Below are 72,089 nucleotides of genomic sequence, written 5' to 3'. Positions count from 1 at the left end.
CCATGCTGGATATTCCCCACAATGTCTTGGTGTCTCAGGGCTGATGTTGCTTGCTGCACAGCCTTGGATGATGTCCATTTCCGTCCAGTTTGAAGGGGAGGTGCAGCCTTGCTAATGGTCTGGTCTTTGGAGTCCTTCAATGTCATCTGAGTCTTACTTTAGAGCACTTGTACTCCTCCGTTAGACTTGTAAGAGGTATGGATCAACATTGTAGTTACTGCTAGCCTAAATTACAGAGGTTAAAGATAGAACATGTACAGAAAAAAAATATTCCAAAACATGCATTCTGTTTGCAACCAGGCAGTAAAGTAATACTGAATACAAAGGGATAAGTTTGGGGCAAATCCAATGCAACACAATACTGAGTATTACTGTCCATATTTTCAAGCACAGTGGTGGCTGCTTCATGTTATGGTAATCTTGTAGTTGTTAAGGACAGGGGATATCTAAAAAAGGATAAAAAATAAATGGAATGGCGCTAAGCACAGGCAAAATCCTAGAGGAAAACTTGATTCAGACTGCTTTCCTCCCAGACACTGGGAGATTAATTCACCTTTAACCTAAAACACAAGACCAAATCTACATTGGAGTTGCTTACCAAGAAGACTGTGAATGTTCCCGAGGCCAAGTTACAGTTTTGACTTAAATCTGCTTTCAAATCTATGGCCTGACTTAAATGGTTGTTTAGCAATAATCAACAACCAATTTGACAGAGCTTGAAGAATTTTGAAAAGAATAAATGGGCAAATATTGTACAATCCAGGTGTGTAAAAGCTCTTAAAGACTTACCCAGAAAGACTCAGCTGTATTCACTGCCAAATGTGATTCTAACATGCATAGACTCAGAGGTCTGAATACTTAAATATTTTTGTATTTCATTTTCTATACATTTGCTCAAATTTCAAAAACATGTTTTCACTTTGTCATTATGGGGTATTGTGTGTAGATGGGTGAGAAAAAAATGTTCTTCATCAATGTTTAATTCAGGCTGTAACACAACAAAATGTGGAATAAATCAAGGGTTATTAAAACTTTTTAATAGGCACTGTATATGATTTATATGTTTGGTTGTAGGCCAACCTCTTTCAACAACAATTCTGAGTAGGTTTTCACACTTCCTGGGAACCACCAAGTCTGACAACAGGAAAATCTCTGGTCCTTCCCAGCTCAAAGGTGTGCCTAAGGCACCCTGTGTTGCGTGGCGACGTCTCCTCAAAGTTGTAGCAGCTTAGACGTTGTTGGTGGTGGCACTTCAGGGAGTCGTGTGTCATCTGATCTCAGGAACATTCTCACTGGTAGCCCCAATTGAGAGCCCAGTCTTCTCAACACTGCTCTCTGAAGTTCTGGAAAGTTGATGTAGTCTTTTGCAGTTTTCAATGCATATATACTTCACCTTCGAGACTTGTTTAACCTTTCTGAACCACCCATCCCGGATCCGGGATAATTGTCATCAGAAACGCTGACTAGCATAGCCTAGCCTAGCGCGAACGGTATATAATAAAATATAATATCATGAAATCACAAGTGCAATATTGCAAAACACAGCTTAGCCTTTTGTTAACTTCTTATGGCTGAAGGGGCAGTATTGAGTAGCTTGGATGAAAGGTGACCATTGTAAACGGCCAGCTCCTCAGTCTCAGTTGCTAATATATGCATATTATTATTAGTATTGGATAGAAAACACTCTAAAGTTTCTAAAACTGTTTGAATTAAGTCTGTGAGATTAACATAACTCATATGGCAGGCAAAAACCTGAGAAGTTCCACTTCCTGTTTGGATTTTTTCTGGGGGTGCCATATTTTCAACCAAGCTCTTATTGAATCTAAAGAGAGATATGGATGGGTTTTCACTTCCTACGGCTTCCACTAGATGTCAACAGTCAATAGAACTAAGTCTTATGACTCTAATGTGAAGGGGATTCGAAGGAGACAGGAATGAGTAATCACTGCCATGAGGTGCCCACACATTGAACTGGCGCGTTCACGTGAGAGTGAGCTCCGTTCCTTCTCTCAAATGAAGTCGATTTAATTCTCCGGTTGGAACGTTATTCAAGATGTATGTTATCAACATTCTAAAGATTGATTCGATACATCGTTTGACATGTTTCTACTGACTGTAACGGAACGTTTGGAAATTTCGTCACGTTATAGTGGTCGCGCTTTGAGACTTTGGTTAGGGTATTTGGTAAACAATTCGAAAGTAGCTAATTTGACATAAATAACGGACATGAACGAACAAATCAAGCATTTATTGTGGACCTGGTATTCCTAGGACTGCATTCTGATGAATTCATCGAAGGTAAGGAAACATTTATCATGTATTTTCTGGTTTCTGTTGAGTCCAACATGGCGGCTAATTTGGCTAATCATCTGAGCTCCGTCTCAGATTATTGCATGGTTTATATTTCCGTAAAGTTTTTTTGAAATCTGACACAGCGGTTGCATTAAGGAGAGGTATATCTATAATTCCATGTGTATAACTTGTATTATCATTTATATTTATGTTGAGTATTCCACAGAAATAATACGAAATAACATCATAAATGTTTTCTTACTTTTGCTGAGCTTCCATCAGAATGTTGTACAAGGAGTCCTTGGTCCAGAATAAATCGTTGTTTGGTTTTAGAATTTCCATTTCTTCTGTCGAATTCGCGCCACAATGCTAGCCAAGGTTGCTCACATTCCCATCCTCTCTTGGCGCAAAGAACGGAAAACTCCGAAAGTCCCAATAAACGTTGAATAAACTTGGTTGAAAAAACCTACTTTATGATGTTATTATCATATGTATCAAATACAATCAGAGCCGGAGATATTCGCCGTGTAAACCGAACGCTTTTCAGAAGACAGTGTCGAGCTCCGCCGCGCGCCTTCTAAGACAAAGAAAATTCTGGACCTGTCACTCAAAAAGCTCTTGTTCGGCCTCAGATCAAGCTAGACACCCCATTCCACCTTCCACTGCCTGTTGACATCTAGTGGAAGGCGTATGAAGTGCATGCATATCGATAAATAAAAGCCAGTTGAATAGGCAGGCCCTGAAACAGAGCCTCGTTTTCAGATTTTTCACTTCCTGTATGGAAGTTTGCTGCAAAATGAGTTCTGTTTTACTCACAGATATAATTCAAACAGTTTTAGAAACTTGAGTGTTTTCTATCCAATAGTAATAATAATATGCATATTGTATGATCTAGAAAAGAGTACGAGGCCGTTTCATTTGGGCACGATTTTTTCCAAAGTGAAAACAGCGACCCCCTATTGACAAGAAGTTTTAAGAACCAGTGTATCTTTCATTTGCCATACAACAAGTATTTTTATGTAAAGTTTATGATGAGTTCTTTGGTCAGATTAGGTGAGTGTCCAAAATATCTCCGGACATTCTGGGGAAATGTTGCTACGTATTCACAATGTATAACCACGATTTGCAGCTCTAAATATGCACATTTTCGAGCAAAACATACATGTATTGTATAACATGATGTTATAAGACTGTCATCTGATGAAGTTGTCCAAAGGTTAGTGATTAATTTTATATCTATTGCTGTTTTTTGCGAAAGCTACCTTTGCGGTGAATAAATGTGTTTGTGGGTTTGGCTATTGTGGTAAGCTAATATAATGCTATATTGTGTTTTCGCTGTAAAACACTTCAAATTCGGAAATATTGGCTGGATTCACAAGATGTTTATCTTTCATTTGCTGTACACCATGTATTTTTCATAAATGTTTTATGATGAGTATTTAAGGTATTTCACGTTGCTCTCTGTAATTATTCTGGCTGCTTTGGTGCTATTTTTGATGGTGGCTGCAATGTAAAACTATGATTTATACCTCAAATATGCACATTTTCGAACAAAACATAAATGTATTGTATAACATGTTATAAGACTGTCATCTGATGAAGTTGTTTCTTGGTTAGTGACAAATTTTATCTCTATTTTGTCGGTTTTGTGAAAGCTACCTATGCGGTGGAAACATGGTGAAAATATGCGGTTGTGTGTTTGGCTATTGTGGTTAGCTAATAGAAATACATATTGTGTTTTCGCTGTAAAACATTTAAAAAATCGGAAATGATGGCTGGATTCACAAAATGTTCATCTTTCATTTGCTGTATTGGACTTGTGATTTCATGAAAATTATATTATATGATATCCCTGTCCCGTTAGGCTAGGCTATGCTAGTCAGATTTTTTGATGAGGAGGATCCCGGATCCGGGACGGTGATGAAGTAGAGGTTATTAATGCAACCCCTGTGTCAGATTTCAAAAAAGCTTTACGGAAAAAGCACACCATGCAATAATCTGAGTACGGCGCTCAGACACAAAAACATGCCATACAGATACCCGCCATGCTGTGGAGTCAACAGAAGTCAGAAATATCATTAGAAATATTCACTTACCTCTGATGATCTTCATCAGAATGCACTCTCAGGAATCCCAGTTCCACAATAAATATTTGTTTTGTTCGATAATGTCCATAATTTATGTCCAAATACCTCCTTTTTGTTCGCGCGTTTAGTTCAAAAATCCTAATTCATGACGCGCAGGCCAGACGAAACGTCAAAAAATTCCATTACAGTTCGTAGAAGCATGTCAAACTGTAACGGCAGCCTTCCCTCTCTTCACGAGAAGAGAGAGTGTAACAGGGATCGGACCAAGATGCAGCGTAGTTGGTGCTCAACATATTTAATAATGATAATTATAATTAACAATTACAAAATAACAAAAATGTGACAAACCGATACAGTCCTAGCTGGTGCAGAGAAAACACAGAGACAGGAAACAACCACCCACAATCCCCAACACAAAACAAGCCACCTATATATGATTCCCAATCAGAGACAACACAAAACATCTGCCTCTGATTGAGAACCAATTTAGGCCAAACATAGAAACGGACAAACAAGACACACAACAATAGAATGCCCACCCAGCTCACGTCCTGACCAACACTAAAACAAGCAAAACACACAAGAACTATGGTCAGAACGTGACAGTACCCCCCTCCTGAGGTGCGGACTCCGAACGCACCCCCTAAAACTCAAGGGGAGGGTCTGTCCGCGGTGGCGGCTCCGGCGCAGGACGAGGCCACCACTCCACCATTGTCTTTGTCCCCCTCCTTAGCGTCCTTTGAGTGGCGACCCTCGCCCCCGACCTTGGCCTAGGAATCTTCACCAAGGTCCCCACTAGATTGAGGAGACAACTCAGGACAGAGAGGTAGCTCAGGACAGAGAGGTAGCTCAGGACAGAGAGGTAGCTCAGGACAGAGAGGTAGCTCAGGACAGAGAGGTAGCTCAGGACAGAGAGGAAGCTCAGGACAGAGGGGCAGCTCCGGACTAATGGCAGCTCCGGACTGAGGGGCAGCTCCGGGCTGAAGGGCAGCTCATGACTGAAGGGCAGCTCATGACTGGAGGGCAGCTCATGACTGAAGGGCAGCTCATGACTGGAGGGCAGCTCATGACTGAAGGGCAGCTCATGACTGGAGGGCAGCTCATGACTGGAGGGCAGCTCTGGCAGCTCCTGACTGGCGGGCGGCTCTGGCGGCTCCTGACTGACGGACGGCTCTAACGGCTCGGGACAGACGGGCGGCTCTGACGACTCGGGACAGACAGGCGGCTCAGACGACTCGAGACAGACAGGCGGCTCAGACGACTCGAGACAGACAGGCGGCTCAGATGGCGCTGGGCAGGCGGGCGGCTCAGATGGCGCTGGGCAGGCGGGCAGCTCAGACGGCCCTGGGCAGACGGGCAGTGCAGGCGGCGTTGGACAGACGGCCGACTCTGACCTGCTGAGGCGCACAGTAGGCCTGGTGCGTGGTACCGGCACTGGTGGTACCGGACTGGAGACACACACCTCAGGGCGAGTGCGGGGAGAAGGAACAGTGCGTACAGGGCTCTGGAGACGCACAGGAGGCTTGGTGCGTGGTGTAGGCACTGGTGGTACTGGGCTGGGGCGGGGAGGTGGCGCCGGATAGACCGGACCGTGAAGGCGTACAGGAGCTCTTAACCTGTCTAGGATGAGTGTGCCGCTAGCGGCACTCCCCCCCCCCCCCACTGAAAAACCAGTGCCGCGAAATTCAAAAAAAATATTTTTTTTAAATATTTAACTTTCACACATTAAAGTCCAATACAGCTAATGAAAGACACAGATCTTGTGAATCCAGTCAACATGTCCGATTTTTAAAATGTTTTACAGGGAAGACACAATATGTAAAGATGTACATCTATTACCTAAAAACACATTAGCATAATCCACCATCTTTTATTTGTCCACCAACACCAGTAGCCATCACCAATTCGGCTAAACTAAGATATTTATAGCCCCTAACCAACAAAAAAACTCATTAGATGACAGTCTGATAACATATTTATGGTATGGGATAGGTTTTGTTAGAAAAAAGTGCATATTTCAGGTAGATGGCATAGGTTACAATTGCACCCACCGTCACAAATGGAATAGAAAAACTACTTAGAGCAACGTGTTTACCTACTTACTAATCATCAAACATTTCGTAAAAATACACAGCATACACGAATCGAAAGACACAGATCCTGTGAATACAGACAATATTTCAGATTTTCTAAGTGTCTTACAGCGAAAACACAATAAATCGTTATATTAGCATAGCACATACCACATAGCAGCCCAGCATTGATTCTAGCCAAAGTGAGCGATAAAAGTCAACATCGCCAAAAGATATTAATTTTTTCACTAACCTTCTCAGAATTCTTCCGATGACACTCCTGTAACATCACATTACAACATGCATATACAGTTTGATCGCAAATGTTTATATTTAGCCACCAAAATCATGGTTATACAATGTGAAATTTAGCTCAGCTGGTCAGAAAATTTCCTTGCGCCACTTAGACAGTGATCTACTCTTATACATAAATACTCATAAACGTGACTAAAAAATATAGGGTGGACAGGGATTGATAGACAATTTAATTCTTAATACAATTGCGTTATTACATTTTTTAATTTATCCTTACTTTTCAATACAGTTTGCGCCAAGCGAAGCTACGTCAAAAAACATGGCGTCCTAAGCCACTAAAATGTTTCGACAGAAACACGATTTATCATAATAAAAATGTCCTACCTTGAGCTGTTCTTCCATCAGTATCTTGGGCAAAGGATCCTTTCTTGGGAGAAATCGTCTTTTGGTGGAAAGCTGTCCTCTTGCCATGTGGAAATGCCAACGGCGTTCGGGATGAACTGAAAAGCGTGCCCAACTATTCACATCGTTGCAAAAATAAATGTCCCAAAATCGCACTAAACGGATATAAATTGCTATAAAACGCTTTAAATTAACTACCTTATGATGTTTTTAACTCCCATAACGAGTAGAAACATGACCCGAGTAATATTACCCCCTTCACTAATGCTTGGAAAAGGTGCGGGCCGGTGTCCTCTAGGCGCATGACGCAGCTCCAAAAGAATGACTAGCTTCAGGGTTTTTTCATTTGTAGGGCCTGTGAACGCGCAATCGACCCCATTGGAATCGTCATCACGTAAAGGCATCCAGGGGAAGACGTAAGAAGTGTCCGTATAGTCATAGCAAAATCAGTGCCCTTTTAACTGACTTCAGAACAGTGGCCAACATTTCTGAAATCTGAATCCATGTCAGGGAAATTGCTGTAGAATGGGCTCTGTTCCACTTAGAGACAAAATTTCAACTCCTATAGAAACTATAGACTGTTTTCTATCCAATAATAATAATAATATGCATATTGTACGATCAAGGATTTTGTGGGAAGCCGTTTAAAAAAAGTACCCAATTAGCATAAATAGCCTAAACAGCGCCCTCATCCCCAACAGGTTAAGCACCGAGCCTGCCCAACCTTACCTGGTTTAATGCTCCCCGTAGCCAGGAAAGTGCGGCGAGGTGGAATAGCCCGCACTGGGCTGTGCTGGCGAACCGGGGACACCATGCGTAAGGCTGGTGCCATGTACACCGGCCCGAGGAGACGTACTGGAGGCCAGATACGTTGAGCCGGCTTCATGGCACCTGGCTCGATGCCCACTCTAGCCCGGTCGATACGTGGAGCTGGAATGTACCGCACCGGGCTAAGCACACGTACAGGAGACACCGTGCGCTCTTCCGCATAACGCGGTGTCTGCCCGTACTCCCGCTCTCCACGGTAAGCATAGGAAGTGGGCGCAGGTTTCCTACCTGACTTCACCACACTCCTCTTTAGCCCCCCCCATGACATTTTTGGGGTTTCTTCTCGGGCTTCCAGCCACGCTTTCGTGCTGCCTCCTCATACCACCGCTCCTGGGCTTTAGCTGCCTCCATCTCTTCACGAGAGCGGCGATATTCTCCAATGTTAGCCCAGTGTTCTTTACCCTCCAGAATTTCCTCCCATGTCCAGGAGTCCTGTGTAGTGGGCCGCTGCTGCTGCTGTCGCTGCTGCCCGTTGCTACGCTGCTTGGTCCGAGATTGGTGGGTGGTTCTGTACCGGCAGCCTTCCTCCTCTTCGTCTGAAGAGGAGGTGTAGCAGGGATCGGACCAAGACGCAGCGTAGTTGGTGCTCAACATATTTAATAATGATAAACAGTGAACACTTACAAAAATAACAAAAATGTGGCAAACCGATACAGTCCTAGCTGGTGCAGAGAAAACACAGAGACAGGAAACAACCACCCACAATCCCCAACACAAAACAAGCCACCTGTATATGATTCCCAATCAGAGACAACACAAAACATCTGCCTCTGATTGAGAACCATATTAGGCCAAACATAGAAACGGACAAACAAGACACACAACAATAGAATGCCCACCCAGCTCACGTCCTGACCAACACTAAAACAAGCAAAACACACAAGAACTATGGTCAGAACGTGACACAAACGATGTATAGGATCAATCTTTAGAATGTTTTTAACATAAATCTTCAATAATGTTTCAACCGGAGAATTCCTTTGTCTTTAGAAACTAAAAGGAATGCAGTTACCTCTCACGGGGGAGCGCCTGAGTGAGCTCATGGTACTCTGCCAGACACCTGGTTGAAACAGCTCTCATTCCCTCTTCCTTCACAGTAGAAGCCTGAAACAAGGTTCTAAAGACTGTTGACAGCTAGTGGAAGCCTTAGGAAGTGCAATATGACCCCATAGACACTGTATATTGGATAGGCAAACCTACAAACCTCAGATTTCCCACTTCCTGGTTGGATTTTTTCTCAGGTTTTTGCCTGCCATATATGTTCTGTTATACTCACAGATATCATTCAAACAGTTTTAGAAACGTCAGAATGTTTTCTATCAAAATCTCCTAATTATATGCATATTCTAGCTTTTAGTAGCAGGCAGTTTACTCTGGGCACCTTTTTATCCAAGCTACTCAATACTGCCCCCCAGTCCCAAAGAAGTTAAGGCCATTACCAAAACAAACTACCCAGTATCGAGATAGTCCAAGACTGTTGAAAGTATACAGGTGGGGATTGAACTTGTTGAGTTTTGGTGTAGAGATACATTAAAATAATTAACAGATAGAAATCCTGCTAGGATTGAACTTGTTGAGTATTGGTGTAGAGATACATTAATGCGCGTAAGTAAATAACAACCATATACAGTGGGGCAAAAAAGTATTTAGTCAGCCACCAATTGTGCAAGTTCTCCCACTTAAAAAGATGAGAGAGGCCTGTAATTTTCATCATAGGTACACTTCAACTATGACAGACAAAATGAGAAAAAAAATCCAGAAAATCACATTGTAGGATTTTTTATGAATTTATTTGCAAATTATGGTGGAAAATAAGTATTTGGTCAATAACAAAAGTTTATCTCAATACTTTGTTGTATACCCTTTGTTGGCAATGACAGAGGTCAAACGTTTTCTGTAAGTCTTCACAAGGTTTTCACACACTGTTGCTGGTATTTTGGCCCATTCCTCTATGGAGATCTCATCTAGAGCAGTGATGTTTTGGGGCTGTTGCTGGGCAACACGGACTTTCAACTCCCTCCAAAGATTTTCTATGGGGTTGAGATCTGGAGACTGGCTACCTTCGTTGCCCGGGCGGTGTGTTTGGGATCATTGTCATGCTGAAAGACCCAGCCACGTTTCATCTTCAATGCCCTTGCTGATGGAAGGAGGTTTTCACTCAAAATCTCACGATACATGGCCCCATAGGCTTTGTTACTTTGGTCCCAGCTCTCTGCAGGTCATTCAATAGGTCCCCCCGTGTGGTTCTGGGATTTTTGCTCACCGTTCTTGTGATAATTTTGACCCCACGGGGTGAGATCTTGCGTGGAGCCCCAAATCGAGGGAGATTATCAGTGGTCTTGTATGTCTTCCATTTCCTAATAATTGCTCCCACAGTTGATTTCTTCAAACCAAGCTGCTTACCTATTGCAGATTCAGTCTTCCCAGCCTGGTGCAGGTCTACAATTTTGTTTCTGGTGTCCTTTGACAGCTCTTTGGTCTTGGCCATAGTGGAGTTTGGAGTGTGACTGTTCGAGGTTGTGTCTTTTATACTGATAACAAGTTCAAACAGGTGCCATTAATACAGGTAACGAGTGGAGGACAGAGGAGCCTCTTAAAGAAGAAGTTACAGGTCTGTGAGAGCCAGAAATCTTGCTTGTTTGTAGGTGACCAAATACTTATTTTCCACCATAATTTGCAAATAAATTCATTAAAAATCCTACAATGTGATTTGATGGATTTTTTTTCTCATTTTGTCTGTCATAGTTGAAGTGTACCTATGATGAAAATTACAGGCCTCTCTCATCTTTTTAAGTGGGAGAACTTGCACAGTTGGTGGCTGACTAAATACTTTTTTGCCCCACTGTAACCCTATACCGTACAGAAGAATTTTATAAAAACCAAGAGAGGATACCATGGGTGGCAGATCCTCAAAGGAGGTCCCGGGATTAACCGGGGATGAGAGATAATATTGAATCTAAGGATAAAAGGAACATTTATTACGGCCCAAAATTAGATGTAGAAAAGCTGGAATTAATGATAAAACAGATCCAGAAGGGTGGAGGTGAGAAAAGACAAAGAACTTTGAAGAGAGAAGACAGAGAGGGACCTAAATGTTCCAGCTGTCATAAACCAGGGCATATTTCCTGAAACTGTAAGACCAAAGGGAAAGGCAGGAGAGAAGATAAGGGGACATACAGAACGATAGAGATAGAAAGAGAGAGACAGAGACAACGAGAGCAAGAGAAGTGAGAACCATCTTGGACCTTTAAATTAGGGCTATTTACTGGGAATTGTCTCGGTATTACGTGCCTGATTTTACGGCTACAGACAATTATAAATAGGGTTATTTGCAGGGAGTCTTCATCATTTCAATAGCTTTGATGGTTCAGTGGTAGAATTCTTGCCTGCCACGCGGGAGGCTCGGGTTTGTTTCCCAGCCTATGCACCAATGGACAAAAATCTGGGTTTCTGATTGTAATTCAACTATTGATAAGTTTTGCCTGGAAAGATACGGTCGTTAGTGTTTGTTTAAGATATAAACTGCACATTTAAATAGCTTGTATAGTTTAAATTGAAAGACTAATTCATTCCCACCGAAATGTGTTGTTTATTCTAAATGGGTTGACTGATGTCTTTTATAAATTTGGCGATTTACATGTTATTTTTAAAGCCTGGACATTTAGAATATTGAATACAAGTCATGCGTCAGTGTATTGCACAAGATTTTTTCCAACACGGGAGCTCATGCTATCTGAGCAGGTAACAGTGATTATAGCTATTGGGCTTCCAATCAAGGAGAGCCTGTTTGCAGACAGACCGAATGGGTTTTAATGTTGTAAAGCAAGCTTGGGCCAAAATAGTCAGGTAGTATGTTAAGTGGAATAGATTTGAGGTACAGTTTGTTACCTCTGTAGTCAAACAATTTCATATGTTTTGGAAATTAGCTAGGTTGGATTTGGTTATTTGAGTTACCTTTTTCATTTGCTTTTTAAAAGAGAGGTTGGTATCAAGTAGGAAGCCGTGGTACTTAAAATCGGATACCACCTGGAGCTCTTCCCCTGATACTTAGACATCTGTCTCAGGGGCATCAGATACCACCTGGAGCTTTTCCCCTGATACATAGACATCTGTCTCAGGGGCATCAGATACCACCTGGAGCTTTTCCCCTGATACATAGACATCTGTCTCAGGGGCATCAGTTGTTTTCTCTCTCTTGGGAATGTTTCCTGGGGCTATAATCTTGGAGAGAGTGAGTGAGATAGAGGCTGTGAACTACCAGGTTGAAAGGGCCTGGCAAGTTTTTGTATGTTTTTAATCTAGGGTTTGCAAATACCCACACACAACAAATAGTGTATAAATATTTGTTGATATTTTTAAAATACTATGTTTGGAGTGGTGTGTTCTATTTCCTTTGGGTTTGGTGAGATTTCCATTTTGTCTTAGTGCCACGATATCTTAAAAGGGGCACGCACACACATGGCATTTTAGAAGTTTCATTTTCTGAGGTTTGATTAAACACGTGATAATTTTGATAAAGGAATGTTCTGGGAACCTGGGATACAACATGTAGAAAATGTTTGACGTTTTTTCTTTAATTTGTCTAATGTAGTAAGAAATACTTATTTGGAAAGCCATTTGGATAATGAATTTAAGGTAACTGATAATTATAATGGAGTTTAAAGTTCTTAGACATATTCATAATTTGAACAAATGAGAAGAAATAAAGAGCATAGCCTTTGTCTAAGGGTAGGATTCCTTAACTTCTTGTGGGCAGGTGGCAGCATTTTCACTTTCGGATAAATAGCATGCCTGCTACTCATCCCCAGAATATATGATATGCATATTATTAGTAGATTTGGATAGAAAACACTCTGAAGTTTCTAAAACAGTTTGAATCATGTCTGTGAGAATAACAGAACTTTTATGTAGCAGGCAAAACCCTGAGGACAAACCATTCAGAATTTTTTTTTTTTTATTACATTTTTTTTATTACTTTTTTTCTAATTGACTTGCTTGCAGTTCCTACCGCTTCCACTGGATGTCACCAGTCCTTGGAAATCGGTTGAGGTTATTCCTTTATGTAATGAAGAAGTAGGGCTGTCGTAAATGAGGGTCACATGAAGTACATTTTTTGAGAGAGGCACGTTACGAAAAAAGTTGAGTCAGTTTGTTTTCTTTTTGTATTGAACACAGATCATCCCGTCTTCAAATTGATCGATTATTAACGTTTAAAAATACCTAACGTTGTATTACAAAAGTAGTTTGAAATGTTTTGGTAAAGTTTACATGTAACTTTTGATATATTTTGTAGTGACATGGCGAAAGTTGGAAGCTGTGTTTTTCTGGATGAAACAGTCCAAATAAATTGACATTTTGGATATATATCGACAGAATTAATCGAACAAAAGGACCATTTGTGATGTTTATGGGACATATTGGAGTGCCAACAAAAGAATTTCGTGATTTACATGATTTATATTTTATTTCTGCGTTTTGTGTCGTGCTTGCAGTGTTGAATTATGCTACTATCTTTGTTTACTGTTGTGCTATCATCAGATAATAGCATCTTATGCTTTCGCCGAAAATACTTTTTGAAATCTGACATGTTGGCTGGATTCACAACGAGTGTAGCTTTAATTTGGTATCTTACATGTGTGATTTAATGAAAGTTCGATTTTTATATCATTTTATTTGAATTTGGCGCGCTGTATTTTCCCTGGCTATTGGCCGGTGGGACGTTTGCGTCCCACCTGCCCCAGAGAGGTTAACCTCTTTGGGCTGCAGGGGCAGTATTGAGTAGCCTGGATAAAAGGTGCCCATTTCAAACAGCCTCGTACTCAATTCTTGCTCGTACAATATGCATATTATTATTACTATTGGATAGAAAACACTCTCTAGTTTCTAAAACCGTTTGAATTATATCTGTGAGTAAAACAGAACTCATTTTGCAGCAAACTTCCTGACAGGAAGTGGAAAATCTGAAATCGATGCTCTGTTCTAGGGCCTGCCTATAAATGTGCTTGATATTTATTAGTATACATGCACTTCATACGCCTTCCACTAGATGTCAACAGGCAGTGAGAGAAGAAATGGAGTGTATAACATGATCTGAGGTCGAATAAAAGCTCTTGGCATGACGTGACCCCAATTTCCTGTTTTCTGGAACGTGCGAGAAGTGACCTGGTATTGCCTTCTGTAAAGCTGTCGTTATAGACGACTAATATCTCCGGCTTTGATTTTATTTGATACATGTGACAATATCATCGTAAAGTATGTTTTTTCAATATAGTTTTATTAGATTATTGAAATTTTTTCGGGACGTTAGGCGTGTTGCTTTGTCTGCGTTTGTTCAGGAAGGAGAGCTTCGCGCCACTTTGCTAGCTTTCCGTGCTAATTGACTGGAGAAGAGGACATTCTAAATCCAAACAACGATTGTTCTGGACAAAGGACCCCTTGTACAACATTCTGATGGAAGATCATCAAAAGTAGGACCCATTTTATGATGCTATTTCATATATCTGTCGAACATGTGAACTAGTAGTTTGCGCCCAGATTTTGGGCACGCTCTCGCCATAACGTAAACTGCATGTCGTAATGAAGTTATTTTTAGAATTCTAACACGGCGATTGCATTAAGAACTAGTGTATCTATCATTTCCTATACAACATGTATTTTTTAGTAATGTTTATGAATAGTTATTTGGTCAGAATATGTGAGTGTCGGACGTTGTGGGAAAAAGATGCTACGTTAGCACAATGTATAACCACTGATTTCAGCTCTAAATATGCACATTTTCGAACAAAACATAAGTGTATGTATAACCTGATGTTATAGGACTGTCATCTGATGAAGCTTATCAAGGTTAGTCAAAAATTATATATCTTTTGCTGGTTTGTTACGATCGCTAACTTTTGCTGCTGGTAAATGGCTTGTGTTTCTGGCTATTGTGGTAAGCTAATATAATGCTATATTGTGTTTTCGCTGTAAAACACTTAAGAAATCGGAAATATTGGCTGGAATCACAAGATGCCTGTCTTTCATTTGCTGTACACCATGTATTTTTCAGAAATGTTTTATGATGAGTATTTAGGTATTTGACGTTGGTGTCTGTAATTACTCTGGCTGCTTCGGTGCTATTTCTGACGGTAGCTGTGATGGTAGCTGCAATGTAAAACTGATTTATAGCTCAAATATGCACATTTTTCGAACAAAACATAGATTTATTGAATAACATGTTATAAGACTGTCATCTGATGAAGTTGTTTCTTGGTTAGTTTGGTTGGTTCTTGGTTAGTTAGGTTGGTTTTGTGCATGCTACCTGTGCTGTGAAAAATGTCTGTCCTTTTTTGTATTTGGTGGTGAGCTAACATAAATATACGTGCTGTTTTCGCTGTAAAACATTTTAAAAATCGGACATGTTGTCTGGATTCACAAGATGTTTATCTTTCAAATGCTGTATTGGACTTGTTAATGTGTGAAAGTTAAATATTTCTAAAAAATATATTTTGAATTTCGCGCCCTGCACTTGAAGTGGCTGTTGTCATATTGTGCCCGGCTTCGGGCTTGCAGCCCAAAGAAGTTACGTCTATTTTCCTTTCACCATAAGGGTACAATAATTTTTCTTTGTGGAGTTTTTCAGAGTAGTGATTTTAATCTTATTATGTTATTTGAAATGTTGTTTTATCTTTTGACCAGTAGTAGTATTTTTTTATACATTACTCTCATGGAGAGTTCTGTGTTAAAAATGGGGCGAAGGGGGGTTTATAAGAAAATTGTCAAGGTTATTTTGAAACTCCCACTATTTTGGCTTAAGTAAATTTTAGTAGCCTAGCTAGTTTTATTTTCCCTTAGGTAGTCAGCTGTTGTTGTATGCAGTGTAAGAAATTTAACACAACAAGCCTGTGAAAATGATATCATTTTATTATTCTATTTTATTGTTGAATAAGGTTATAAAGTTAGCAAGAATAAGTTTAATAATGGTAGATTTATGTTAAGTATTTAGGACATATTCTAAGCCAACAAGACAGGGATATATTACATCTGTGGTGATCCAGGACCATTGAGAGTATCGAGATAAACTTAATCAACTATGTAATAATCTTAGAGATTACTACCATAGACATGTTGATTTTTCTAAAATCCATGAGTGCAAACAGGGAGACAGTGAGACATTTAGTCAATATTTGGAAACAGAGACCATATTTGATACTGACTGTTATGAGAAAGAGCGACAGACAGATAGAAGGAAGGGCAGACGGAGAAGTCCTCCCCCGCACTGCTGAGACCTTGATGGTTTGGGAGGGCAGGAGGAGAGCAAGATAGAGAGCAGAAGGTTAGAACCTCATAACAAGCCAGGATTCAGAGAAGATAGAAGTGACACAGAATGGGTAGATAACAGTTACTGAGTGGAGACCAGCATAGTTAAATTATAGACAGGATTAGATGGCAGAGTATAAGGCTCTCCCGAGAAATGGGGAACCGTGACAGACAGAAAAGACAGAATAAGAATAAAAGGGGTAGAGATTTTGGTTCACTTAGCTTTAGGATATTAATTAGTGGAAAGACTGTCTGCTCCAATAGTTTTAAAAATATGAAAAGTTAGGAGGGCAGGCAGGTATTTTAGTTTTTTGGTTTTAAGTGTATGTTTAGTAAACTCGCTAGGAAGAGATGTGATGATTTTGTTGAACGTAGTTGTTACCCTAACTAAAAGGGGAATGAAAGCTTAGTTGGTTTCAGGAACTAAGGTGTTAGACACTGAACCATTGCCCAGAAATTATTCTGCACAGCAGGCCGAAATAGTAGCATTGACTAGAGCCTGAGAAATAAGAAAGGAGAGAAAGGTTACTATTTACACAGACGGCACATATGCATTTAAAACCATACAAAGCAGCACAGATAAATCTTAACTTCTTATGGCTGCAGGGGCAGTATTGAGTAGCTTGGATGAAAGGTGCACAGAGGTGCCCAGAGTAAACGGCCTGCTCCTCAGTCCCAGTTACTAATATATGCATATTATTATTAGTATTGGATAGAAAACACTCTAAAGTTTCTAAAACTGTTTGAATTATGTCTATGAGTATAACAGAATGCATATGGCAGGCGAAAACCTGAGAAAAAATCCAAACAGAAAGTGGAAATTCTGAGGCTGGTCAAGTTTCAACCAAGATTCCATTGAAATCACAGCGAGATATAAATGAGTATTCACTTCCTACGGCTTCCACTAGATGTCAACAGTCTGTAGAAATTTGTCTGATAACTCTAATGTGAAGGGGGGCCGAAGGAGACAGGAATTAATCACCACTGCCATGAGGTGAACATTCTTTGACCATGCGCGTTCACGTGAGGCAGCTCCGTTCCATCGCTCATCTGAAGTCAATGTAATTCTCCGGTTGGAACGTTATTCAAGATATATGTTAATTAACCTCTACCGCTTCTCTCTCCCGGATCCAGGATCTTCCTCATCAAAAAAGCTGACTAGCATAGCCTAGCCTAACGGGACATCATATAATATAATTTTCATTAAATTAAAGTCCAATACAGCAAATGAAAGATAAACATCTTGTGAATCCAGCCATCATTTCCGATTTTTAAAATGTTTTACAGCGAAAACACAATATGTATTTCTATTAGCTAACCACAATAGCAAAAGACTCAACCGCATATTTTCACCATTTTTCTACCGCATAGGTAGCTATCACAAAACCGACCAAATAGAGATATAATTAGTCACTAACCAAGAAACAACTTCATCAGATGACAGTCTTATAACATGTTATACAATAAATGTATGTTTTGTTCGAAAATGTACATATTTAAGGTATAAATCATAGTTTTACATTGCAGCTACCATCAAAAATATCACCAAAGCAGCCAGAATAATTACAGAGAGCAACGTGAAATACCTAAATACTCATCATAAAACATTTATGAAAAATACATGGTGTACAGCAAATGAAAGATAAACATCTTGTGAATCCAGCCAATATTTCCGATTTTTTAAGTGTTTTACAGCGAAAACACAATATAGCATTATATTAGCTTACCACAATAGCCAAACACACAAATGCATTTATTAGCAGCAAAAGGTAGCGATCGCAAAAACCAGCAAAAGATATAAAATTAATCACTAACCTTGACCAACTTCATCAGATGACAGTCTTATAACATCAGGTTATACAATACACTTATGTTTTGTTCGAAAATGTGCATATTTAGAGCTGCAAACCGTGGTTATACATTGTGAATATGTAGCATCGATTCACCAGAATGTCCGGAGCTATTTTGGACACTCACCTAATCTGACCAAAGAACTCATCATAAACTTTACTAAAAAATACATGTTGGACAGCAAATGAAAGATACACTAGTTCTTAATGCAACCACATTGTTAGATTTTTAAAAATAACTTTACCATAACAAACAGCTTACGTTATAGCGAGCGTGAACATGGCGCGAACATGCCCATCTTCTCTTGACGCATAAAACGGAAAATTCCATAAGTCCAAATAAACGTTGAATAAACTTATCAAACTCGGTTGAAAAGACCTGCTTTACGATGTTATTATCACATGTATCAAATAAAATCATAGCCGGAGATATTAGCCGTGTATACCGAACGCTTATCATAAGACAATATGGAGGTGCTTCCCGCGCCTAGGTAGAGAAAGGAAATTCTGGACACGTCATTCCAAAAGCTCTTGTTTGACCTCAGATCAAGCTAGACACCCCATTCCACCTCCCACTGCCTGTTGACATCTAGTGGAAGGCGTATGCAGTGCATGCATATCCATAAATATAAGGCAATTCAATAGGCAGGCCCTGAAACAGAGCCTCGATTTCAGATTTTTCACTTCCTGTCTGGAAGTTTACTGCCAAATGAGTTCTGTTTTACTCACAGATATAATTCAAACAGTTTTAGAAACTTGAGAGTGTTTTCTATCCAATAGTAATAATAATATGCATATTGTATGATCTAGAATAGAGTACGAGGCCGTTTAAATTGGGCACGATTTTTTCCCAAAGTGAAAACAGCGCCCCCTATTAAGAAGAAGTTAACAACATTCTAAAGATTGATTCAATACATCGTTTGACATGTTTCTACTGACTGTTACGGAACTTTTGGACATTTCGTCAGCTTTTAGTGAACGCGCTTCCTGATGTTGGATTTGTTTACCAAACACGCTACCAAAAATAGCTATTTGGACATAAATGATGGACATTACCGAACAAAACAAACATTTCTTGTAGAAGTGGCATTCCGACGAAGATCAGCAAAGGTAAGTGAAGATTTATAATGCTTTTTATGAGTTTTGTTGACTGCACAATTTGGCGGGTAACTGTATGGCTTGCTTTTGTGGCTGAATGCTGTTTTCAGATTATTGAATATTGTGTTTTGCCGTAAAGCTTTTTGAAATCTGACACAGTGGTTGCATTAACTTCTTATGGCTGAAGGGGCAGTATTGAGTAGCTTGGAAGAAAGGTGCCCATATCAAACAGCCTGCTCCTCAGTCATAGTTCCTAATATTTGCATAGTATTATTAGTATTGGATAGAAAACACTCTAACATTTCTAAAACTGTTTGAATTATGTCTGTGAGATTAACAGAACTCATATTGGCAGGCAAAATCCTGAGTTGAATTTAAAACAGGAAGTCAGAAATCTGAGCCTGTGTGTATTCACCAGAGTCCCCAAAGAAATCCACTTGAGCTATTAATGATGTTGCACTGCCTAGGGGTTCCACTAGATGTTAACCATCAATAGAAATTTCAATGACACTTCTATGATGTTGTGGGAGAGAATGAGCGCAGAATCAGTCAGGTGTCCATCAAGCAGCCATTTCCTGATCATGCCTTTTCTTCATGCAAGCCACTGACGTTCCATTGCTCACGCAGACAAGAACGAATACTCCGGTTGGAACTTTATTGAAGCTATATGTTAAAAACATCTTAATGATTGATTCAGTACTTAGTTTGAAATGTTTCTACGACCGGTAATATCACATTTTGAAGTTTTTGTCCGATATAACGCTGACCAGAATTAGCGTTTGGATATGTAAACCAGACGCGCTAACAAAAGAAGGTATTTGGACATAAATAACGGATTTTTTCGAACAAAACAAACATTTATTGTGGACCTGGGATTCCTGGTGTGCTTTCTGATCTAGATCATCAAAGGTAATGGAATATTTATTAGGTATTTTTGTGTTTATGGTGACGCCATCTTTGCAGCTGTGGTATGCTACTTTTGAGCGCCGTCTCAGATTATAGCGTGCATTTCTTTTTCCGTAAAGTTTTTTTGAAATCTGACATAGCGGTTGCATTAAGGAGAGGCATATCTATAATTCAATGTGTATAACTTGTATTATTATCTATATTTATGATGAGTATTGAAACGATGGGCTATGCAAAGTCACTTGATGTTTTTGAATTTAGTGAATCTTGTCGCCTCAATGTAAACTCAGAATCTTTGATATAAATATGAATTTAATCAAACAAAACATGCATGTATTGTGTAACATGAAGTCCTATGAGTGTCATCTGATGAAAATAATCGAAGGTTAGTGATTCATTTTATCTCTATTCTGGTTTTTGTGAAGCTATATTTAGCTGGGCAAAATGGCTATGCTTATTTTGGTTTTGTGGTGACCTAACATAATTGTTTGTAGTGCTTTCGCTGAAAAGCCTATTTGAAATCGGACACTTTGGTGGGATTAACAACAAGATTACCTTTAAAATGATATAAGACACATGAATGTCTGAGGAATTTAAATTATGAGATTTCTGGTTTTTGAATTTGGCGCCCTGCACTTGGACTGGCTGTTGTCATATCGGTCCTGTTACCGGGACTGCAGCCATAAGAAGTTAAGAACAAGTGTATCCTTAATTCTATGTAAAACATGTATCTTTCATCAAAGTTTATGATGAGTATTTCTGTTATTTGACGTGGCTCTCTGCAATTTCTCCGGATATTTTGGAGGCATTTCTGAACATGGCGCCAATGTAAACCGAGATTTGTGGATATAAATATGCACATTATCGAACAAAACATAAATGTATTGTGTAACATGATGTCCTATGAGTGTCATCTGATGAAGATCATCAAAGGTTAGTGATTAAGTTTATCTCTATTTCTGCTTTTTGTGACTACTATCTTTTGCTGGGAAAATGGCTGTGTTTTTCTGTGGCTATGTACTAAGCTAACATAATCGTTTGGTGTGCTTTCGCCGTAAATCCTTTTTGAAATCAGACATGTTGGCTGGATTCACAACAAGTGTAGCTTTAATTTGGTGTCTTTCATGTGTGATTTCATCAAAGTTAGATTTTTATAGTAATATATTTGAATTTGGAGCTCTGCATTTTTACTGTTTTGGATTTTTTCTCAGGTTCTTGCCTGCCATATGAGTTCTGTTATACTCACAGACATTATTCAAACAGTTTTAGAAACTTCAGAGTGTTTTATATCCAATAGTAATAATAATATGCATATATTAGCATCTGGGACAGAGTAGGTGACAGTTCACTATGGGCACACAATTCATCCAAAAGTGAAAATGCTGCCCCCTATCACAAAGAAGTTAAGGCAAAAATAAATACAACGAAGTCCACGCCAAACTAGATAAATCTGACAAGTTATCTACAAACAGGGGTGTGCAACTTGATGACATGCATACAGTTTTGGTCAACAACACTCAAATGTTCAAATGCTGCAGACCAAAGACGAACAATGACCAGGTTCGAAAACAGTCAAAATCATTGAAGTCACTGACCAAATGAATGATGAGAGAACCCAGCTGAGGAAGATGGAAAAATTGATCTCTAAGCAAGCGGAGGAAATCTTATCACCGAATCTCTCGCTACACACTCAAGACCTCTACCTGCAAACCATGACAGATAAGTATGAGGCCGAACCGAGGTAGTATGACACTCATATGTCTGAAATAAATACTCTAAGTGCCCAAGTGGACTGCCATGCAGCAGAATGCCACCCTTAGGTACCACCTGGAGGAACTCCAGAACAGTCACGCGCTACAGAGTGACTACCCAAGCAACCAAGCTTTTAGTGTGGAACGACTTGACAAAAACTTCTGTACCTTTTTACCCCGTTCCAGGGAAGCCAAACAACACTGAGACCATCTTAGAAGACATAGAGGACGTCTTGGTTGGCTCCCCGAACATTGCGGGTACTGACAGGCTTTATATATTGAAGCGAACATTGAATAGATACGTGACAAGGTTCATCCGTCTACAACAGCAAAAGGTGCAAAAAGACTACGGAAAACATGCCACAACTTCGAAAATAGATTTCAGTGGTTCTGCGACTCGCAAACACGACAGCTCGCTGGCTAACACTGTCAAACTAGCTAGGAATGAACACCCACAAGCATACTATAATAGGCTTTGTTCAGTTTACTTTGGCCTACTCACTGAAACAGGAATTGAAAAAATATTACCTTTCAAACAAAAGTTTGTCGAACATGTATCTCACCTTAACTTCTCTAGGGTAGGGGGCAGCATTTTCGCGTTTGGATGAAAAGCATACCCAAACTCAACTGCCAGCTACTCATCCCCAGGGGATAAGATATGCATATTATTAGTAGATTTTGATAGAAAACACTCTGAAATTTCTAAAACTGTTTGAATCATGTCTGTGAGTATAACAAAACTTTTTTTAGCAGGCAAAACCCCGAGGACAAACCATTCAGATTTTGTTTTTTGAGGTCACTCTCTTTTCAATGAGATTTCATTGTGAAACTAGATTTCTAAGCAAATTGCTTGCAGTTCCTACGTCTTCAACAGTCCTGAGAAATAGGTTGAGGTTATTCCTTTGTGTAATGAAGAAATACGGCCATCTTGAAGTCAAGTCACTCCAGGTGTCCTGTTTGATTGAAGTGCATGTCCAGAAGGCATGCTACATTTGGTTTTAATCCTGTATTGAACACAGATCATCCCGACTTCAATTTATTGATTATTAACGTAAAGAAATACCTACAGTTGTATTACAAATGTAGTTTGACATTTTTGGGAATAGTTTACAGGTAACCTTTCAGATATTTTGTCGTCACGTTTTAGCAAGTTGGAACCTGTGTTTTTCAAATAAATGGACATTTTGGATATATATCGACGGAATTAATCGAACAAAAGGACCATTTGCGATGTTTATGGGACATATTGGAGTGCCAACAACAGAAGCTCGTCAAAGGTAAGGCATGAATTATATTTGTATTTCTGCGTTTTGTGTCGCGCCTGCAGGCTTGAAATATGCTTCTCTCTTTGTTTACTATTGTGCTATACTCAGATAATAGCATCGTATGCTTTCGGTGAAAAGCCTATTTGAATTCTGACATGTTGGCTGGATTCACAACCACTGTAGCTTTAACCTGTTTGGGCTGCAGGGGGAGTATTGAGTAGCCAGATAAAAGGTGCCCATTTCAAACGGCCTCGTACTCAATTCTTGCTCGTACAATATGCATATTATTATTACTATTGGATAGAAAACACTATCTAGTTTCTAAAACCGTTTGAATTATTTCTCTGAGTGAAACAGAACTCATTCTGCAGCACATTTCCTGACCAGGAAGTGGAAAGACTGAAATCGATGCTCTGTTCTACCTCCTGCCTATACATGGGCATGATACGTAAGAGTCTACGTGCACTTCATACACCTTCCCCTGGATGTCAAGAGGCGGTGAGAGAAGAAATTTCGTGTTTATCTTGGTCTGAGGTGGAATAAAAGCTCTTTGTATGACGTGACCGTCCATTTTCTGGAGCGCGCGAAAGGGGACATGGATTTGCCTTCTGTTTAGCTGTCGTTATGGACGACTAATATCTCCGGCTATGATTTTATTTGATACATGTGACCATATCATCGTAAAGTATGTTTTTTCAATATAGTTTCATCAGATTATTGAAAATTTTTCGGGTGTTTTGCCGTGTTCCGTTCTCTTCCGTTTGTTGACTTGGAGAGCTTTGTGCCACTTGGCAAGTGCGCGTGCTAAATCGAGAGGGAAAATGAACGTTCTGAATCCAAACAACGACTGTTCTTGACAAAGGACACCTTCTACAACATTCTGATCAAAGATCACCAAAAGTAAGAAACATTTTATGATGCTAATTCATATATCTGTCGTGCATGTGAATTAGTCGTGGGCGCCCAACTTTGGGGTACTCAGCTATACCGAAGCTGGATGTCGTAATGAAGTTATTTTTTAGAATTCTAACACTGCGATTTCATTAAGAACTAATGGATCTATCATTTCCTATACAACATGTATTTTTTACTTATGTTTATGAATAGCTATTTGGTCAGAATATGTGTCAGAAAACGTGTCAGAAAAATATCGTTGCTGTTTAGACGTTGTGGGAAAAAGATGCTACGTTAGCACAATGTGTAACCACTGATTTCAGCTCTAAATATGCACATTTTCGAACAAAACATAAGTGTATGTATAACCTGATGTTATAGGACTGTCATCTGATGAAGAAAATCAAGGTTAGTCAAAAATTATATATCTTTTGCTTGTTTGTTACGATCGCTAACTTTTGCTACTGGGAAATTGCTTGTGTTTTTGGCTATTGTGGTAAGCTAATATAACGCTATATTGTGTTTTCGCTGTAAAACACTTGATAAATCGGAAATATTGTCTGGAATCACAAGATGCCTGTCTTTCAATTGCTGTACACTATGTATTTTTCAGAAATGTTTTATGATGAGTATTTAGTTATTTGGCGTTGGTGTCTGTAATTATTCTGTCTGCTTTCGGTGCAATTTCTGATTGTAGCTGCAATGTAAACTATGATTTATACCTTCAAATATGCACATTTTTCTAACAAAACATATTTATTGTATAGCATATGTTATCAGACTGTCATCTGATGAAGTTGTTTCTTGGTTAGTGGCTATTTATATCTTTATTTGGACGAATTTGTGATAGCTACTGATGGAGTAAAAAACTGGTGGAGTAAAAAAGTGGTGTCTTTTGCTAACGTGGTTAGCTAATAGATTTACATATTGTGTCTTCCCTGTAAAACATTTTAAAAATCGGACATGTTGGCTGGATTCACAAGATGTGTACCTTTCATATGCTGTATTGGACTTGTTAATGTGTGAAAGTTAAATATTTAAAAAAATATATCTTTTGAATTTCGCGCCCTGCACTTTGAGCTGGCTGTTGTCATAAGTGTACCGGTGTCGGGCTGCAGCCATAATAAGTTAATTTGGTATCTTTCATGTGTGATTTGATGACAGTTTGATTTTATAGTAATTTTCATAGTAATTATTTTGAATATGGCGCTCTGCATTTTCTCAGGCTTTTTGCCAAGTGAGACAGTAGCGTCTTGCCTAAACTCAGATTTTTGGATATAAATATGACTTTACCGAACAAAAAATAAATGTATTATCAGTGTCATCTGATGAAGATCATCAAAGGTTAGTGATTAATTTTATCTCTATTTCTGCTTTTTGTTACTGCTATCTTTAGCTGGGAAAATGGCTGTCTTTTTCTGTGACTTGGCTCATACCTAACATAATTGTTTGGTGTGCTTTCGTCGTAAAAACTTTTTGAAATCGGACACTTTGGCTGGATTTACAACAAGTGTAGCTTTAAAATGGTGTAAAATACTTGAATGTTTGAGGAATTTAAATTATGGGATTTCTGTTGTTTTGAATTTGGCACCCTGCACTTTCACTGGCTGTTGACGAGGTGGGACGCTACCGTCCCACATACCCTAGAGAAGTTAATAGAAAAAGCAAAGCACACTGAAAAATACACTGTTAGCTGCATTGGTAATTGTATCAGTAATTTACTGTATTACCCCCAGAGTCCAAATCTAAGTAACATAATAAAAAGATCCCCATCAAATTCCTTCAATTTTAGCAAGAGATATCTGTCTCAATCCACCACATCTGCTTATGTAGACCGTCATCTGCAGTGGATGGTGGCCGAGCTACAGAGGAGATTTTCAGACCATGAGACATCCCGATCGGTCCTCTTCTCATAAAAATTGCTGTAGTGTCCAATCAGTTTGGCCTACATATACACCACTCTATGGAAAGATGAGACTCTCACGAACACGAAGGTGTGTCATGGGACTCGTCTGAAGGTAACTTTGTACCTACCCCAAAAAAGGGGTTAAATATTTTGTTTTTGATTTTAGATTTTTTCTTTTCTTTGATTATTTGACCATTTGGTTTGCCTAATTTGAATTGATTGCTTATTGTTTTGAATTGTTTATTATTTTAAATGAATGATGATATGAATATTAAATTTTTTTACATTTTAAATGAACTACTTTTAATGGTTGAGTGGCTAGCCAAGTTTTTTAAAATCTGTTTTGCACTATAGTCACTGTCAGTTTATAAGCCTTTGTTAAGGCCTAAAGTGCAAGTGATATAAAACACCAGCTATTAGTTCGTATGTGTAACAACGTGTGTGTAGGTGGCAGGGAAGTCAGGCGCAGGAGAATCGAACTTGGTATAAATGTAATAAACTTAATAAAAACTCCAAAACCAAAGTACAACATAAATAAAAGTGGGTACAAGAACCCGTCGCGAACCAATACATATTACACGAATATACAAACATACAATCTCCGACAAGAACATGATGGGAAACAGAGGGTTAAATACACAACATGTAATTGATGGGATTGGAACCAGGTGTGAAGGAAGACAAGACAAAACCAATGGAAAATGAAAAATGGATCAGTGATGGCTAGAAGATCGGTGACGTCGACCGCCGAACACCGCCCGAACAAGGAGAGGGACCGACTTCGGCGGAAGTCGTGACAGTATGCTGTAATATATAATTAAATATTCAATATTAGCAATTGCTGATTTTATTTTCAATACAATTCAACAATAAAGTACTGATTGCTGTTTTGTTATATATTTACTGCAGCATACTGTAAATGAAGCATTGTGGAGAAATATTGTGGGAGGAGAAAGAATTTCTGGCTCATTAATATATTGTATTGGCTATATTTGTTGCACCTATTAGTGAGAGTCCTGTACCAATTTAAGTGATATATGTGGTAGTAGTTCCCTCAAAATTAAATATGTATAAAAAACAGATCACTCTAATAAAGAGTCTTACACCTTCTACTGGTTTGATATTTATTACCATTTCTTCTGATTTGCCCTGTAGTCATGGCCAGTTTGAAGCCTTTGATTACGCATGTAGACACACAAGTGATGTAAAACACCTAGTATTCATTAATATGCTGTAATATGTGAATGCCTACAGCAACCTGCTTGCTCTAATTACAGTAAAGTACTGTAGAAACATTATTACAGTTCAATAGTTACTTTTACCGTATTTCCTTGCTCTGGCATCAAATTTCCGTGAATATCACAGTATTGTATTGGCAGTAGCCAGAGATGGTCAGAGATATATCACAAGATATCTTGTTATAATTGCATTTATTAACTATAACAACATTTTCAGTAACGGTTACAGAACATTTTTACTTGCTATGACTGTGATATGTGTTTTTCTAACAACCCTGGTTGAATGTACTGACTAAGTTTCTAAGGACAAGAATGCACTCTGAATGACCAAAATGTAAATGTAAACATGAAAACTTGCAAAGAACACTGGGTCATGTGTCGCTGCATGGGTAATTCCAGTAATATACTGTAAATTAGATAACAGTAACGTTTTTGGTACTGTAAAATGGATTAGCTTTAAAATGGATTACAGTGCCTGTAATGTTACAGCTATGTCCTGTCTCCTGTCTGATAAGTGAGTTTCCTTTTCCCCCTCCCCCTCCCACTCCCACTGCAATAACAGTTGACACCTATTTGTGACATATCATAGATTGCCTGCCTGGCAAATAGCATCTCTTTTCTCTGCCCCTGCTGAGCCTAGATGGGGATGGAAGGGATATAAAGATGGAGTGATGAGGGAATGGAGAGATGGAGGGGATTGAGAGATGGAGGGGATTGAGAGATGGAGGGAGGGGATAGAGATATGGAGATATGGAGGGATTGATAAATACCTTAAATGCGCCGCTCGCTTTGTTGTAGTTGGGTTGAGAGCGATGAAGGGATAAAGGGAGGGATGGAGAGAGAGATGAGGAGATGAATGTGGGATGTGGTTTAAACCATAGGTACTTGCCCCGGGGAGGAAGGGATATAGAGAGTGATGGAGAGAGGTATGGAGCGATGAATGTGTGATGTGGTTTAATCCCAGGAACTTTCCTCTTAGATCAAAAAGGCAAGAACACACATGAAAGACCCCGTTACATGATGAGACATGCCTGTAGCTTTACAGCTCAACACTAACACCCAGGGACTACAGATGGAAATTAGCTATCTAGCTAAATCTGGTGCAATGGCATGTTGTACATGGTCCTTGACAAATAAACGTAATAATAATAATAATAAAAACACACGTGGAAGTCATGACACAAGGCAAGGTGCACATTCAGAAAGGTCTTTCCATTTCCATTCACTCTCTCTTCCCCCATCTACCTCTTCCTTTCTCCTTTTGCGCCATTACGGGCATATAGCATAATGAAGGTGACGTGCTCAGATCCATTAAAATGAATGAAATGAATGGCAATGCAGTGAATGCATGGCAACCAACGCATGCCAACTAACACACATTGCTCCAGGGTCGCCGTTGATAATGGCAGACCCTGGTCATGATCCCACTCTACAAGGTTGTCTCAGGGAGAGTAGTGATATGCAAAATACACATTTCCAATTCACATATGCATATTAATGTTCACTTGTACATGTGTGAAAAAGGATAAATATGAGCACCCACCAAGTTACCAATGTTACGGCAACCAATGCACGGCAACCAAAGGACGGCAACCAAAGGACGGCAACCAACACATGGCAACGGGAGGATATTGGTTGGCATGAGCACAGCCGAGTCCAGGCTGACTCTGTACACTCCAGTGGCTTTTAAAGCCCAGAGAGAGGGAACGCGCGTGAGAGAGAGGGAGCGCGCGTGAGAGAGAGCACACACGTGGGTGCATGACAGAGAGGAGGATGAGAGGAGGGAGAAAGGAGGGTTCAGGAGTTGATGTGACCACACATCTGTGAAACTCACAATCACATCCATCCATCCATCCATCTCTTTCTTTCTTTCTCGTTCGTTCATTTTATTTCTCTCTTTTGCTCTGTCTCTCTCTCGTGCAACGTTTCTCTGACCATCTCTCTCGCCCCCCACCCCCCCTCTCTCTTATACACACATCTGGTACAACTATGGTGGTAGAGGATTCTGACCTGGGTTCAAACAGTATTTGGGGTCTATGAACCATGGAAAATTTAGCAAAACCACTGGAAGCAAATGAACGGCCTGACCTCAGCCATTGCACCAGCTGTCATCATCAGCAGCTCTATAGTAAGAAACATCTTGGTTCCCGTGGTGAAAACCCTGTGCTACCCTGGAGCATGAGTACAGGACATAACAAGGCTGCTTCCGACCGTTCTGCGACAGCTGCAAGGAGCTGACGCTGTCATAGTCCATGTGGGGTCAAACGACATTAGGAGGGTTAGCTCGTAACTGCTGAAAATTGATTTTAAAGAAATTATTCGAGCTCTGAAAGATTCCAAAAAGTGGCCAAGTGAGTATGGAAGAGGTGAAAAAAATTACTGAGGATAATAGCGGACAATATTGCTACTCCTATTTTCCATATCTTCAATCTAAGCCTACAAGAAAGTGTGTGCCCTCAGGCCTGGAGGGAAGCAAAAGTCATTCTGCAACCCAAGAATAGTAAAGCCCCTTTTACTGGCTCAAATAGCCGACCAATCAGCCTGTTACCAACCCTTAGTAAACTTTTGGAAAAAATGGTGTTTGACCAGATACAATGCTAATTTACTTTGAACAAATTGACAACCGACTTGCGGCAAGCTTATAGGGAAGGACATTCAACAAGCACGGCACATACACAAATGACTGATTATTGACTGAGAGAAATTGATGATAAAAATATTCTGGGAGCTGTTTTGTTGGACTTCATGTGCAGCTTTTGACATTATCGATCATAGTCTACTGCTGGAAAAACGTATGTGATATGGCTATACACCCCCTGCTATATTGTGGATAAATAGTTACCTGACTAACAGAACACAGAGAGTGTTCATTAATGGAAGCCTCTCAAACGTAATCCAGGTAGAATCAGGTATTCCCTAGGGCAGCTGTCTTTTACCCTTACTTTTTTCAGTCTTTACTAATGACCTGCCACTGGCTCTAAATGTGTGGATGACTCAACACTATACACATCATCTACTACAGTGAGTCAAATAACTGCAACACTTAAAACAAAGAGCTGCTCTCAGTTTCAGAATGGGTGGCAAGAAATAAGTTAGTCCTAAATATTTCTTTAAACTAAAAGCATTGTATTTGGAACAAATCATTCACTAAACCCTAAACCTCAACTAAATCTCAACTAAAATTGAGCACGCTGAGGAAACTAAACTACGTGGAGTAACCCTGGATTGTAAACTGTCATGGTCAAAAGATGTTGATGCAACAGTAGCTAAAATGGGGAGAAGTCTGTACATAAGAAGGCACTACGCTGCCTTCTTAACCACACTATCAACAAGGCAGGTCCTACAGACCCTAGTTTTGTCGCCCCTGGACTACTGTTCAATCGTGTGGTCAGGTGCCACAAAGAGGTACCCAGGAAAAGAACAGGGCAGCACGGCTGGCCCTTAAATGTACACAGGGTTCAAACATTAGTAATATGCATGTCAATCTCTCATGGCTCAAAGTAGAGGAGAGATTGACTTCATCCCTACTTGTTTCAAAAAAAAGTATTGACATGATGAATGAACCAAGCTGTCTGTTAAAACACAAAGCTCAGACACCCATGCATACTCCACAACATCCACTAGAGGTTTATTCACAATCCCAAAGTCCAGCACAGACTATGGAAGGAGCACAGTACTACATAAGAGGAATGGTGTCACGACTTCCGCCGAAGTTGGCTCCCCTGCCTGTTCGGGCGGTGCTCGGCGGTCGTCGTCACCGTCCTACTAGCCGCCACCGATCCCTTTTTCGTTTGTCTGTTTGTTTTGTCTTATTAGTTTCACCTGTGTTTCTGTTGTTTTCGTAAATGAGCTTCCCTATATTTAGTAGGTAGACCCGCCCTTGTTTTGTGCGGGATTGTCTTTATGTTACGTTTGTGTGTTTTGGGTTATCAAGTTGTCCTCTGCGCCCTGGATGTTTGGGCTGATCATTTTTTGTGCATTACTAAAAGGAATATTTTTTCCAAGTGGATCTCTCTCTGCGTCTGATTCCTTCACCCACCTAGTCCCGCGTGACAAATGGATACATGGAACTCTATTCCACATCAGGTACCTGATGCAAGCAGTAGAATCAGATTTAAAAAACAGATAAAAATACACCTTATGGAACAGCGGGGACTGTGAAGAGACACCCGCTTACACATAAACATGGTAAGACACGCACTCCTCACACACTTACACACGACTGGACAGAGTAGCAGCCCACTCACTTGGAATCCAGGCCCACTCATTGGAGAGCCAGGCCCAGCCAATCAGAATGAGGTTTTCCTCACAAAAGGGATTTATTACCGATATAAATACTCCTCAGTTTCATCAGCTGTCCGGGTGTCGATCCCACAGGTGAAGAACCCGGATGTGGAGGTCCTGGGCTGGTATGGTTACATGTGAGGCCGGTTGGACGTACTGCCAAACTCTAAAACAATGTTGGAGGTGGCTTATGGTAGAGATATGAACATTCAATTCTCTACGAACCGCTCTGGTGGACATTCCTGCAGTCAGCATGCCAATTGGGTGCTCCCCCAAAACTTGAGACATCTGCGGCATTGTGTTTTGTTTCAAAACTGCACATTTTACAGTGGCCTTTTATTGTCTCCAGCACCTGTGTAATGATAATGCTGTGTAATCAGCTTCTTGATATGCCACACCTGTCAGATGGATGGATTGTCTTGGCAAAGGAGAAAATGCTCATTAACAGGGATGTAAACAAATTTGTGCACACAATTTGAGAGAAATAATATTTTCGTGCGAATGGAAATTTTCTGGAATGTTTTCATTCAGCTCATGAAACATGAGACCAACACTTTACATGTTGAGTTATATAATTGTTCAGTATAATATTTGTTATCGTAACGGTACTCGTCCTCGTCTGATGACGAGTATGAACGATCGGACCAATATGCAGCGTGGTAAGTGTCCATTTTAATGAAATCCAACTGAACATGAACACTGAATGACAAAACAACAAAAGAGACTGAAACAGTTCTGTATGGAAAAAACACAGACACAGAAAACAACTACCCACAACCCATAGTGGGAAAACAGGCTACCTGTCACGTTCCTGACCTTGTTTTCCTTTTGTATAGTTGTGTTTAGTGGGTCAGGACGTGAGCTGGGTGGGCAGTCTGTGTTGTTTGTTCTATGTTAAGTGTCAGTGTTAATTGACCTTGTATGGCTCTCAATCAGAGGCAGGTGGTTGTCGTTTTTCCTCTGATTGAGAACCATATATAGGTAGGTTGTTTCACATTGTTTGTTGTGGGTGGTTGTCTTCCGTGTCTGTGTATGTTGCACCACACGGGACTGTTTCGGTTTGTCGTTCGTGTATGTAGTCTGTTCCTGTTCGTGCGTTCTTCGTATTTGTAAGTTCTCAAGTCCAGGTCTGTCTACATCGTTTATTTGTTTTGTAGGTTGTTGAAGTGTTTTCGTGTTTCGTCTTTCTTTAATAAACTTCATTATGTCAAACTATCACGCTGCGCATTGGTCCTCTGATCCTTCTCGCCTCTCCTCGTCTGAGGAGGAGGAAGAAGTAGACGATCGTTACACTACCTAAGTATGATTCTCAATCAGAGACAACGATCGACAGCTGCCTCTGATTGAGAACCATACCAGGCCAAACACAGAAATACAAAACCTAGACTACAACATATAGAATGCCCACCCAACTCACGCCCTGACCAAACTAAAATAAATACATAAAAAAGGAACTAAGGTCAGAACGTGACAGTTATTGTATATAACTGCCTTAATTTTACTTCACCCCAGGAAGAGTAGCTGCTGCCTTGGCAAATACAAATATGTGTATTTATACTCCCAATTACAGTTCCTGGAAAGCCAAGTCCATCTCTATCATTTTATTTTTTGCCCTTTGGAGTACCATTTCTCCTTACTGATTTTCAACAACATCTGTGAGGCACTCAACAGCAGCAGTAGTTTGGTAAAGGAAAGTCTGCATCAGTGTAGCTATACAGGTGGCAGACAGTGGAATTTAGGAGTACAGTAGGCCTCTGTCTATATCAGCAGGATAAATTTATAACACATTATATTTCTTTCTGTGATATGTGTAATATATAAATAATTAGATATGTCTTTTTGTTTTATTTACCTTTGATCCTAAACGTCCCCTAATTAGCAAAGCAGCTAGAGACACTGTTCATCACTAATGTGAAATTACAGTCTAATGGGTCTATAAGACACATTTACGAGCAGACGGCTTCATCGGCATCCAGAGAACTTTCTGTTCTTTTAATAAGTTCCCGGCATTATTTCCCGAGGTTGTAAATTATTAAAGTTAAGTCCTTGCTTGGACAGAGAGGAAATAGTCACATTTATCTCTTCTTCATTTCCAATTCATCATCTCCTCCATATTAACTCTCTCTTCTTCCTCATCACAGGGAATATTCACTTAATCAGATGGATGATTTATCCCATTTAAATTTGGCCTCCTTCCTCTGATGGAACCTGGGCTTTGTGAGAGAGAGACGGAGAGAGAGAATTTTTCACTCAAAAGAGAAGAGGGTCAAGAGAGAAGATGAAAAAATGCAATTTAGAATCATCTAGAGAGAGAGAGAGAGAGAGTTTGAGAGAGGGGTAGACACCTGGGAGAGTGACCTCTATTTGAATGAATAAAGATAGGGTCTTTATATATCCCGCTATTGTCCCATCACTAACAACCATTCATTATTAACAGGTTGGCTTTTAAGTGGCTTTTAAAGGGAAATAGCCTAGCAGGCTTCTGAGAAGACTCTGCTTGAGGTACTGCTAGTGTAATGCGGTGCCATTGTATTGTCCTCTCTCACACCCCAGAGGACACTGTTTGGTGGATCATGCTCTAGTAGTCTTGTGTTCCCCAAATAATGGGTTGGAACCTAGCTTTGTCCCAGATCTGTTTGTGCAGTCTTGCCAAGTGTAAGATAACACAAACAGATTTAGGACGATCCTAGTTGGATTACACCCTTGGCTTCGAGGGCTGCAGTTTATAGCGTGGAAACTGGCTAGAGGCAGTATTGATTAGATGAGTTGTTCACCTGGATAGTCTCCTGTAAATATTTTTAAGACCGCCTGAAACAGTCAAAAACCTTCAGGAATCACAGCCCTGTATTGGTCATCTTATCTATTTACCTAGTTTAGCAACTTGTTTCCTGAAAATAAACCCACTGATATGAGATATCTTCTACAGAGTGAACAGCATGTTATTGGTAACAGTGACCTATTCCTCAGGGGAATAGCGCTGCTATTCAATAAGCCTCTGATTGCTGCCCAGCTCGCGCTCATTGTCTGCTCGAGGCTATAGTGTATAGTAGACCTGGGTTAAAATACAATTTGAAATAATTTCAAATACTTTATCTGGGCTTGAAGGGCTTGCACAATGGAACCAATAGCAAACCACTCCCACCTGGCACTGTAGGTAGGCTAGAGCAAATGCTGACAGTAATTGAAAGATTTAAAATAGTATTTGAACCCGGGCCTGGTGTATTGACACCTGCTATATCCTCCTCCATACGCAATGCTTAGCCTCTACGATGACCTTTCCCAGGCAACATACTCCCACTAATGCAATGGATAGGTAATTAATAAGACATGTCTCAATATAGATACACTGAGTGTACAAAACATTAGGAACACCTGCTCTTTCCAGGACATAGACTGACCAGGTGAAAGCTATGATCCCTTATTGATGTCACTTGTTAAATCCACTTCAATCAGTGTAGATGAAGGGGAGGAGACAGGTTAAAGAAAGCTTTTATAGCCTTTAGACAATTGAGACATGGATTGTGTATGTGTGCCATTCAGGGTTTGAATGGGCAAGACAAAAGATTTAAGTTCCTTTGAACGGGGTATGGTAGTAGGTGCCAGGCGCACCGGTTTGTTTCAAGAACTGTAACGCTGCTGGGTTTTTCACGCTCAACAGTTTCCTGTGTGTATCAAGAATAGTCCACCACCTGTTGGGTTCTTATTTTTCAGAGTAAATAACTCACAGACACTAGAGAAGCTTTAACCAAGTTTAATCATCCCCAAAGGTTCTGTACAGCTGTAATCAGACAGCAAAACATTTCAGACATCACCGTTTATATACATCCTGCTTAAGACACTCCATGGCTCCACAGGAAAGAAGGTACCCTGATTACTCCCTTAAGGGGAACTGACCTCACCTCCTGACCTCAACCCCTCCTTCACCTAATCTACAGATATCCATCTGTCTTCCCTATATCAACACATCGCTCTCCTCTCCTCCATCAAAACACATTCCAAAGCCTTCTGTCTTTCTTCAGAGAACCATTAACTTCTAACGTAACACCCAGTCTCTTTCATTTCCTATCATTCATTTACTATCTCAATGATCAAAGTTTAGCCGATTCCAACACACCCAAACGATATCCAGCCAACTTGACACAATTGTGGGAAGCATTGGGGTCAACATGGGCCAGCATACCTGTGGAACGCTTTGGACACCTTGTAGAGTCCATGCCCCAACAAATTGAGACTATTCTGAGGGCAAAAGAGGGTGCAACTCACAATTAGGAAGGGGTTCCTACTGTGTATATCCCCATTGCATGGTTGTCACATTTAAAATTATTCCTTCTTCTCGTTGTTTTAAAGAGGCTGTAGAGATGTGTGGCAAAGGACAGATTATTTCCGCACCGGAGAAGTCTCTCAACAATGGTCTATTCTATCCGATACTGGCCATAGAACCGCTTTCCCTGACTTTGTCCCAAATGGCAACCTATTGCCTACATAGTGCACAACTTTTGACCTTACGGGCCCTGGTCAAAACTAGTGCACCATATAATGATATTACCATGGCAACTGTATTGGTTGAACAGTTTACTTTAATATACCTGTTTGATAATATCATTAGCATATATAGAAAAAATAGGCTAGAATTAACACCATTTGCTTAAAATTGCTTTGTTAAAAATGTTTCAGTTATACATACTGTACTACTTTACCCTACATTGGTCTACTATAATAAACTCCAAGATGACAGCATAACACAACAGGGAGTGTTTGTTCACACAGTTTAAAATTGGATTACCAAACACTTGCCTACACAGCATGAAGACAGAAAAGGAGGCTGGAAAATGTTATTCCTGAGAGGAACCTTGGCGACACAAATCAAGCAGATAGCCACAACGGACCGTTCTGTGGTGGGCGCCACGCTGCCATGATGACAAGGGCTTCTACAGCAAGTGTGTATGTGTGTGCGCCTGTGTGGCCCAGAGCTCTGATCTACAACACAGAGAGTACGTGTGAAATGAGACCTGGGTCGTTTAACACAGTAGGCTTTTACCACGCTTTACACAACCACAGTTTTTTACCACGCACTGTGGACGATGCTGTGTGGTCACAGACCTGACTGACGCCACCTGTGACTTGGTCAATGCTTACAAGACAAGAGGAAAACAGGTCTGAAAGGTTTGGTAGACAGCCTGTGTGCCAGAGTCACTGATAAGAGGGCTCTTATAGCCTTCATTCACTCTCATCCAATTCAGCTTCTTGTATACCTGGCTTTTTCTTATAAGTTTAACTTCTTATGGCTGCAGCCCGAGGCCGCCCACAATATGACAACAGCCAGCTCAAGTGCAGGGCGCGAAATTCAAAAGATATTTTTTTTAAATATTTAACTTTCACACATTAACAAGTCCAATACAGCATATGAAAGGTACACATCTTGTGAATCCAGCCAACATGTCCGATTATTAAAATGTTTTACAGCGAAAACAGCACGTATATTTATGTTAGCTCACCACCAAATACAAAAAAGGACAGACATTTTTCACAGCACAGGTAGCATGCACAAAGCCAACCTAACTAACCAAGAGCCAACCAAACTAACCAAGAAACAACTTCATCAGATGACAGTCTTATAACATGTTATTCAATAAATCTATGTTTTGTTCGAAAAATGTGCATATTTCAGGTATAAATCATAGTTTACATTGCAGCTACAATCAGAAATTGCAATGAAAGCAGACAGAATAATTACTGACACCAACGCCAAATACCTAAATTCTCATCATAAAACATTTCTGAAAAATACATAGTGTACAGCAAATGAAAGACAGGCATCTTGTGATTCCAGCCAATATTTCCGATTTATTAAGTGTTTTAGAGCGAAAACACAATATAGCGTTATATTAGCTTACCACAATAGCCAAAAACACAAGCCATTTCCCAGCAGTAAAAGTTAGCGATCGTAACAAACCAGTAAAAGATATATAATTTTTGACTAACCTTGATATTCTTCATCAGATGACAGTCCTATAACATCAGTGTAACGACCTGGGTGTCGGGGGGGGTGCGAAGTCAAACGCAGGAAACAGCAGAGCTTCAATAAGTTGAGTCTTTAATCCCCAACTGTTCAACACAATGTCCAACACGGACGAACTGGGTGAACATACACGGTTCGGTCCAACGACACGAGCCACAATCCCAGTCCACAAATACAATCTCCACTCCCGAAATCCAAAAGGTTACAAAGTAATAATCCCGCACAAAGACGCCTACGGGCTGGCTGACAAATAAAGCCATACTAATTACCCACTTAACTGAACACAGGTGTAACAAATAAACACATAAGGAGGGGGAGGAAAAAGAGTCAGTGGCAGCTAGTAGGCCGGTGACGACGACCGCCGAGCGCCACCCGAACGGGAAGGAGGGCCTGCCTCGGTTGAAGTCGTGACAATCAGGTTATACATACACTTATGTTTTGTTCGAAAATGTGCATATTTAGAGCTGAAATCAGTGGTTATACATTGTGCTATCGTAGCTACTTTTTCTCACAACGTCCGGATATTTTTCTGACACTTTTTCTGACACACATATTCTGACCAAATAGCTATTCATAAACATAACTAAAAAATACATGTTGTATAGGAAATGATAGATCCATTAGTTCTTAATGAAATTGCCGTGTTAGAATTCTAAAAATAACTTCATTACGACATCCAGCTTCGGTATAGCTAGAGTACCCAAAAGAGTACCCAAAAGCTGGGCGCCGACGACTAGTTCACATGTACGACAGATATATGAAATAGCATCATAAAATGTTTCCTACTTTTGCTGATCTTTCATCAGAATGTTGGACAAGGGGTCCTTTGTCAAGACCAATCGTTGTTTGGATTTAGAACGGCCTCTTTCCCTCTCGATTTAGCAAGCACACTAGCCAAGTGGCACGAATCTCTCCATGTCAACAAACGGAAGAGAACGGAACACGGCAAAACTCCCGAAAAAAATTCAATAATCTGATTAAACTATATTGAAAAAACATACTTTACGATGATATGGTCACATGTATCAAATAAAATCAAAGCCGGAGATATTAGTCGCCTATAACGAAAGCTTTTCATAAGGCAAATCCAGGTGCCTCCTCGCGCTCTCCAGAAAACAGGAAATGGGTGACACGTCATACAAAGAGCTTATATTCCACTTCAGACCAAGATAAACACTCAATTTCTTCTCTCACCGCCTCTTGACATCCAGGGGAAGGTGTATGAAGTGCATGTATACTAATACGTATCATGCCCATTTATAGGCAGGAAGTAGAACAGAGCCTCGATTTCAGACTTTCCACTTCCTGGTCAGGAAGTTTGTGCCAAATGAGTTCTGTTTTACTCACAGATATAATTCAAACGGTTTTAGAAACTAGAGAGTGTTTTCTATCCAATAGTAATAATAATATGCATATTGTACGAGCAAGAATTGAGTACGAGGCCGTTTGAAATGGGCACCTTTTATCTGGCTACTCAATACTGCCCCTGCAGCCCAAACAGGTTAAACAAGAAGTCTTTTAAAATAGCTGCTGCAACAATGGCATCCCATTGACCAGGCCTCAGTACAATTGTTGATTAGTGTGTTTAACTGTTCTGTTCTGCCATGCATGTTCATATCTTTGTATGTCAGCTGCAGGTTGATCAATGTGGAACGCATTCATTAATTCAGGCATCAAAAGTACCAACACACAGGTGTCACAACCACACAGCAAATTCTCCAGTGTTGAATCAACACTGACCGTTTTCAATTTAGCACTGGTCTAGTGTTAATATGGTCCACAATTTTCAGTGTTAAATTAGCAATTTTCTTAGTGCTGTCAAGCAATAACACCTCATGTAATATTTTTAACACTAGGAAGTGTATATAGTTTACACCTATGGTGTAATGCCATACCAACTCATATCATTTATTTGTAACACTACTTGACAACCAGTATTATAACACATTATGACATGGTCTTTGTGAGGTGCAGAGTAGGTGAACGGATGATCGCCGCATGTGAATTTTACACTGTGAAGTATGGAGGAGTAGGTGTGATGGTGTCGGGTTGTTTTGCTGGTGACACTGTCAGTGATTTATTTAGAATTCAAGGCACACTTAACCAGAATGGCTACCACAGCATTCTGCAAGAAGAAGGTGGTTCTGGTAGCATCTCCAGAATAATTGCTTTTCTATATGGAGATGCTTCGTTTCAGCAGCAGCCAGCACTACAGGTGCACACACATACACACTTACTGTAGAAGCCCTTGTCATCATGGCAGTGTGGTGCCCACCACAGAACGGTCCGTTGTATCTATCTGCATGATTTGTGTCACCAAGTTTCCTCTCAGGAATAACATTTTCCAGCCTCCTATTCTGTCTTCATGCGTGTTTGATAATCCAATTTTAAACTGCCTAGAAGGCCAGCATCCATTCATCGAAATCCTGGGTCCGCTAGCTGCTACAAGGAATACATACAGTCGTGGCCAAAAGTTTTGAGAATGACACAAATAATAATTTCCACAAAGGTTGCTACTTCAGTGTCTTTAGGTATTTTTGTCAGATGTTACTATGGAATACTGAAGTATAATTACAAGCATTTCATAAGTGTCAAAGGCTTTAATTGACAATTACATGAAGTTGATGCAAAGAGTCAATGTTTGCAGTGTTGACCATTCTTTTTCAAGACCAATGCAATCCGCCCTGGCATGCTGTCAATTAACTTCTGGGCCACATTCTGACTGATGGCAGCCCATTCTTGCATAATCAATGCTTGGAGTTTGTCTGAATTTGTGGGTTTTTGTTTGTCCACCCGCCTCTTGAGGATTGAGCACAAGTTCTCAATGCGATTAAGGTCTGGGGAGTTTACTGGCCATGGACCCAAAATATCGATGTTTTGTTCCCCAAGCCACCTAGTTATCACTTTTGCCTTATGGCAAGGTGCTCCATCATGCTGGTTAAAAGCATCGTTCGTCACCAAACTGTTCCTGGATGGTTGGGAGAAGTTGCTCTCGGAGGATGTGTTGGTAACATTCTTTATTCATGGCTGTGTTCTTAGGCAACATTGTGAGTGAGCCCACTCCCTTGGCTGAGAAGCAACCCCACACATGAATGGTCTCAGGATGCTTTACTGTTGGCATGACACAGGACTGATGGTAGCGCTCACCTTGTCTTCGCCGGACAAACTTTTTTCCAGATGCCCCATACAATCGGAAAGGGGATTCATCAGAGAAAATGACTTTACCCCAGTCCTCAGCAGTCGAATCCCTGTACCTTTTGCAGAATATCAGTCTGTCCCTGATGTTTCTCCTGGAGAGAAGGGGCTTCTTTGCTGTCCTTCTTGACACCAGGCCATCCTCCAAAAGTCTTCACCTCACTGTGCGTGCAGATGCACTCACACCTGCATGCTGCCATTCCTGAGCAATCTCTGTACTGGTGGTGCCCCGATCCCGCAGCTGAATCAACTTTAGGAGATGGTCTTGGCACTTGCTGGACTTTCTTGGGTGCCTTGAAGCCTTCTTCACAACAATTGAACCGCTCTCCTTGAAGTTCTTGATGATCTGATAAATGGTTGATTTAGATGCACTCTTACTGACAGCAATATCCTTGCCTGTGAAGCCCTTTTGTGCAAAGCAATGATGACGACACGTGTTTCCTTGCAGGTAACCATGGTTGACAGAGGAAGAACAATGATTCCAAGCACCGCCCTCCTTTTGAAGCTTCCAGTCTGTTATTCGAACTCAATCAGCATGACAGAGTGATCTCCAGCCTTGTCCTCGTCAACACTCACACCTGTGTTAACGAGAGAATCACTGACATAATGTCAGCTGGTCCTTTTGTGGCAAGGCTGAAATGCAGTGGAAGTGTTTTTGGGGGATTCAGTTAATTTGCATGAAAGAGGGACTTTGCAATTAATTGCAATTCATCGGATCACTCTTCATAACATTCTGGAGTATATGCAAATGTCATCATACAAACTGAGGCAGCAGACTTTGTGAATATTAATATTTGTGTCATTCTCAAAAATGTTGGCCACGACTGTACTCCTTCACAGAACAGCGCAAACTGGCTCTAACCAGAATATAAAGAGGAGTGAGAGGCCCTGGTGCACAACTGAGCAAGAGGACAAGTACATTAGAGTGTCTAGTTTGAGAAACAGATGCCTCACAAGTCCTCAATGGCAGCTTCATTAAATAGTATCCGCAAAACATCAGTTTCAACGTCAACAGCGAAGAGGCAACTCCGGGATGCTGGCCTTCTAGGCAGAGTTGCGAAGAAAAAGCCATATCTCAGACTGGCCAATAAAAAGAAAATATTAAGATGGGCAAAATAACACAGACACTGGACATAGGAACTCTGCCTAGAAGTCCACCATCCTGGCCTGAAAAAACTTTCTATGGCTTGTTTTAAAAATAACTATATTTTGGAGATGATTTTGCTTTCAAATAACCGAAAGTGAGAGGTTGTAATCTGAAAAGGAAAAATATCTTAGTTTTTCAAACCTGGCAATCATTCTAAATGCAGGTTGCAGGTGATTTATAATTCCAAATGTCAGATATCTCCACTCTGGCTGGATTCCAATAAGAATTACACATCAGTTTGCAAGCCAGCACAATGTGACTTGCAGGTCTGATGTGGTCTGTAAACTGTAAGGTTTACGTTTGTACCTGAGATTTCCATTTTGTCTTAGTGCCACGATATCTTAACCTTTCTCGCCCCGGGGTTCCGCTAGCGGAACACCCACAACATTCTGCTGCCTTCGCAGAGCGCGAAATTATTATTTTTTTCTTTTTAATATTTAACTTCCACACATTAACAAGTCCAATACAGCAAATGAAAGATAAACATCTTGTGAATCCAGCCAACATATCCGATTTTTTTAATGTTTTACAGCGAAAACACAATATATATATTTATGTTAGCTCACCACAATAGCCAAACACACAACGCTATTTATCCACCGCATAGGTAGCTTTCAAAAAAGCGACAAAATATAGATATAATTAGTCACTAACCAAGAAACAACTTCATCAGATGACAGTCTTATAACATGTTATACAATAAATGTATGTTTTGTTCGAAAAATGTGCATATTTGAGATATAAATCATAGTTTTACATTGCAGCTACAATCACAAATAGCACCGAAGCAGCCAGAATAATTACAGAGAGCAACGTGAAATACCTAAATACTCATCATAAAACATTTATGAAAAATACATGGTGTACAGCAAATGAAAGATAAACATCTTGTGAATCCAGCCAATATTTCCGATTTTTTAAGTGTTTTACAGCGAAAACGCAATATAGAAATATATTAGCTTACCACAATAGCCAAACACACAACCGCATTTATTCACCGCAAAGATAGCGATCGCAAAAACCAGCAATAAATATAAAATAAATCACTAACCTTTGGACAACTTCATCAGATGACAGTCTTATAACATCATGTTACACAAAACATTTATGTTTTGTTCGAAAATGTGCATATTTAGAGCTGAAAACCGTGGTTATACATTGTGAAAATGTAGCAACTTTTCCCCAGAATGTCCGGATATATTTCTGACACTCACCTAATCTGACCAAATAACTCATCATAAACTTTACATAAAAATACTTGTTGTATGGCAAATGAAAGATACACTGGTTCTTAATGCAACCGCTGTGTTAGATTTTTTTAAATAACTTTAGTACGACATACAGCTTGCGTTATTGCGAGACAGCGCCCGCTAAAAGGGCGGAGAATAGGACTAAACATTTCACACAAAAATACGAAATAACATCATAAATTGTTCTTACTTTTGTTGAGCTTCCATCAGAATCTTGTACAAGGAGTCCTTGGTCTAGAATAAATCGTTGTTTGGTTTTAGAATGTCCTTTTCTCCTGTCGAATTAGCAACCTTAGCTAGCCAAGTGGCGCGAACATGTCCATCTTCTCTCGACGCAAACAACGAAAAACTCCAAAAGTCCCGATAAACGTTGAATAATCTGATAAAACTTGGTTGAAAAAACATACTTTACAATGATATTATCACATGTATCAAATAAAATCAGAGCCGGAGATATTAGCCGTGTATACCGAACGCTTTTCAGAAGGCAATCTGGGGTTCCTTCTCGCGCCTTCGAAGACAATGAAATTTCCAGACCTGTCACTCCAAAAGCTCTTGTTCGACCTCAGATCAAGCTAGACACCCCATTTCACCTCCCACTGCCTGTTGACATCTAGTGGAAGGCGTATGAAGTGCATGTATATCGATAGATATAAGCCAGTTGAATAGGCAGGCCTTGGAACAGAGCCTCGATTTCAGATTTTTCACTTCCTGTCTGGAAGTTTGCTGCAAAATGAGTTCTGTTTTACTCACAGATATAATTCAAACAGTTTTAGAAACTTGAGAGTGTTTTCTATCCAATAGTAATAATAATATGCATATTGTACGATCTAGAATAGAGTACAAGGCTGTTTCATTTGGGCACGATTTTTTCCCAAAGTGAAAATAGCGCCCCCTACACACTTTAAGGGAACAAATATTTTCTTAGTACGTTTAGTTATCAGTACCTTGTAAGTGGTAATAATGTAACTCTACCATAGACCACTAAAACTGGTACAATACTTCCACTCAATGGAGGCCAAAGATTACTAACCAAAAACCACACACCCACTAAAGCATGCTTCCAGTATAATTTCCCCGTGTGCCTTGCCTTTTCGAGTGAATTGTAGGGCTACCCACCCTTGAATGCATTTGCTAGTGACAAAGGGATGTTGAATTCATTCATTTTCAATCCTGTGGCCTTCACCAAGTGAGTTCTAAGCTGAATGTTATCATTAACATTTGAAAGATAATGACAAATGCCATCTCGGAAGGCATTATTTTGTGACCTAATGTAATCCTAATACAGTGGTATGACACTCATGTTTACAGGCCACATCAGTCCTGCAAATAAAGTTACAGTAACTTCACCGATATTCTCAGAATTCCTGGTTCAAAGGAGTAAGATTAAAAACCTCTTTGGGCTAAGTGGGGCGCTAGTGACCCACCTCGACAACGTACGGTGAAACTGCAGAGCGCGAAATTCAAAATAAAAAAATTATAATATTAAACATTCATGAAAATACAAGTGTCTTACATTGTTTAAAAGCTTAATCCAACCGCTTTGTCAGATTTCAAAAAGGCTTTACATCGAAAGCATACCATGCGATTATCTGAGGACAGCGCCCTGCATACACCAGCATTAAAAAAAAAATCCAAACCAGCAGGCGTTACAAAAATCAGAAATAGCGATAAAATATATCACTTACCTTTGAAGATCTTCCTCTGTTTGCAATCCCAAGGGTCCTAGCTACACAGCAAATGGCCGTTCTGTTCGATAAAGTCCTTCTTTATATCCCCCAAAAAGTCAGTTTAGTTGGCGCGTTTGATTCAGTAATCTACCAGTTCCACTCATTCAACATGCAGACAAAGGAATCCGAATAGTTACCAATAAACTTCGTCCAAACAAGTCAAACAACGTTTCTAATCAATCCACAGGTACCCTAATATATAAATAAATGATACAATTTAAGACAGAATGTAGTATGTTCAAAACCGGAGATAAATAACGAGGTGCGCGCCATCATCCACGCCCACCACAAGACTACAGTCCAAATGAGAGCCACCTTGAAAAACCACAACTACTAATTATTTTTTCTTAAAACAAGCCTGAAACCCTTTCTTAAGACTGTTGACATCTAGTGGAAGCCATAGGAACTGCAATCTGGGAAGAATTCCTTTGAATATCCCATAGACAAGCATTTGAATGGACTGTGACCTCAAAAATAAACATTTCCGAATGGATACTCCTCGGGTTTTTGCCTGCCATATCAGTTCTGTTATACTCACAGACATTATTTTAACAGTTTTAGAAACGTCAGAATGTTTTCCATCCGATGCTACCAATTACATGCATATCCTAGTTTCTGGGCCTGAGTAACAGGCAGTTTACTTTGGGCACATCAGTCATCTGAACTTCTGAATACTGCCCCCTAGCCTTAAGATGAATCAGTCAATGTACACGCAAAACACACATATTAAAAACAATTAAAATTATATCAACCTACAGCAGTACATGCTGGGAAATGTGATAATGATGGGTGTGGTTTTGGTTCAAAGTGATGTGTATGATTTTCAGGCCTCTGAGTCAGAGGAAAAATATGGCCCTCAATATAATGCCTTATGAGACACGTATGGTAATGTGTTTAAGAATATATTTTTTTTATGATAACATATCCACTTAGGATCTCACTTGGTGAAGCCCATAGGACTGAACATGTATGAATGTGCAACAACCATGTCTCTGTCACTAACAAATACAGTGACTCAAGTGAAAAGCATTTTAGGAGATATTAAAATAAGGTTTTACACTATGCAGTGTGTATCTTGGTTGCACTCTTTTAGTGTGGATTTAACACTGGAGAATTTTCTGTGTACAATTGTAAATAATGTATAGATAAATCTAGGGGTAAGCTAAACTTAGTAAAAAAAAAACATCCTTTCACTGTCAACTGCGTTTATTTTCAGCAAACTTAACATGTGTAAATATTTAGATGAACATAACAAGATTCAACAACTGAGACATAAACTGAACAAGTTCCACAGACATGTGACTAACAGAAATGGAATAATGTGTCCCCGAATAAAGGGGGGGGTCACAATCAAAAGTAACAGTCAGTATCTGGTGTGGCCCCCAGCTGCATTAAGTACTGCACTGCATCTCCTCCTCATGGACTGCACCAGATTTGCCAGTTCTTGCTGAGAGATGTTACCCCACTCTTCCACCAAGGCACCTGCAAGTTCCCCATTTCTGGGGGGAATGATCCTAGCCCTCACCCTCCGATCCAGGCTCTTCGCTGGCAATAGCAGAATACTGATATTCTTGTCTTGCAGGAAATCATGCACAGAACGAGCAGTATGGCTAGTGGCATTGTCATGCTGGAAGGTCATGTCAGGATTAGCCTGCAGGAAGGGTACCACATGAGGGAGGAGGATGTCTTCCCTGTAACGCACAGTGTTGAGATTGCCTGCAATGACAACAAGTTCAGTCCGATGATGCTGTGACACACCGCCCCAGACCATGACGGACCCTCCACCTCCAAATCGATCCCTTTCCAGAGTACATGCCTCGGTGTAACACTCGATCCTTCGACGATAAACGCGAATCCGACCATCACCCCTGATGAGACAAAACCGCATCTCGTCAGTGAAGAGCACTTTTTGCCAGTCCTGTCTGGTCCAGCGACGGTGGGTTTGTGCCCATAGGCTACGTTGTTTCCGGTGATGTCTAGTGAGGACCTGCCTTACAACAGGCCTACAAGCCCTCAGTCCAGCCTCTCTCAGCCTATTGCGGATAGTCTGAGCACTGATGGAGGGATTGTGTGTTCCTGGTGTAACTCGGGCAGTTGTTGTTGCCATCCTGTACCTGTCCCGCAGGTGTGATGTTCGGATGTACTGATCCTGTGCAGGTATTGTTACACATGGTCTGCCACTGCGAGGACAATCAGCTGTCCGCCCTGTCTCCCTGTAGCGCTGTCTTAGGTGTCTCACAGTATGGACATTGCAATTTATTGCCCTGGCCACATCTGCAGTCCTCATGCCTCCTTGTAGCATGCCTAAGGCACGTTCACTCAGATTAGCAGGGACTCTGGGCATTTTACCTTTTTGTGTTTTTCAGAGTGAGTAGAAAGGCCTCTTTAGTGTCCTAAGTTTTCATAACTGTGACCTTAATTGCCTACCGTCTGTAAGCATTTAGTGTCTTAACGACCGTTCCGCAGGTGGATGTTCATTAATTGTTTATAGTTCATTGAACAAGCATGGGAAACAGTGTTTAAACCCTTTACAATGAAGACCTGTGAAGTTATTTGGATTTTTACGAATTATCTTGAAAGACAGGTTCCTGAAAAAGGGCTGTTCCTTTTTTTGCTGAGTTTATATGTAAAGTACCTTTGGCGCATTCACATCTGCTTTGGGTGGTATTTTGTTGAGGGTGGCAAAAATGTTGACAATGAGAAGGAACACTAAATCTATTCATAAGAGAATCCTTAAGCCGACAGAGACAAAGCTTCCACAGACCTCCCTGTGACAAAACCCTGTGTGAGGCCTGGCATACAGTCAGGTGGATTACATAGAAAATGGCTTCTATCAAAAAATGATTACTGCACCTGTTATCCAATGCACAGGCAATAAGAAAGCAGAATGATTCAATAATTATTACGATGAGACGAAGAGGCAGAGAATGCGTCCCAAATGGAAACCTATTCCCTGTTTAGTGCACTACTTTTGACGATGGCCCAAGCACAAAAAAGGGAATAGGGTGCCATTTTGGGATGTAGACAGAGGCATAAGCAGGTAATGTGAAGGCACACAGAGCCCTGATACGAAATGAAATGATATGAGGTTTACAAAACAGGCATTCACAATCAAGCTCTCGTGAATAACCTGAATAATGCTGCCATTTTGTATGCAACGATATGGTATATTTCACCTAGGCCTATAGATTTTCACCTAAGTGTGTGCATATGAAGAGTTTCTTTCCAAAATGCTATATATCCATTTTCAGAAACGTTAGTAAATTGGCTTTTATTGTTTAAAGAGCTTATGAAAGAGATGGTGTGTTTTTTCACTATCTAATCATGGCATGGGGTTGTTCAATGGCAGACATGTATTTGTTTGAAATCTATCACTTAATGGTTTTATTTCAGATACAAGAAATCAATTTTTTTTGCAAAACGCTATATATCCGCCTCACTAGCTAGGTTTCCACCTAATTGGCGACAGATTTTCATGTGAATATTCTAGAATCCGCATTAAGAATATATGCCTTTTTCTATTAGTGGAATGAATTAAATAGACTTGTTGCAGATAAAAATCAGTGTGGTGACTCATGTACCAAATAAAAATCTAAAGTTGAAAATCTACATTTTCAACTCTACAAATACCTTTGTCACAAAAACTGTGTTAAATAGTAAATGTGCCTGCTCTGGTCTTGGCACCTGCGCTTTAGCCAACAGCTTGCAGATAGAGTGCGGGTAGGATGGGCAGGTTGTCTAGTCTACATGATGGGATTAGTATGGATAATGTCACGTCTGCTCCCGCTCTTCCCTTCCCCTGGCGCTTGAGGGCGCCAGAATGCCTTGCATCACTCACTCCTGCCATCCATCACGTACACCTGCCTTTCCTCGTCACGCGCATCAGCGTTATTGGACTCACCTGGACTCTCTTATTACGTGTTCATTTTCTCCCCTATATGTGTCAGTTCCCCAGCTCTGTTCCCCGCTTCTGCATTGATTGTTTTTTTTGTTTGCTAACGCTGTTTATGTCTCGTTCCATGTCCGTTATTTATTAAATGTTACTCCCCGTACCTGCTTCGTCTCTCCAGCGTCATCCTTGTGATAGATCGTGAAAGATAAGAGCAAAAATATTTGTATTCGTCAAATGGCAGTCAAGCATCAATCATCATGTCACCAGAATACAATAATCAATATTTATTGAAAATCAGCATCGAGCTCATCCCCGTGCATTTTCACCACCCTGTGAAGTTCATCCTAATTGATTTAATCTGTAGCATATTAAACTGCATGGTTTTCTGAGTCGCGTGACTCCAAATGTACTTAGATATGATCGTTATTATATCAATCATTGTGCATTAAGGCATTTCCACCACCATTTCCAACATAGTTCATTTTAGACATAAAAAAAATTCAATTACATTTATAAAATTACACCGAAACTTCCGGTTTCCATCACAACTGTCGTGATTTTGTTTTATACGATATGACTTTTCTCAAATTAAAACTGTGGATGGAAAGATTGTTAGTCTGTGAAAAATAAGTAATAATGGCAAGTTTTACACAGTAAAATGCAACAAATAGCTACATTTGTATTAAAGAACTGTACAAACGATACATTTGTGAGATCAACATACATTTGAATTCGGAAGTTTACATACACTTAGGTTGGAGTCATTTAAACAAATTTTCAACCACTCCACAAATTTCATGTTAACAAACTATAGTTTTGGCAAGTCGGTTAGGACATCTACTTTGTGCATGACACAAGTAATTTTCCCAACAATTGTTTATAGACAGATTATTTCACTTAAAATCCACTGTATCACATTTCCAGTGGGTCATAAGATTACATACACTAAGTTGACTGTGCTTTTAAACAGCTTGGAAATTCCAGAATATGATCTCATGGCTTTAGAAGCTTCTGTTGGGCTATTTGACATAATTTAAGTCAATTGGAGGTGTACTTGTGGATGTATTTCAAGGCCTACCTTCAAACTCAGTGCCTCTTTGCTTGACATCATGGGGAAATCAAAAGAAATCAGCCAAGACCTCAGAAAAAAATGCTAGACCTCCACAAGTCTGGTTCATCCTTGGGAGCAATTTCCAAATGCTTGAAGGTACCACGTTGATCTGTACAAACAATATTACGCAAGTACAAACACCATGGGACCACCCAGCCGTCATACCGCTCAGGAAGGAGACGCGTTCTGTCTCCTAGCGATGAACGTACTTTGGTGCGAAAAGTGCAAATCAATCCCAGAACAACAGCAAAGGACCTTTTGGAGATACTGGAGGAAACAGGTACAAAAGTATCCATATCCACAGTCAAACGAGTCCTATATCGACATAACCTGAAAGGCCGCTCAGCAAGGAAGAAGCCACTGCTCCAAAACCGCCATAAAAAAAATGTTTTGGTAAAGTTTAGAGGTAATTTTTGAAATATTTTGTAGTGAATTTGCGCAAATTGGAAGATGTTTCTTTCTGGATCAACCGCGCCAAATAAATGGACAATTTGGATATATATGGACGGAATTAATCGAACAAAAGGACCATTTGTGATGTTTATGGGACATATTGGAGTGCCAACAAAATAATCTCGTCAAAGGTAAGGCATGATTTATATTTTATTACTGCGTTTTGATTCGTGCCTGCAGTGTTGAAATATGCTACACTCTCTTTGTTTACTGTTGTGCTATCATCAGATAATAGCATCTTATGCTTTCGCCGAAAAGCATTTTTCAAATCTGACATGGTGGCTGGATTCACAACGAGTGTAGCTTTAATTTGGTATCTTACATGTGTGATTTAATGAAAGTTTGATTTTATATCATTTTTTTAATTTTGCGCTCTACATTATCCCTGGCTATTGGCCAACTGGGAAGGTAGCGTCCCACATATCCTTGAGAAGTTTTAAGGTAGGTTATTCTCAAACAGATAAACAATATTTTTTGAGTATTGAATACCTTCAGAAAAACATTTTTATACAGACACCGGGAACAATTTAACCAAGATTTGTCTGTAATATTTTTGACTTTATATGTTCTGGTGAATTTTTTTGCATAAAAGCTAGTTTTAGTCTAGTTTTAGGACTCATAAACAAATTCCAAGTCTGATTGGTTACTTTTTCTTCAGTTAAAGTGCCATTGACAAGTATGGAAGAGACTCAGAGAAGTTAGGGAGAACTCAGAGTAGGATGTCAGGTCTCGATGAGAAGCGGAAGGGGTGTTGAGAAACAAAAATGTGTTTTAAAGTGAGACCACCACACCCTAGTGCTTGAACAGCTGAGGGGGTGTAGTCTTAAAACGGGGTCAACAAACAGTCAAAAAGTGCATCTTAGATCGAGAAATAGAAAACATCAAATGCAACAAATAAAAGTCATGAAATTCTCGTGAGATCTGATACTACAAGAAAAGACCACCAGATAGTCTAGTAGTTATACAGGCCATGAAGACCACACCGTTGCAGACAGACCACTGATGATTCTTTATCTGTCTCGCTCTACTCCTTCCCTATCACTCTTTCACTGCCCTCGTTCCTTTACTCTGTTCACTGATTTCCTCTCTCTCGTTATCTCTCTCTCAAATCTATCCCTCTTATCTTTCCACCTCCCCACTCTCTTTTTCTTCCCGTCTTTCTCTCCACTTTTTCTCCCTCTCTTTCTCTCCACCCTTTCTCTCTCCCTCTGGAACTCTCTCTAATCCAACCCCCTCTCTTTCCCTGTCGCTACCTCTCCCCCTCTCTCTCTTGCCTCCTTCCCTCCATCCCTATGTCACTGCTGCTTCTACCTTTCCTCTGCAGGGTCCTGTCTCAAATAATTAATTGTTGTTAATTACCTACTGGGACTTTAGCTTTAAACATAATTCTCAGGACATTTAACCAAGGTCAATATGGATGATAAACACTGTTTATTGAATGACTCGGACTAAAACCAGCAAAAATAGAGCACATTCCTCTCTCCCTACCCACTACTTCCTCACTAACAATTTGGGTGCACTGGGACAATATAGATTATAGGACGGTAAGCCTGTTTTCAGAATTGCAATGCCTTTCAGAAGAATTACGTGCACTGCGGGAAAAAAAGTATTTAATCCTATTGTTTTTGAGCAATTAAAATGGTTGAACATGCTTGGTCTTTTACTTACATTTTGAAACCATCTATCTTCAGCTATCAATCTTGTTTACAGTTTTTTTACAATAGCTTACGCATTAAAAGTGCCCCCTCTTACTATACTATCCTGCCATTGGTACTGTATTCCAGTGTATTTTGCTGCATATTGACTGCTCTATGTCTATTCATACTATCATACAATAAATGTTTTGCCTTGTCTGTTTCAGAGAGTTATGGAACTAGATGCTGCTGTATCTACGTTGTCTACGTTGATGAGGACGGCTTTAACCTAGCCAAAACAAGACTCAGGGGAAGAAATCTCATAGGACACCGCGCCATCGCAATTGGTTCATTGACCTTCCGCAAGTTAAAGCTCAACATGCCACCAAATCCTCAATTTCTAAACCCAATAGAATTATGTTTGACGTACGATCGTGAACCCCACCAACGCAAACCCCTTCTCCAGGCGATGGAGGATGCCTGTGGCGAGGGAGCATGCCAGGGCTGGATACGCCACTCCAGAAGCTACTTCCTCTGCTATTTAGCCAGAGAACATTGCTTGTGATGTTGATGAGGTGCTGTGGCCAGACCCAAATAGGAGACAGGATGCACCCTAATTATTTTTTTCTTTATAGTAACAAGTCTATTTGTTTATCTTCTACTGTATTTGTTTTGTCTGTTACTGTTCAACCCCGAAATCTGGATGAAAATACAATGTTTTGAGAAAAAAATTATAATAATCCTCCCTTGCATTTCTGTTTATAGTGTAAATATATACTGAATATGCATACATACTTAGTGGATTTGGCTATTTCAGACACACCCGTTGCTGGCACGTGTATAAAATTGAGCACAAAGCCATGTAATCTCCATAGACAAACATTGGCAGTAGAATGGCCTTACTGAAGAGCTAAGTGACTTTCAACGTGGCACCGTCATAGGATGCCACCTTTCCAACAAGTCAGTTCATCAAACTTCTGCCCTGCGAGAGCTGCCACGGTCAACTGTAAGTGCTGTTATTGTGAAGTGGAAACCTATAGGAGCCACAAGGGCTCTGCTGTGAAGTGGTAGGCCACACAAGCTCTCAGGAAACAGGACCGCCATGTGCTTAATGTCTGTCCTCGGTTGCAACGCTCACTACTGAGTTCCAAACTGCCTCTGGAAGCAACGTCAGCTTCATGAAATGGGTTTCCATGGCCGAGCAGCCACACACATGCCTAAGATCACCATGCGCATTGGCTGGAGTGGTGTAAGCATCGGCTGGAGTGGTGTAAAGTGGGCCTTTGGACTCTTGAGCAGTGGAAATGCGTTCTCTGGAGTGATTTAGCTGACAGGGTTTAGCTGATGCCAACTGTAAAGTTAGGTGGAGGAGGCATAATGGTTGGGGGCTGTTTTTCATGGTTCGGACTAGACCCCTTAGTTCCAGTGAAGGGAAACGCAATTTTTTATTTTTATTTACCGTTATTTTACCAGGTAAGTTGACTGAGAACACGTTCTCATTTGCAGCAACAACCTGGGGAATAGTTACAGGGGAGAGGAGGGGGATGAATGAGCCAATTGTAAACTGGGGATTATTAGGTGACCATGATGGTTTGAGGGCCAGATTGGGAATTTAGCCAGGACACCGGGGTTAACACCCCTACTCTTACGATAAGTGCCATGGGATCTTTAATGACCTCAGAGAGTCAGGACACCCGTTTAACGTCCCATCCGAAAGACGGCACCCTACACAGGGCAGTGTCCCCAATCACTGCCCTGGGGCATTGGGATATTTTTTAGACCAGAGGAAAGAGTGCCCCCTACTGGCCCTCCAACACCACTTCCAGCAGCATCTGGTCTCCCATCCAGGGACTGACCAGGACCAACCCTGCTTAGCTTCAGAAGCAAGCAAGTAGTGGTATGCAGGGTGGTATGCTGCTGGCTCTGCAACTGCATGCAATGACATTCTTGACGATTCTGTGCTTCCAACTTTGTGGCAACAGTTGGGGGAAGACCCTTTCCTGTTTCAGCATGATGCCCCTGTGCACAAAGCGAGGTCCATACAGAAATGGTTTGTCGAGATCGGAGTTGAAGAGCTTGACTGGCCTGCACAGAGCACTGACCTCAACTCCATCGAACAGCTTTGGGATGAATTTGAATGCCGACTGCGAGCCAGGCCTAATTGCCCAGTGCCTAACCTCACTAATACTTTGTGGCAGAATGGAAGCAAGTCCCCTCAGCAATGTTCCAACATCTAGCAGAAAGCCTTCCCAGAAGAGTGGAGGATGTTATAGAAGCAAAGGGTGGACCAACTCCATATTAAAGCCCATGATTTTGGAATGACATGTCTGATGATCAGGTGTCCACATACTTTAGGTCATGTAGTGTGTAGACTAGTATACTACTGTGTATAAAATAGGTCATGCTAAACTGCAGGTAACACGTAAAACGCCTTCTCTGATATGCAATGGCTATGGCCAATTGTTCATACTGTGACATATGATATATACAGTGCCTTCAGAAAGTATTCATACCCGTTGACTTTTTCTACATTTTGTTGTGTTACAGCGTGAATTTAAAATGATTTATTTATTTATTTTACCTTTATTTAACCAGGTAGGCTAGCTGAGAACAAGTTTTCATTTGCAACTGCGACCTGGTCAAGATAAAGCAAAGCAGTTCAACACATACAACAACACAGAGTTACACATGGAATAAACAAACATACAATCAAAAATACAGTAGAAAAATCTATATACAGCATGTGCAAATGAGGTAGGATGAGAAAGGTTAAGTCAATAAATAGGCCATGGTGGCGAAGTAATTACAATATAGCAATTAAACACTGTAATGGTAGGATGTACAGAAGATGAATGTGCAAGTAGAGATATTGGGGTGCAAAAGATCAAGATAAATAAATAAATACAGTATGGGGATGAGGTAGATTGGATGGGCTAATACAGATGAGCTATGTACAGGTGCAGTGATCTATGAGCTGCTCTGACAGCTGGTGCTTAAAGCTAGTTAAGGAAGGTAAGAGTCTCCAGCGTCAGAGATTTTTGCAGTTTGTTCCAGTCATTGGCAGCAGAGAACTGGAAGGAGAGGAGGCCAAAGGAGGAATTGGCTTTGGGGGTGACCAGTGAGCTATACCTGCTGGACCGCGTGCTACGGGTTGGTGCTGCTATGGTGACCAGTGAGCTGAGATAAGGCGGGGCTTTACCTAGCAGAGACTTGTAGATGACCTGGAGCCAGTGGGTTTGGCGACGAGTATGAAGCGATGGCCAGCCAACGAGAGCGTACAGGTCGCAGTGGTGGGTAATATATGGGGCTTTGGTGACAAAACGGATGGCACTGTGCTATTTTATAGATGACATCGCCGATGTCGAGGATCGGTAGGATGGTCAGTTTTACGAGGATATGTTTGGCTGCATGAGTGAAGGATGCTTTGTTGCGAAATAGGAAGCCGATTCTAGATTTAATTTTGGATTGGAGATGCTTGATGTGAGTCTGGAAGGAGAGTTTACAGTCTAGCCAGGCACCTAGGTATTTGTAGTTGTCCACAAATTCTAAGTCAGAACCGTCCAGAGTAGTGATGCTGGACGAGCGGACAGGTGCGGGCAGTGATCGGTTGAAGAGCATGCATTTAGTTTTACTTGTATTTAAGAGCAGTTGTAGGCCATGGAAGGAGAGTTGTATGGCATTGAAGCTCGTCTGGAGGTTAGTTAACACAGTGTCCAAAGAAGGGCCAGAAGTAAACAGAATGGTGTCGTCTGCGTAGAGGTGGATCAGAGATTCACCAGCAGCGAGAGCGACATCATTGATGTGTACAGAGAGTCAGCCCGAGAATTGAACCCTGTGGCACCCCCATAGAGACTGCAACAGGCCCTCCGATTTGGCACACTGAACTCTATCAGAGAAGTAGTTGGTGAACCAGGCGAGGCAATCATTTGAGAAACCAAGGCTGTTGAGTCTGCCAAAAAGAATGTGTTGATTGACAGAGTCGAAAGTCTTGGCCAGGTCGATGAATACGGCTGCACAGTAATGTCTCTTATCGATGGCGGTTATGATATCATTTAGGACCTTGAGCGTGGCTGAAGTGCACCCATGACCAGCTCTGAAACCAGATTGCATAGCGAAGAAGGTACAGTGGGTTTTCGAAGTGGTCGGGAATCTGTTTGTTGACTTGGCTTTTTGTGTTGGTCAAGGGCAGTCAGATCTGGAGAGAACCAAGGGCATGCTTATTTAACATGGTGAGGAAGGCACTTTTAAAAGATGACCAGGCATCCTCTACTGATGGGATGAGGTCAATATCCTTCCAGGATACCCGGGCCAGGTCGATTAGGAAGGCCTGCTCGCTGAAGTGTTTGAGGGAGCGTTTGATAGTGATGACGGGTCTGCGGTCGTTTGACCGCAGACCCGTTACGGATGCAGGCAATGAGGCTGAGATCACTGAGATCTTGGTTGAAAACCGCAGAGGTGTATTTGGAGGGCAAATTGGTTAGGATGATATCTATGAGGGTGCCCATGTTTACGGATTTGGGGTTGTACCTGGTGGGTTCATTGATCATTTGTGAGAGATTGAGGGCATCAAGCTTAGATTGTAGGATGGTCGGGTTGTTAACCTCTCTGGGATATGTGGGACGGTAGCGTCCCACCTGGCCAACATCCAGTGAAAATGCAGAGCGCCAAATTCAAATAAATTACTATAAAAATTTAACTTTGATGAAATCACACATTCAATATACCAAAATAAAGCTACACTTGTTGTGAATCCAGCCAACGTGTCAGATTTCAAAAATGCTTTACGGAGAAAACAAACAATGCTATTATCTGAGGATAGCACCCCAGCTAACAATCACAGACCATCATATTTCAACCCTCCTGGGGTGACACAAAATGCAGAAATAAGGATATAATTCATGCCTTACCTTTGACGAGCTTCTTCTGTTGGCACTCCAATATGTCCCATAAACATCACAATTGGTCCTTTTGTTCGATTAATTCCGTCGATATACACTGCTCAAAAAAATAAAGGGAACACTTAAACAACACAATGTAACTCCAAGTCAATCACACTTCTGTGAAATCAAACTGTCCACTTAGGAAGCAACACTGATTGACAATAAATTTCACATGCTGTTGTGCAAATGGAATAGACAACAGGTGGAAATTATAGGCAATTAGCAAGACACCCCCAATAAAGGAGTGGTTCTGCAGGTGGTGACCACAGACCACTTCTCAGTTCCTATGCTTCCTGGCTGATGTTTTGGTCACTTTTGAATGCTGGCGGTGCTTTCACTCTAGTGGTAGCATGAGAAGGAGTCTACAACCCACACAAGTGGCTCAGGTAGTGCATCTCATCCAGGATGGCACATCAATGCGAGCTGTGGCAAGAAGGTTTGCTGTGTCTGTCAGCGTAGTGTCCAGAGCATGGAGGCGCTACCAGGAGACAGGCCAGTACATCAGGAGACGTGGAGGAGGCCGTAGGAGGGCAACAACCCAGCAGCAGGACCGCTACCTCCGTCCTTTGTGCAAGGAGGATCAGGAGGAGCACTGCCAGAGCCCTGCAAAATGACCTCCAGCAGGCCACAAATGTGCATGTGTCTGCTCAAACGGTAAGAATTAGACTCCATGAGGGTGGTATGAGGGCCCGACTTCCACAGGTGGGGGTTGTGCTTACAGCCCAACACCATGCAGGACGTTTGGCATTTGCCAGAGAACACCAAGATTGGCAAATTCGCCACTGTGCTCTTCACAGATGAAAGCAGGTTCACACTGAGCACGTGACAGACGTGACAGAGTCTGGAGACGCCGTGGAGAACGTTCTGCTGCCTGCAACATCCTCCAGCATGACCGGTTTGGCGGTGGGTCAGTCATGGTGTGGGGTGGCATTTCTTTGGGGGGCCGCACAGCCCTCCATGTGCTCGCCAGAGGTAGCCTGACTGCCATTAGGTACCGAGATGAGATCCTCAGACCCCTTGTGAGACCATATGCTGGTGCGGTTGGCCCTGGGTTCCTCCTAATGCAAGACAATGCTAGACCTCATGTGGCTGGAGTGTGTCAGCAGTTCCTGCAAGAGGAAGGCATTGATGCTATGGACTGGCCCGCCCGTTCCCCAGACCTGAATCCAATTGAGCACATCTGGGACATCATGTCTCGCTCCATCCACCAAATCCACGTTGCACCACAGACTGTCCAGCAGTTGGCGGCTGCTTTAGTCAAGGTCTGGGAGGAGATCCCTCAGGAGACCATCCGCCACCACATCAGGAGCATGCCCAGGCATTGTAGGGAGGTCATACAGGCACGTGGAGGCCACACACACTACTGAGCCTCATTTTGACTTGTTTTAAGGACATTACATCAAAGCTGGAACAGCCTGTAGTGTGGTTTTCCACTTTAATTTTGAGTGTGACTCCAAATCCAGACCTCCATGGGTTGATAAATTTGATTTCCATTGATAATTTGTGTGATTTTGTTGTCAGCACATTCAACTATGTAAAGAAAAAAGTATTTAATAAGAATATTTCATTCATTCAGATCTAGGATGTGTTATTTTAGTGTTCCCTTTATTTTTTTGAGCAGTGTATATACAAAATGTCAATTTATTTTGCGCGTTTGATCCAGAAAAACATTGGTTCCAACTTGCACAACGTGACTACAAAATATCTCAAAAGTTACCTGTAAGCTTTGTCCAAACATTTCAAACTACTTTTGTAATATAGGAACTGCAGGAAGGTCCCTTAGAAATCTAGATTCCCAATTAAATCCCATTGAAAAGAGTGACCTCAAAAAAATTACATCTGAATGGTTTGTCCTCGTGGTTTTGCCTGCCAAATAAGTTATGTTATAGTCACAGACATGATTCAAACAGTTTTAGAAACTTCAGAGCGTTTTCTATCCAATACTAATAATACTATGCATATATTAGCATCTGGGACTGAGTAGGAGGCAGTTTACTCTGGGCACGCTTTTCATCCAAACGTGAAAATGCTGCCCCCTATCCTAGAGAAGTTAACCATGTCCCAGTTTAGGTCACCTAGCAGCACTAGCTCTGAAGATAGATGGGGTCAATCAGTTCACATATGGTGTCCAGGGCACAGCTGGGGATAGAGGATGGTCTATAGCAAGCAGGCAACGGTGAGAGACTTGTTTCTGGAAAGGTGGTTTTTAAAAAGTAAAAGCTCGAATTGTTTGGGTACAAACCTGGAAAGTAAGACATAACTCTGCAGGCTATCTCTGCAGTAGATTGCAACACCGCCCCCTTTGGTAGTTCTATCTTGTCGGAAAATGTTATAGTTAGGGATGGACATTTTAGGGTTTTTGGTGGTCTTCCTGAGCTAGGTTTCAGACACGGCTAGGACATCAGGGTTGGCAGAGTGTGCTAGGGCAGGGAATAAAACAAACTTAGGGAGGAGGCTTCTAATGTTAACATGCATGAAACCAAGGCTTTTACGGTTACAGAAGTCAGCAAATGACAGCGCCTGGGGAATGGGAGTGGAGCTAGGCACTGCAAGGCCTGGATTAACCTCCACATCACCAGAGGAGGAGTAGGATAAGGGTACGGGTACAGGCTAAAATAACTGGTTGTCTAGTACGTTCAGAACAGAGAGTAAAAGGAGCACATTTCTGGGCACGGTAGAATAGATTTAAGGCATAATATACAGACAACGGTATGGTAGGATGTGGATACAGTGTGGGTAAACCTGTGCCTAGAGTGACGATGAAAGAGATATTGTCCCTAGAAATGTCTTTTAAACCAGGTGATGTCAACGCATGTGTGGTAGGTGGAACTAAAGTGTTAAATAAGGCGTATTGAGCAGGGCTAGAGGCTCTGCAGTGAAATAAGGCAATAAATACTAACTAAAACAACAATGGACAAAGCATATTGAAGTTAGCGAGAGGCATGCGTAGCCGAGTGATAATAGGAGTCCAGTGAGTGGCTTCAGGCAGCTTGCGGGCCGGGGCTAGCAAGCTAACAGAAGGGCCTTGGAGGGACGTCGCGACGGAAGAAAGTCTGTTGTGGGCAACCGGAGAATTCCTTTGTATTCAGAAATGCGATGGAAAGCAGGTCGCTCCCACATGACCGCGCATGTTCAGCTCGTGCCAGACACCTGACTCAAAGAGCTATCCTTCCCTCATTCTTCACAGTAGAAGCATCAAATAAGGTTCTAAAGACTGTTGACATCTAGTGGAAGCCTTATGAAGTGCAAAATGACCAATATAACACTGTATACTGCATAGGCAAACCTACAAACCTCAGATTTCCCACTTCCTGGTTGGATTTTTTCTCAGGTTTTTGCCTGCCATATGAGTTCTGTTATACTCACAGACATCATTCAAACAGTTTTAGAAACTTCAGCGTGTTCCCTATCCAAATATACTAATGATATGCATATCTTAGCCTCTGAGTAGCAGGCAGTTTACTCTGGGCACCTTTTCGTCCAAGCCACTCAATACTGCCACCCAGCCATAATAAGTTAAATTAACTTTCTATGAGTAAAATTAACACAGTTTATGTGGTGTGTGGTTATGTTAATTAAAGTTTGTAAATCCTTATATGAGGTGTTATTGCACAACACTGAAAGTGTTAATTACCTAACACTGACGAAGTGTAACAGCTTCAGCACTAAGCACAGTGTTAGTTAAAGCTCAAGTGTGGAACCATATAGACACTAGCCCAGTGTTAAATTTAGCACTGTCAGTGTTGATTTAACACTGTGGAATTTTGCTGTGTATCAAGCCAGTGCTACATCAAACAAATACATATGTATGATGTTCTATTTAGTCTATTCCAGTCATTGCAATTAGCCAGACACCAGCCTCCACTGGCCTGCAGCGCCACCTCCCAGCAGATCCCTGAGTGATATTTAGGGTTGCAACATTGTGGTAACTTGGCCAAAATTCCCTGGTTTTCCATAAATCCCTTTTGCTGCATTTCCTGCATATTCCCTCTTAATTCCTGGAAACTTCCTAACTTTATTTCCGTAAAAACTTTTGGGGCTCCCGAGTGGCGCAGTCTAAGGCACTGCATCTCAGTGCTAGAGGTGTCACTACAGACCCTGGTTCGGTTCCAGCCTGTATCACCACCGGCCATGATTGGGAGTCCCATAGGGCGGCGCACAATTGGCCCAGTGTCGTCTGGGTTAGGGTTTGGCTGGGGTAGGACGTCATTGTAAATAAGAATTTGTTCTTAACTGACTTGCCTAGTTAAATAAATAAAATGATTTTTCTTTGCAACTCTAGTGATGCTACTGCTGCTGACCCTTACCAAGCTGTGAGAGAGTGGAGCTCCACCGGAGTCTGAGAAGAGAGAAGGAAGCAATAACATCCTGGAGCGTGTCAGCTGCCTCCATTTAACACATTGTATCACACCACAGCGAGGAAGTCCGACCGACAGGCGGCTGAGGCGGGTGAGTGAGACTCGAATTGGGGAAAGAGGGGGAGGGACAGGAGGAGAGGGTGGAGTATAGGGAGGTCCATAGAGAGGTCCTCTTGTCCCAAACCAGACGCTGGGGAGATCAGGATGTCACCCGCCTCGCGTTCTGCCAGGCTTTGAGTGACATTGATGGGAGCCAGGGGCTGAGAAAACCACCACTTCCACTCCCTCCTCCCCAATGAGTAGGAGCTGTCTCTCTGTCTCTGTACAAGGCATCTCTCTTTCTCCCGGTCTCATTCTCTCTCTGTCTCTATATACTTTCTCTCTCACTCTCTCTGTTGCTGTCTCTCTATTGTTACTGATATGTCAAGGATAAATTGAAATGACTGACATGACAAGCTAGAACTGTACCCTTCACTGGGATTTCACTCTGCATATTGTGAATTGTACACAACAGCCATAGAATGGGAATACACAGTATCATGCAATGGATATTTATACAGTGCTTAAGCAAATGTAGAGTGCCATTTCGGACGTCATAGAGATGGGCAGTATTTGTGCTACATGTATTTGAAATAAGTATTTTAATAACTTTCTGAGTTTTTTAAATTTGAATTACACTGGGCTTAAATACAATCCAATGTATTTGGTATTTTCAAAATACTGTATTTGTATTTTCAAAATACAAAATACTTTTCTATAAAAATATATATAGCAGTTTACATTTTGTGAACCCCTTTCACCCTCCATTGGAATCAAAGGTCCGATAGCACTACGGTGTGATAAAAGCATCTGCTAAATGAACTAAATATACAGTATGTCCATAGGTGGAGCACCAGGGGGGGTGGGGACTGAGAAATGAATGAAACAATAATACAAAAAAATACATATATTTTATATATATATATATATATATATATATATATATATATATATATATATAAAATAAAAAAATGATATACAAAAAATGTATATATATATATACAGTGCATTCGGAAAGTATTCAGAACCCTTGAATTTTTCCACAATTCGTTACGTTAGACATATTCTAAAATGGATTAAAACAATAATAATTCTCATCAATCTTCGCACAATACCCCATAATGACAAAGTGAAAACAGGTTTTTATAGATTTTTGCAAATGTATAAAATATTCAAAACTGAAATAACTTATTTGCATAAGTATTCAGACTCTTTGCTAGGAGTCTAGAAATTGAGATCAGGTGCATCCTGTTTCCATTGATCATTCTTGAGATGTTTCTACAACATGATTGGAGTCCACCTGTGATAAATTCAATTGATTGGACATGATTTGGAAAGGCACACACCTGTCTATATAAGGTCCCACAGTTGACAGTACATGGCAGAGCAAAATCCAAGCCATGAGGTGGAAGGAGTTGTCCATAGATCGCTGAGTCAGGATTGTGTCGAGGCACAGCTCTAGGGAAGGGTACCAAAACATTTCTGTAGCATTGAAGGTCCCCAAGAACACAGTGGCCTCCATTGTTAAATGGAAGAAGTTTGGAATCACCAACACTCTTCCTAGAGCTGGCCGCCCGGCCAAACTGCAGTCGGTGGAGAAGAGCCTTGGTCAGGGAGGTGACCAAGAACCCAATGGTCACTCTGACAGAGTTCCTAGGTGGAAATAGGAGAACCTTTCAGAAAGACAACCAGCTCTGCAGCACTCCACCAATCAGGCCTTTATGCTAGAGAGGCCAGACGGAAGCCACTCCTCAGTAAAAGGCACATGTCAGCCTGCTGCTGCAAAAGGCACCAAAAGGACTCTCAGACCATGAGAAACAAGATTCTCTAGTCTGATGAAACCAAGACTGAACTATTTGGCCTGAATGCCATGCACCACATCTGGAAGAAACCTGGCACCATCCCTATGGTGAAGTATAGTGGTGGCAGCAGCATCATGTTGTGGGGATGTTTTTCAGTGGCAGGGACTGGGAGACTAGTCAGGATTGAGAGAAAGATGAACAGAGCAAAGTACAGTGAGATCCTTGATGAAACCTGCTCCAGATTGCTCAGGGCCTCAGACTGGGGCGTAGGTTCACCGTCCAACAGGACAACAACCCTAAGCACACAGCCAAGATAATGCAGGAGTGGCTTCGGGACAAGTCTCTGAATGTCCTTGAGTGGCCCAGCCAAAGCCCGGACTTTTGGCTGTATGTATTTTTTAGATATAGGCCTATTGTAAATCGGAATTATTGTTGCATCACCATATTTATTGCAAAAATAAATACAAGTACAAACGTAACTTTAATCTACACATTATTTTGACAGAGGTAATGAACTGACAATTGATCAGCACAGCAGTTCATAAAACAGAACCTTGTTTGAAACACAAGTGGTTCTGAGCTTATGTCAATATTACACAGGTAAGCTAACAGTTACAGAAATCAGGAATGCAGTCACGATCTATACATCTGAGCTACCGTGTCCAACAGACAACTACAGGTTGTTATGTTGGGCACCTACTGACCAAAAATGGATGTTATGAAAAAAAAGGTTTAAGGAAATACCGGCAGGCATGCACCACATTACTACACGACAAAACAGTTAAATCAAGCCTGATGGTCTTGTAAATATAAGAGTAAAGCTTGCTTTCATTTAATAAAACAAAGCTTGAAAAGGTAGCGTAATGGGACAATGTCTTACTGTGTTGTGTGAAGAATCCAATACTTTACCGTGTATGTGGTACAAATCACATTTTTGTGGAAGCACCTCCTCTAAGAGTATGAATTAAGCTGTTTGAGAAGGTTTGAATCCGAAGCAAACTCCCTACACATAGTTTGAAGTACAATATCAACATAAACTATATATACAAAAGTATGTGAACACTCCTTCAAATGAATGGATTTGGCTATTTCAGCCACACCCATTGCTCACAGTTGTATAAAAAAAGAGGACACAGCCATACAATCTCCATAGACAAATATTGGCAGTAGAAGGCCTTATTGAAGAGCTCATTGACTTTCAACATGGCATGGACGTAAGATGCCACCTTTTCAACAAGTCAGTTCGTCAAATTTCTGCGCTGCTAGAGCTGCCCCGGTCAACTGTAAGTGCTGTTATTGTGAAATGGAAACGCCTCAGCCGCAAAGTGGTAGTCCACACAAGCTCAGAGAATGGAACCGCCGAACGCTGAAGCGTACAGCATTTAAAAATCGTCTGTCCTCGGTTGCAACACTCATACTGAGTTCCAAACTGCCACTGGAAGCAATGTCAGCACAATAACTGTTTGTCAGGAGTGCGGCTGAGCAGCCGCACAATAGCCTAAGATCACCATGCGCAATGCCAATCGTTGGTTGTCGTGGTGTAAAGCTCGCCACAATTGGACTCTGGAGCAGTGGAAATGCGTTCTCTGGAGTTATGAATCATGCTTCACCATCTGGCAGTCCGACGGACAAATCAGGGTTTGGCGGACGCTAGGCTACCAGCCCGAATGCATATTTCCAACTGTAAAGTTTGGTGGAGGAGGAATAATGGTCCGGGGCTGTTTTCCATGGTTCAGTCTAGGCCCCTTAGTTCCAGTGAAGGGAAATCTTAACGCTACAGCATACAATGACGATTATGTGATTCCAACACTGTGGCAACAGTTTGGGAAGACCCTTTCCTGTTTCAACATGACAATGCCCCCGTGCACAAAGCAAGGTCAATAAAGAAATGGTTTGTCGAGATCGGTGTGGAAGAATTTGACTGGCCTGCACAGGACCCTGACCTCAACCTCATTGAACACCTTTGGGATGAATTGAAATGCTGACTGCGAGCCAGGCCTAATTGCCAAACATCAGTGCCCGACCTCACTAATGCTCTTGTTGTCACACCCTGACCATAGAGAGCCTTTTTCTTCTCTATTTTGGTTAGGTCGGGGTGTGACTAGGGTGGGTAATCTAGGTTGTTTATTTCTATGTTGGCCTGGTATGGTTCCCAATCAAAGGCAGCTGTTTTTTGTTGTCTCTGATTGGGGATCATATTTAGGCAGCCATTTCCCCACTGTGTTTTGTGGGATCTTGTTTTTGTGTTGTTGACTGTGAGCACTTCAGAACGTCACATTTAGTTAGTTTATTGTTTTTTGGTGCGGTTCACTTCAAATAAAATGTTGAACCGATTTCACGCTGCGCTTTGGTCCGGATGTTATTACGACGATCATGACACTTGTGGCTGAATGGAAGCAAGTCCCCACAGCAATGTTCCAACATCTAGTGGAAAGCCTTCGCAGAAGAGTGGAGGCTCTTTTAACTTCTCTAAAACTTCTCCAAAAAGTATCCGTAATGTTCGTAGAAACATGTCAAATATTTTTTATAATCAATCCTCAGGTTGTTTTTAACAAACATAATCGATAATATTTTAACCGTACCGTAACCTATTCAGTAAGAGAGAAAAAGAAAATGGAGAGCTACCCCTCTCGCGCGCAGGAACTAATAAGAGGACACCTGACTAGTTTTGAAAAATCTCGCTAATTTTTCAAAATAAAAGCCTGAAACTATGTCTAAAGCCTGGTCACAGCCTGAGGAAGCCATTGGAAAAGGAATCTGGTTGATACCCCTTTAAAATGAAAGAAAGACGGGCCAGGAAACACAGATAAAAAAAAAAAAAAAAATCACTTCCGGTTATATTTCCTCAGGTTTTCGCCTGCAGAATCAGTTTTGTTATACTCACAGACAATATTTTGACAGTTTTGGAAACTTTGGAGTGTTTTCTATCCTTATCTGTAAATTATATGCATATTCTACGATCTGGACCTGAGAAATAGTCCGTTTACCTTGGGAGTGTTATTTTAAAAAATATATAATAATCTGACACCTAGCGTCAAGAGGTTAACAGCAAAGGGGAGACCAACTCCATATTAATGCCCATGATTTTGGAATGAGATGTTTGACGCGCATGTCGCCACATAATTTTTGGTCATGTAGTGTAACTACTGTAGTAGGTCGGAGCTGTGTGCTGGAAAATCTTTGTAGAGCATGCGTGGAATAGGCTTTGTGATGCTCATGTATTTCCTTTTCGTTTCGACTTCAGACCAATGCCTATTCTCAGTTAAAACAGTTTTTTGTTTTTAATATTCTATTAGCATATGAAACCCCTCTGAGGCTGTTCAGCATAACATTCCTTTCCGATTACCGATGTGTTTTCGTTCACATCAGAGCGAAGATGTATTTGTGTACACAAGGTCATCTTTCCTCTGATCAATAGAAGCTATTGAGCTACATACGCCCTCCTGCTGCTGAAACGGCCCATATATCAATGGGAACAAATTAAATTAAGCTCCTGGTAGGATGACGTGACAAAAAAGGAAGAATAAATTATCTTTGTGTAATTAATAATAAACAATAAAACGCTCTTTGTTGTCACGATCGTTATAAGGAGTGGACCAAGATGCAGCGTGGTATGTTTCCATCCTTTTATTTGGAAAACTTAAAGCACAAAAACTACACTGCTCAAAAAAATAAAGGGAACACTTAAACAACACAATGTAACTCCAAGTCAATCACACTTCTGTGAAATCAAACTGTCCACTTAGGAAGCAACACTGATTGACAATACATTTCACATGCTGTTGTGCAAATGGAATAGACAACAGGTGGAAATTATAGGCAATTAACAAGACACCCCCAATAAAGGAGTGATTCTGCAGGTGGTACCAAAGACCACTTCTCAGTTCCTATGCTTCCTGGCTGATGTTTTGGTCACTTTTGAATGCTGGCGGTGCTCTCACTCTAGTGGTAGCATGAGACGGAGTCTACAACCCACACAAGTGGCTCAGGTAGTGCAGCTCATCCAGGATGGCACATCAATGCGAGCTGTGGCAAGAAGGTTTGCTGTGTCTGTCAGCGTAGTGTCCAGAGCATGGAGGCGCTACCAGGAGACAGGCCAGTACATCAGGAGACGTGGAGGAGGCCATAGGAGGGCAACAACCCAGCAGCAGGATCGCTACCTCCGCCTTTGAGCAGGAGGAGCACTGCCAGAGCCCTGCAAAATGACCTCCAGCAGGCCACAAATGTGCATGTGTCTGCTCAAACGGTCAGAAACAGACTCCATGAGGGTGGTATGAGGGCCCGACGTCCACAGGTGGGGGTTGTGCTTACAGCCCAACACCGTGCAGGACGTTTGGCATTTGCCAGAGAACACCAAGATTGGCAAATTCGCCACTGGCGCCCTGTGCTCTTCACAGATGAAAGCAGGTTCACACTGAGCACATGAGCACATGTGACAGACGTGACAGAGTCTGGAGACGCCGTGGAGAACGTTCTGCTGCCTGCAACATCCTCCAGCATGACCGGTTTGGCGGTGGGTCAGTCATGGTGTGGGGTGGCATTTCTTTGTGGGGCCGCACAGCCCTCCATGTGCTCGCCAGAGGTAGCCTGACTGCCATTAGGTACCGAGATGAGATCCTCAGAGCCCTTGTGAGACCATATGCTGACACATGCACATTTGTGGCCTGCTGGAGGTCATTTTGCAGGGCTCTGGCAGTGCTCCTCCTGCTCAAAGGCGGAGGTAGCGGTCCTGCTGCTGGGTTGTTGCCCTCCTACGGCCTCCTCCACGTCTCCTGATGTACTGGCCTGTCTCCTGGTAGCGCCTCCATGCTCTGGACACTACGCTGACAGACACAGCAAACCTTCTTGCCACAGCTCGCATTGATGTGCCATCCTGGATGAGCTGCACTACCTGAGCCACTTGTGTGGGTTGTAGACTCCGTCTCATGCTACCACTAGAGTGAGAGCACCGCCAGCATTCAAAAGTGACCAAAACATCAGCCAGGAAGCATAGGAACTGAGAAGTGGTCTTTGGTACCACCTGCAGAATCACTCCTTTATTGGGGGTGTCTTGCTAATTGCCTATAATTTCCACCTTTTGTCTATTCCATTTGCACAACAGCATGTGACATTTATTGTCAATCAGTGTTGCTTCCTAAGTGGACAGTTTGATTTCACAGAAGTGTGATTGACTTGGAGTTACATTGTGTTGTTTAAGTGTTCCCTTTATTTTTTTGAGCAGTGTATAAAGCGAATAAACGAAACGTGACGCTACATGCAGTGGAGAAAGCAACTACACACAAACATAGTCAAGATCTCACAAATACAATGGGGAAATGGCTACCTAAATATGATCCCCAATCAGAGACAACGATAAACAGCTGCCTCTGATTTGGAATCATATCAGGCCAACATAGATATATAATTCCCCTAGATAACACACCCTTAATCACACCCCAACCTAACCAACATAGAGAATAAATAGCTCTCTATGGTCAGGGCGTGAAATTTGTTGAGTTTACAACAACTTCATTAATTTATCTGACTGAGTACAGGGCTTCAGTTAGGAGCTCAGATAATCATGGTCATCGTAATAATAAAGTGCAATTGAAAAAAGTATTTTAATGTTAATTGATGGAAAGAAGAAGGGGACGCTAAACCAACGTGAGTTGAGGTGCAACCCAAAAATGAAATCATCATTGCAAATGAAAGGGCGCATACACTCACTCACCATTTAAAATGTGTTGTTTTGGCCTGCCAAGTGGTCCAGCGGTCTAAGGCACTGACTACAGATCCGAGTTAGATGCCGGGCTGTGTCGCAGCCGGCCGCGACCGGTAGACCCATGAGGCGGCACACAATTAGCCCAGCGTCGTCTGGGTTAGGGGAGGGTTTTGCCGGCTGGGATGTTCTTGTCCCATCGCACTCAAGCTTTGGTCGCCAGCTATACGGTGTTTCCTCTGAAACGTTTGTGTGGCTGGCTTCCGGGTTAAGCGAGCAGTGTGTCAAGAAGCAGTTAGGCTTGGCGGGGTCGTTCTTCGGAGGACGCGTGGCTCTCGACCTTAGCCTCTCCCGAGTCTGCATGGGATTTGCAGCGATGGGACAAGACTGTAATTACCAATTGGATATCATGCAATTGGGGTGAAAAAGGGGTAAAAAGTACAAATAAAATAAATACAGGTGAAAAAAAAAACATTTCGGCCTACAATAGATGTAAGTGTACTTTCCAATAAAAAAACACATTCCCCTTTCACTCAAATCTATGTTCCTCCATTATATAAACAGCATCAGCTGCTGCAGCTCACTTCCATTGTCCAGATAACCAACAAAACTTGACTAATATTTTTTAGGAATTTATAAAAGCTGGCTTGTTTTAAGTAGAATGTTCTAATGTAACCCAGGTGTAAAACAATCCCGGTGTTGGTGTTAATAGCCAGAGTTGAACCAAAACCACGCCATCAAATTTCCCAGCATGCTCTATTGCAGGTAGATTTTTAGAATTCTTCGTTTCAATATGTATGTTTTTGCATGTACATCTATTGATTAATTAAGCTCAAGCTACACAGATATAAATAACATACATTTCTCTAAGCTAATCCAATCTGTTACTTGGATTTATTGCATATAATACTGAAATGGTTGCTCCAGTTTAAAAAGTTGTATCATACAGTGCCTTGCAAAAGTATTCATCCCCCTTGGTGTTTTTCCTATTGTAATTTAAATTGATTTTTATTTGGATTTCATCTAATGGACATACACAAATATAGTCAAAATTGGTGAAGTTTGGTGAAATTTAAAAAAATAACTTTTTTCAAAAAATGATACAAAATTAACCTGAAAAGTGGTGCTTGCATATGTATTCACCCCCTTTGCTATGAAGCCCCTAAATAAGATCTGGTGCAACCAATTACCTTCAGAAGTCACATTATTAGTTAAATAAAGTCCACCTGTGTGCAATCTAAGAGTCACATGATCTGTCACATGATCTCAGTATATATACACCTGTTCCGAAAGGCCCCAGAGTCTGCAACACCACTAAGCAAGGGGCACCACCTAGCAAGCGGCACCATGAAGACCAAAGAGCTCTCCAAACAGGTCAGGGACAAAGTTGTGGAGAAGTATAGATCAGAGTTGGGTTATAAAAAAAGATCTGAAACTTTGAACATCACACGGAGCACCATTAACTCCACTATTAAAAAAATGGAAGAATATGGCACCACAACAAACCTGCCAAGAGAGGGCCGCCCACCAAAACTCACGGACCAGTCAAAGAGGGCATTAACTTCTTATGGCTGCAGGGGCAGTATTGAGTAACTTGGATAAAGGTGCCCATTTCAAACGGCCTCGTACTCAATTCTTGCTCGTACAATATGCATATTATTATTACTATTGGATGGAAAACACTCTCTAGTTTCTAAAACCGTTTGAATTATATCTGTGAGTAAAACAGAACTCCTTTTGCAGCAAACTTCCTGACAGGAAGTGAAAAATCTGAAATCGAGGCTCTGTTCCAGCGCCTTCCTATTCATTTGCTTGAAATCTATGGATATACATGCACTTCAAACGCCTTCCACTAGATGTCAACAGGCAGTGGGAGGTGGAATGGGGTGTCTAGCTTGATCTGAGGTCGAACAAGAGCTCTTGGAATGACATGACCCCAAATTTCCTTTGTCCAGCAAGGCGCAGGAAGGAACCCTGGATTGCCTTCTGAAAAGCTTTCGGTATAGACGGCTAATATCTCCGGCTTTGATTTTATTTGATACATGTGATAATATCATCGTAAAGTATGTTTTTTCAATATAGTTTTATCAGATTATTGAACGTTTATCGGGAGTTTTGGCGTTTTCCATTTTCTGCGTTTGGTGAAGATGGACAACTTCGCGCCACTTGGCTAGCATTGGTTGCTAATTCGACAGGCGAAGAGGACATTCTAAAACCAAACAACGATTTATTCTGGACAAAGGACTCCTTGTACAAGACTCTGATGGAAGCTCAGCAAAAGTAGGAACCATTTATGATGTTATTTCGTATTTCTGTGGAAAATGTTTAGTACTATTTTCCGCCCTCATTGCAGGCGCTGTCTCGCTATAACGTAAGCTGCATGTCGTACTAAAGTTATTTTTAGAATTCTAACACGGCGATTGCATTAAGAACTAGTGTATCTCTCATTTGCTGTACAACATGTATTTTTTAGTAAAGTTTATGATGAGTTCTTTGATTAGATTAGGTGAGTGTCAGAAATATATCCGGATAATTTTGTGCAGTTTGGCTACGTATTCACATTGTAAAACCACGATTTGTACCGCTAAACATGCACATTTTCGAACAAAACATATATGTATTGTGTAACATGATGTTATAGGACTGTCATCTGATGAAGTTTGTCAAGGTTAGTGAATAATTTTATATCTTTTGCTGTTTTTTTGCGATCGCTACCTTTGCGGTGAATGAATGCGGTTGTGTGGTTGGCTATTGTGGTACGCTAATATAATGCTATATTGTGTTTTCACTGTAAAACACTTAAAAAATCTGAAATATTGTTTATCTTTCATTTGCTGTACACCATGTATTTTTCATAAATGTTTTATGATGAGTATTTAGGTATTTCACGTTGCTCTCTGTAATTGTTCTAGCTGCTTTGGTGATATGTGATTATAGCTGCAATGTAAAACTATGATTTATACCTGAAATATGCAAATTTTTCGAACAAAATATAGATTTATTGTATAACATGTTATAAGACTGTCATCTGATGAAGTTGTTTCTTGGTTAGTGACTAATTCTATCTCTATTTGGGGGTTTTGTGCAAGCTACCTGTGCTGTGAAAGAAATGTCTGTGCTTTTTTGTATTTGGTGGTGAGCTAACATAAATATACGTGGTGTTTTCGCTGTAAAACATTTTAAAAATCGGACATGTTGGCTGGATTCACAAGATGTTTATCTTTCATTTGCTGTATTGGACTTGTTAATGTGTGAAAGTTAAATATTTCTAAAAAATATTTTTGGAATTTCGCGCGCTGCCTTTTCAGTGGAATGTGGGGGGGGGGGTTCCGCTAGCGGAACCCCGGGGCTAGACAGGTTAAATAATTTTTGCCTCATAACCAACATCGGAAAAG

Source organism: Salvelinus namaycush, chromosome 38 (assembly GCF_016432855.1).
Source record: "Salvelinus namaycush isolate Seneca chromosome 38, SaNama_1.0, whole genome shotgun sequence".
NCBI lineage: Eukaryota > Metazoa > Chordata > Actinopteri > Salmoniformes > Salmonidae > Salvelinus > Salvelinus namaycush.
Note: the sequence above shows the minus strand (reverse complement) of the source record.